The sequence below is a fragment of the Miscanthus floridulus genome, chromosome 1, assembly GCF_019320115.1.
Source record: "Miscanthus floridulus cultivar M001 chromosome 1, ASM1932011v1, whole genome shotgun sequence".
NCBI classification, from domain to species: Eukaryota; Viridiplantae; Streptophyta; class Magnoliopsida; order Poales; family Poaceae; genus Miscanthus; species Miscanthus floridulus.
Genome location: NC_089580.1, coordinates 194,717,141 through 194,781,855, shown reverse-complemented (window position 1 = coordinate 194,781,855; position 64,715 = coordinate 194,717,141). Strand labels below are relative to the sequence as shown.

At 46.0% G+C, this 64,715-nt stretch overlaps 5 protein-coding genes and 1 pseudogene across 7 annotated transcripts; 3 read left to right on the top strand and 3 right to left on the bottom strand.

The window, feature by feature from the left end:
• Positions 1–10,629: 10,629 nt before the first annotated feature.
• On the bottom strand, positions 10,630–13,842 carry LOC136552933 (E3 ubiquitin-protein ligase RZFP34-like). Of its 3 annotated transcripts, XM_066544517.1 has the most exons (13): positions 13,572–13,831; positions 13,028–13,141; positions 12,829–12,916; positions 12,655–12,714; positions 12,306–12,338; positions 12,138–12,215; positions 11,968–12,011; positions 11,852–11,892; positions 11,639–11,721; positions 11,441–11,532; positions 11,273–11,342; positions 11,154–11,195; positions 10,630–11,050 (listed from the first exon to the last, which is right to left on the bottom strand). In XM_066544517.1, the coding sequence occupies exons 1-13, from the start codon at positions 13,802–13,804 to the stop codon at positions 10,916–10,918; spliced, it is 1,113 nt and encodes a 370-aa protein (XP_066400614.1). In that variant the 5' UTR covers positions 13,805–13,831; the 3' UTR covers positions 10,630–10,915. The 3 variants fall into 3 exon arrangements, with proteins under 3 accessions (XP_066400614.1, XP_066400618.1, XP_066400606.1); XM_066544521.1 differs by lacking the exon at positions 12,306–12,338 and having other exon boundaries at positions 11,134–11,195; positions 11,968–12,066; positions 12,138–12,268; positions 13,572–13,842; XM_066544509.1 differs by lacking the exon at positions 12,306–12,338 and having other exon boundaries at positions 11,968–12,066; positions 12,138–12,268; positions 13,572–13,835.
• Positions 13,843–20,770: 6,928 nt separating this feature from the next.
• On the bottom strand, positions 20,771–21,818 carry LOC136507860 (protein PYRICULARIA ORYZAE RESISTANCE 21-like). The gene is made up of 3 exons (XM_066502460.1): positions 21,787–21,818; positions 21,469–21,550; positions 20,771–21,376 (listed from the first exon to the last, which is right to left on the bottom strand). Exons 1-3 carry the CDS (start codon positions 21,796–21,798, stop codon positions 20,997–20,999), a joined length of 474 nt encoding a protein of 157 aa, XP_066358557.1. The 5' UTR covers positions 21,799–21,818; the 3' UTR covers positions 20,771–20,996.
• Positions 21,819–24,867: 3,049 nt separating this feature from the next.
• LOC136507849 (uncharacterized) lies at positions 24,868–27,423 on the top strand. The gene is made up of 5 exons (XM_066502451.1): positions 24,868–25,169; positions 26,549–26,640; positions 26,710–26,788; positions 26,872–26,969; positions 27,061–27,423. The coding sequence occupies exons 1-5, from the start codon at positions 25,001–25,003 to the stop codon at positions 27,247–27,249; spliced, it is 627 nt and encodes a 208-aa protein (XP_066358548.1). The 5' UTR covers positions 24,868–25,000; the 3' UTR covers positions 27,250–27,423.
• A 6,195-nt stretch (positions 27,424–33,618) lies between these two features.
• LOC136552913 (uncharacterized) lies at positions 33,619–52,641 on the top strand (annotated as a pseudogene).
• On the bottom strand, positions 45,313–49,224 carry LOC136510875 (uncharacterized). Its single transcript, XM_066505185.1, has 2 exons — positions 48,438–49,224; positions 45,313–48,369 (listed from the first exon to the last, which is right to left on the bottom strand). Exons 1-2 carry the CDS (start codon positions 49,222–49,224, stop codon positions 45,437–45,439), a joined length of 3,720 nt encoding a protein of 1,239 aa, XP_066361282.1. The 3' UTR covers positions 45,313–45,436.
• Positions 52,642–60,203: 7,562 nt separating the features above from the next.
• Positions 60,204–62,669, top strand: LOC136552923 (uncharacterized). Its single transcript, XM_066544500.1, has 2 exons — positions 60,204–61,958; positions 62,060–62,669. Exons 1-2 carry the CDS (start codon positions 60,204–60,206, stop codon positions 62,528–62,530), a joined length of 2,226 nt encoding a protein of 741 aa, XP_066400597.1. The 3' UTR covers positions 62,531–62,669.
• The last annotated feature ends 2,046 nt before the right edge of the window (positions 62,670–64,715 follow it).

Sequence of the window (64,715 nt, the reverse complement as noted above, 5' to 3'; positions counted from 1 at the left end):
CCGATGGCTTAGGAAAACCTGGTCGTGTCCGAGTAAAACTCGAACTGCTTGAGTTGTTTCCGAGTCCGAGTAGGATCAGAAAACGAAAATTTGTCGATTTTCTCGACGAGATCCTCCAACACTTCTTGACGAATTATCAGAGTAGCCTGATCTGTTGTGATCTCCACAAGGCGACTTTGGAGCTTGCCGGAGTCGTTCGCCGTGCAGACCTTAGAACCGGAGACGAAAGTCAATCCCGCTGGGAATGTCATGTTGAAGTCGAGGTCCATCGAGCTTCCGATCACGATTTCACCGAAAGCTCTGCCTGGCCCGTCAGTTGTTGGTGTCTGATGACCGGCAACACATTATGGGGTTACGCGGAACGATGTTAAGTGGGCTTCGATGTATGCTGAACTCGATGGTAAACGCAAGACAATGATTTATACTAGTTCAAGCCGCTTACGTCCGGTTAGGCGTGTTGCCTTGTGTTAGATTGTTGTGTATGAGATGTGTTACAAGGGGGTGCTCCTGCCTCTCTAGTCCTAGTCGGCCACAACAGAAGAGTTCTAATTTAATTATAGAGTTAGACTTTCCTAGAATCCGACTAGGTCGGTCATTGTAGCCTTGGAGAACACGCCACCTTGTTCTGTGCCCTCTAGGCAGACCTTGGACCAACCCATCTCCTTGTCGGGTAGTCGAGCCTATGGGGAACCCTTAGGATCTTGGTTTGTCACTCTGTACCCTCGCCAAAATACTGCAGCCCCGGTGCTGGCACCGCCAATCTTTACCATAGCGAGCGCAGTGGCAAAACCCTTACTCATCGTCGTTTCATCATGCCTTCAACTAGTACGGTGTGCCGGCGCTACCTCACCCTCACACACAGCCTTGCATCGTTGCATTGGTTTCCGGCTGTAAGAGCCCTGTTGGGAGGGGGCCCTAGGGGTGCGGCGGCTAGGATTAGGGGCGGTGGCTATGGTGGAAGAGAGGCGGCGGCTAGGGTTTGGGGAGAGAGAAGGAGATGGTGCAGGGAGAGAGGAGAGGGAGACGCTGGAGAGAGAGAGAGAGAGAGAGGAGAGGGATAGGAAAGCCCTTAGGTTGTTCTTTCTTGATTCTAGATGATTACAATGCCTCTGTATTTAGTCTCGAGTAGACTTGCATCTTAAGTAATCTAACGAGAAAGGTCCTTATAGATTTGGACTCCTCTAGATCCTATCTAATCTAAACCGACTCCTCACAACGGCGGCGAGTGCGATACAGTACCGCATGAACAATACTACTTCTACTGTGGGGACGGTGATTGTGGTGTAGCTGCATGATGGCAAGACGCTGGTGTGATGGCTGATGGTGCTGATAGTGCAAGGACGGTTGGTGGTGCACGTCGGTGAGGGACGGTGGTGAAGGAGATTGTGCGCTCGTCCTGCTGCAATTGCATCACCATGGCAGTGAAATCCCACGTGATGCGCCAGATGTCGGCCAAACATGGCATCCTGAGGGTGACGTCGGCGTTGGCGGAAAACACGAAGCAGTGGTGGCAGGAGTTGAAGTAGCCGAAGATGTAGTAGTTGAAGGTTTCGGTGCCTCCCAAATTGCCTGTAGCTTGTCAGCCGGCCACGAGCAAGGGGTAAGGGACACTAGCATCAATGTCATAGTCGTTGGTGGGGTGCTTGACAATTGGTGTAGCTATTGATCTGTTGTCGCTCGTCTGGCGGATCATTTCGAGTTGGGGGGCCAATGTACTTGTTGGTGAAGTGGGCGGAGTGTTTTCTGTCCGTTGCTGCTTGGTTATCTGTCCTATGCATGTATCAAATTTGTGCTATGTTGATTAGATGAAAAATTGCATACCCAATTTTCTTATTGTTGGGGGTATGTTGTCCTCTAAAGAAGAACTCGTAGCCACTAAGCCATGGTAGTGGATCTGCGATGGGTCTGTTGTTGCCAATTGTAGCTATTGTTATGGAGGTATAGGCGCCTTGTGGGGCCTCTCTAGTATTGGTGCTGAGGGGATTCCATCCGAAGGCCCCTTAGATGCATCTATGGGAGCAAAATTGGGGTTGATTTTGATGTCGAGGTTGTTGATTGTTGGTGTTGTTTGTGGAGCTCCTCCTTCGGACCCCATTGGTATTGTCAGTGTCGGTGCTAAGGAATTCTCTTCCAAAAGCAGTTTTGGATCGCCTATCGATTTAGGCGTGTCGGGGAGATCGGTGAGGCTGCCGAACTTCTTCATCCACTGATCGGTGATCGTGTGGATGTTGGGGATCTCCTTGGGACATGGATCCTCACTGTTGTGGTGAGAGTCATTGTCTAGAAACTTGGTGGCGCGGTCGCTACATGGAAGGCTAGCGGCGGCACTGCTCGTTGCATGTTCGCTACGTGGTGCAACAGGCAGCGAGGGTGTGGCGGCGCAAGGCAGCAGGGGGCTGCTGCTGCTGTTGGTGGCTGTGGGAGCCCCGATGTTGGTGATTGGAGCATACCCATTGTTGAAGAACTCGTCATCAAACTTCTTTTGCCAATTATCGAAGATCTTGTGGACGTCGTATTCGGCGTCCATCTTAGGGCATGCATGCTCGATGTTGTCTAGGTGGGCGTTGAGATTGTCAAAGTTCGCGTTGATCTCGGCAAAGTGGTTGTTCATGAAGGTGGAGAAGGTCGCGATCATGGTGGTTGTGGCCATCGGATTGATCTGGTCTCCAGATACCAGGTGTAAGAGCCCTGTTGGGAGGGGGGCCTAGGGGTGTGATGGCTAGGGTTAGGGGCAGCGGCTATGGTGGAGGAGAGGTGGCGGCTAGGATTTAGGGAGAGAGGGGAAGGAGATGGCGCAGGGAGAGAGGAAAGGGAGATGCTAGAGAGAGAGAGGGGAGAGAGGGATAGGGAAGCCCTTAGGCTGTTCTTTCTTGATTCCAGATGATTGCAATGCCTCTGTATTTATAGTCTTGAGTAGACTTGCATCTTAAGTAATATAACGAGGAAGGTCCTTAAAGATTTGGACTCCTCTAGATCCTATGTAATTTAAATCGACTCCTCACGACGACGGCGGGCGCGATACATTACCGCGTAAACATTACTTGTGGAGCTACAGTACCACTGGTACTGTTCATGCTGGGTCCGCTTTGGGCCCAGCAGGGTACCTTGGGCCTATCCCTCGGGCCTATCATTAGACATATGACACTGGCACTCCACCTTCCATTGCCACACGTATGGGGACCCCACTTTACAGTTTTGAATACTACCATGATCGGTGCAGATCCCTCACCTCTACGGCCAAAACCATAACCTCTACAGACCACCACCTTCTATTGCCGTGTATGAGGACCCTACTTTGTAGTTTCGACCACCACCCCGATCATTGCAAAAACCTCACCTCTACTACCAAAACATCATCGCTATTACCAAAACCTCATCACTATGGCCAAAACCAGTATGATGTGCCAGTGCTACCTTTGTTTCGCATTTTAGTGCCACATCTAGTGACCCCAATTTGTAGTTCCCACCATCAACTCATGTCACATGATGCCTCCCAATACTGCATTTGAGAACCCCAGTTTGGGGCACAGTACGTAACCGCCCCCAACCACAACCAATACCATGCACCAATGCTACCTCACTGTTAGTTTGGACAACCACCAACTCAATCTCACATGTTGGCTCCCAATGTCGCGTTTGTGAGGTCTACCCCACCTGCCCAACATTCTCCACACCACTATCATTGCAGTTGTTGCCACGTGGTAAGCGACATTTGGAAGACAAGGAGCGATTCAGGTCTAAAAGGATCAAGAGGGTTACAAGACTAGTGACATACATCCTTGTATTGGATTTTGACATACATCATTGTATTGGATTTACGTATCCAACAATTGAGCACTATCAGTTCAAAGTGGGTTGTTCTTTCGACAACAATAATTGGAGCTTCTATTTTGGATGTTTATGTTGAGTTCTTTTAGGCGATAAACATTAGTTTTGGAAGTGACTTCAATCCGAGTGATATGCTAGTGTGAGAAGAAGTTCCATTTTACATCACAGTTAAGAAGACAAAAATGAAAGATACAAAGTTGAACACATGCAAAGACTTGAAGAAGCTAGTGAGTTGTTTTGTGATGATAGAATATGGCGAAGATGGTAACAGACCTATCTACAAAGAGTGTTTACTTTTAACAGTGAACATGGCTATCTTGTTGTATTTTGCGTCATCTTATTATCCATGTCCCTAAGGAGACGGTGGTATGTGATAGTTCAAAGCTCTTAGCATTTAATTCTAGTATTACCTAAATTATTGTTGGTGTTCAACACCGAACATGAGAGAGAAAGGAAAAGTGAACATGGCTATCTTGTTGTATTTTGCGTCATCTTATTGTCCATGGCCCTAATGAGACAGTGGTATGTGACAGTTCAAAGCTCTTAGCATTTAATTCTAGTATTACCTAAATTATTGTTGGTGTTCAACACCGAACATGAGAGAGAAAGGAAAAGTGAACATGGCTATCTTGTTGTATTTTGCGTCATCCTATTGTCCATGGCCCTAATGAGACAGTGGTATGTGACACTTCAAAGCTCTTAGCTAATTCTGGTATTGCGTAAATAATTATTGGTGTTTAACACTGAACATGAGAGAGAAAGGGAGAGTGAGAATAAGAGCCAAATGAGTGAAGGGGTCAATAGGTCCCTCTCCAACTTGCCCTTTGCCCCTTTATAGGGGAGGTGGGAGGAGAGATTTTCTTTCTTTTCTCTGATGGGGCTTGTATTTACAAAAGAGCCTCTGTACCCTAAATATTATGAACCAAACCCCAGACTTTGCAATTGGGACCTAAATGCTATAGTAGGTTCCCTAACATATGATACACCCCAATAGTTGCCCCTCGGCTATTCGGTTCTGATCAGGAGTACAAGACCAAACAACTAAATGTGACCCAATTACAACTCAGACTCAACTATGAGACCCTTCGCAACCCGTACGTGTGCACCTCACTAAAAACTCCATCCCAAAAACCTAGTTGGAAAAAAGGGTATTGAGAAAGAGCACTCACACGACACTCACCTATCCATAGATCATCTAGATCTGCTTTGATCTTCCACAAAACTTGAGGTTCGAACCTCTGAGACCTCGCCTTTGGTAGCTTTCTCCTTAGCTCCTTGAGTCTTTGATAGGTTCTCTTCATAACTGAGCCTTCACCGAAGCAATTGATGAAGTCAAAGTAGGCGTAGTAGTTGTAGACGATCACGTCACATCTTCAAGCTTTCGCTCATGGGTGCCAAGCAAATCCTACATTTTCGTGTGGATTGATTGTCCAATGTGCTCCTCTCCAGCCCTCTTGGTCGGTGCTTGTGAGAAATTCTTTTGCGTACTTGAAGTAGGTTGTAGATGACGTAGGCCTAGATATTGATGTAGATGACCCCGTGCTCCAAATTGATGGCTGAGGCTATGTCAAAGATACCGATGTTGATGGCGATTACCCACTCCAAACTGGAAGAGAAGGCAAAGTTGAAGATGTTGATGTTGAAGGTGACCCCCTGCTCCAAACTGACAACGAAAGCGAAGTTGAAAATGATGATATTGACGGGGATCCCCTCTTCCAAATTGATAGCGATAGCAATGTCGAAGATGTCGATGTTGATGGCAATCCCCCTCTTCAAACTGACAGAGAAGGCAACATCGAAGATGTCGATGTTGATGGCAATCCCCTCTTCCAAATTGATGGCGAAGGCAACGTCGAAGAAGCCAAAGTTGATGAAGAAGCTGCTCGCTATACTGTTGGCGCTAGCAGTGTCAATGATGCCAAAGTTGATAGTGAAGTCGCTCGCTGAAATGTAGGTGATGTTGAGTTCGCTAAAGTTGGCGGTGAAATTAAGCAATTAAAACAAAGTTTGCAAAATATAGATTCACATTTTGATTCGGTTGTACGTATTTTTTTATAACACAAAGTCACTTTGCTCTTTCGTTTCACTGTGCTTCGGTTGTGCGTCTTTTTGGCAACACGAAGTTACCGAACTCTTTCATCCAACTGTATACATAGAGATCGAAATGGATGTAGGTGGTGCTCTTCAACTACTGACTAGTTTTGATCTCATCAATTATGTTTTGATCTCTTTGACTCGAGCTGAGTGGTAGACGGGCCCGCCCTAGTGCTGTCGTGGTCGCCATGCTCACCCTGCTCTACCATGCTCGTCGTGGTGTTCTCGTGCTCGCCCTGTCGTGCTCGGCTTCCTCGCACTACTGCTCGTTGTGCTAGCCTTGCTGCTCTACTCGCCCTGCTACTGTCGTGTGTCGTGCTTGCCGTGGATGTCCACCACTTGTTCGACGAAATCCCTCAAAGGGGGTAAACTTACCAATTCAAAGAAAATGTGACTATCAAAACAAACCAGCCAATAAAACACACTCTGGGGCTAGCAGGCTTAGACAGTATAGACAACCAAACAACCAGGGATTGGCTTGATGGGACCAGGCTAAGGCTGTCTAGGATTAGAAGCTAGCCAGACTAGAAACAGTCTAGGAAACCAAACACACCCATAATATCCCTAATATAATATCATGGTTTGGATGTCTGAGTAGATCTAATCATGGCTTACCCAACCCAACCCGGTTAGCTAGTTCGTCGGTTCATGATTTTCAATCAATGACCAGCCAAAATAGGAAAAATCTAAATAAATCTAAGAAAGCCCGACCTGGCCTTTAAGGCTCTCAGACCAAATATTTTGACCCCACATTTCCTTCAGTTTGACCGAATCTGACCTATCTTTTGATGAAGTCTACTCCCTCCATCTAAAAAAGAGTGTTGCTATGGAGTTCGTGTCGGTACTTTCTTAAGTTTGACTCGATTTGAATAGCATATTAGCAACATTTGTATATCCAGATAAGTTTATTATGAAAATATATATTCATCGATCCGTCTAATGATACTAATTATGCAACATAAATATTAATATTTTCTTATATATTTGGTTAAAGTTGAAAAAATTAATTTATTGGGAAGCGTGAATGACATTATTTATGGAACGAAGCGAGTACATCAAGCCTGTTTGTGTCTTGGCTGGTGTGCAGGTGTGTAGCTCACCTTGCACATTTTTAAAACTTGTATTTTTAGATTACGGGACAAAACATTCCAGCCTTCACATGCACAAGTGAATGCTTAGAGCTTAACAGTACAAGAAGGGAACTTAGGCCAGCTTTTCGCTAGCCAGATAGTCCAGACTCACAATAACCTGAGACCTTACATCAGAAGCCAATAAAATAAATCAAATAGTCCACTGATCCCAAACCATCAAAAAGTCCACTAATCCCAGACCAAATCTAAACTCCCAACTTCAAGCAGAGCGAACAAAGGACTCTACAATCCTATCCTTTTCTGATTCTTCCACACACAGGTTCCAAACAGTTGTAGCGCCACTCCTTCTAAACGCCTATAGCCTTGTTTCATATTTCTTCCCTCTTCCTCTTTAGACAACATGGACCATTGCCTGATCCAAAAAGTTCACCTAAAAATTACCTGCAAGTATGAAATAGCAACTAAATTTTGGAACACCACATCATTTCTATTCAACCATAAGACCCAACATATGGCTGTTATCCCCACTATTATTTGATTTCTTAGCCCTGGAGCAAATCTCCTTATCAAAGATCCAAACATGTGAGAAATGTTTTTTGGTGATTGAATGTTAAAGGTGATGAACAACGCATTCCAAACAAATCTAGCCACTCAACAATCGAAGAAAAGGTGTTGAATATTTTCTTCTAAGCCACATAAACTGCACTTAGAATCTCCTTTCCATCTTCTCTTAATTAAATTGTCTTTTGTTAAAATTACCCCTCTCTTTAAGTACCAAAGGAAAATTTTAATTTTTAGAGGCAATTTTGCTTTCTAGAACACTTCTTTCCCTGAAATCTTCTCCCTTTTCATTATTTCTCTATACAATGACTATGTTGAGAAAACTCAAATTTTTCTTATTTGCCAAATGAATATATCCTTGTCGTTGTTTAGATTTACTGGTAGTACTAAAGAGACTAGCTTGAGCCACTCTTTTAGTCTCTCCCCCACTATTCCTCGCCTAAACGAAATATTCAGCGGAGTCAAGCTTAGTACACTGGCTATCGATACCCCTCTTCTCCTTATTATCCTATACAGGTCTGGGAACTCCTGCATTAGCGGTTGTTGATCAATCCACACATCCTCCCAAAATCTTGTTTGGTGACCACCGTTTACCTTTAACTTTCCATGCTGGAGAAGCAAATCTTTCACCTCCATCAATCCTGACCAGAAATGTGAATCTCCAGGGAATTTTTCTATTTGAGACAAGCATTTGTCCTTGACATACTTCTTTTTAGGTACATCTTGCCATAAACCGTCTTCATTAAAGAGCTTGAACAACCATTTACTAAGTAAACACTTATTCTGAATTTCCAAGTCTAAGATCCCCAGTCCCCCCATGCATCTTGGCTTACAAAGGATACTCCATTTTGCCAGCTTCTACTTCCTTTTGTGTTCATCACATTACCAGAAAAACTTGGATTGATAATAATCCAATCTTTTTCTCACCCCTTTAGGAATGGCAAAAAAGGACATCATGAACATTGGTAGACTTGACAGGACCAAGTTGATCAACACTAGTCTGCCCCCGAGGAAAGAAGGTTCGTTTTCTAACTACTAAGTTTTTTTTCTGGAAGCGCTCTTCTATTGAACTCCAGTGTTTGTTTGAAAGCTTCCGGTAGTGCATTGGGATTCCTAAGTATCCGAAGGGGAAGCTTCCCTCTACACATCTGAAAAGCTCCCTATACTCCATACCTCGGATTTTAGCCGCACCGAGACAAAACAATTCACTTTTATGAAAATTAATTTTCAAGCCTGACAATTTTTCAAAAGCTATTAGCACAAGTTTTAGATTTCTAGCCTCCTCTAAGTCATCTTCCATGAACAGTATCGTGTCGTCTACGTAGTGCAGAATGGATAGACCGTCATCAACTAGATTAGGTACCAAGCCTCTAAATTGCCCACAATTCTTTGCTCTCGAAATAAGGATGGCCAACATATCCGCTACCAAATTAAAAATGATAGGCGAGAGGGGATCCTCTGTCTAAGTCCTTTTCTAATCTGAAAGTTATGGCATATTTCCTCATTCACTTTAACTCCCCACACTTCCTCGACTTACAACCTCTTCAATCCATTTATACCACACTGGTGAGAAGCCCTTCATCCTGAGAGTCTGCTGCACAAAGGCCCAATTGACTTTGTCATAAGCCTTTTTGAAATCCAATTTTAGTATTACCCCATTCTTCTTCTTCCTGTGCAGCTCATGAATTGTTTCGTGCGGTATCACTACTCCTAGAATGTTTCTTCCTGACATAAAAGTTGTTTGCGACTGTCTCACTACTTTGTCAGCCACTGCAGTTAGCCTATTAGCTAAGACGTTAGTAAAGATCCTAAAGCTCACATTGAGCATACAAATAGGCCTATATTGTTGTATTTGTTTGACTGCTTTTTTTGTTTCGAGATTAGAGTGATTGTACCGAAATTAAGGTTGAAAAGAGGTAAAATACTATTATGGAACTCCTGAAACATGGCCATTAAGTCATCTTTAATGAGAGACCAAAACACTTGGTAGAACTCTGTCGGGAAGCCATCAGGGTCTGGTGCCTTATTATGTTTCATTTGGAAGATTGCTTCTCTTACTTCTCTCTCCGTAAACCGTAAACGTGTTTATTAGCAGCTTATTTTCTTCCTCATTAATCTGAGGTATATTATTTATTTGTGATTCATCAAGAGAGAAGTTATTTCTCTGTAATGATCCAAACAAATCCTTATAATATTTTGTTATGAAAACTTTAAGTTTTTCGGCCCCTTGATCACTTCCCCTTCTTGTTCTAGCTGAAAAATCCTTGTTTTTCTTCTTTTTTCCATTGGCCACCATGTGGATATATTTAGTATTATTATCCCCTTCTAGCATGTCCTTGGTTTTTGCCCTTTGGAACCATTTGATTTCTTCTTCCCGAAGCAATTGTGTGATTTTTTTTCCTTCATACTTTGCTTCAGGTCTAGCCCTTGCTGGCTCAAAATCTAGGATTTTGCTTTTAAATCCAGTTCTCCAGCTAGCCAAAACAGCTCCTCCTTTTCTCCTTTAAAATTTCCATTCACGTTCTTTGCACAGCCTCTCAAAAACTGCCTTAATCTTCTGATCTTATTCTGGGATTTCTTTATTGGGGTAGATCCATAATCTACACTTTTCCAAATCCTCGTAACCGTCTCGAAAAAATCTTTTTGGAGGAACCAGAGTTCAAATTTGAACTCAGGCTGGCTGCCCATGTGTACCTTCTCGCTGGTGCTAAGAAGCAAGGGAGTGTGATCAGAGATTTCCCTATTTAGTGCATCAATGGTGACTAGGGGGAATTTTTGCTCCCACTCCGTCTCCGTGCGGACCAGCACCCTATCTAAGTTTTCAAAAGTTGGTACACTTTTGGAGTTGACCCAAGTGAATTTTCTTCCCGACATTTCTATCTCCCTTAAATTCAAACCATCTAATAGGTGCACACAATATCTATCTTTTAAATTGATTTAATCTCTTTTCAATTCCTCGTATGAGATTTTTTTTTTTGTACTAGCATTTATTATAGACATTGGAATTTATTTGATTCAAGGTTAGATCAAACCCAAATAAATCGAATAAAAATAGTTAGCCCATTATTCCGTTGCAACATATGAGCTTGTTGCTAGGATAAGTATATATAGCAACAGAGGAAATATACCGCGTGTCCGATGCGCCAAATGCTTCTTTGCAATGGTGGAGCATATAATACATCTATATCTGCTAACAATATAAATGGACTCAATGGCCATGGTACTCTTTCCTCCCTGCAAGCTACGGGACTAGAGCTTATTGATCGATCACACACGAGTTTATGTGCAGTGCAGTATCGCTTTATTTGCTTCCGTCTTCCCTCCTGAGTCCTGACTCGCTCTCAAACTCTGGAGCATGCAGCTGGATCGCCCCTCGTCTGCCGGGTGTTGTAAGAGCTGCATCCAGGGCACTTGTGCGCCAAGATGTGGAAGTGCACGTTCGACGTCATGCCACAGTCGTTGCAAAGGATCCATATCTGAATGTGAACCCAGGAACAAAACATTAGCACAAGGCTCCAATTTGACAGACGAACCCAAGGGAGAGGGACAGAGAGCCTACTCTAAAGAACGTGCCCTTACCATCTTCTTCTGATAAATCGCCGGCATCGGGGACGCTGCAACCTGAAGGAATGGACAGTTACTTGGATTGGTACCTGAAGATGCAAGATAAGATGCGTTGTTGGGAGAGGAAGCTGTACCTCTTGATCGAGCTTTTGCCATATGTCGGACATGTTGCAGGCAGACCTCAGGCAAACCGGGCATGAGAACCTGAGGAAAATGGCAGGTTGGCTAGCATCGGATTAGCTGGGATGGACACGGTCAGGAACCGCATCAGGTGAAAGTCCCTGTGTCAAGTGGAGGCTTACTGCTGATGCGTTCTCATCTCGTACAGGCATTCCAGGTGAATCGTGTGTCCGCAATGGAGCACACTGATAGCTTTCGTCGAGTCGAATAGATACTGTGTGGCAGAAGTTGGTTAGGGGATGAGTAATCTATCTATTCTATCTACTGAATTCTAAGAGATGTAGAGCTCATGCTCTCTTTGAAAAGCTTATAATACTCACCTCAATGCATACGGGGCAGTTGTGATGCATAGCTCTGTCCACGCAATGGTGAGAATCCTTCAACAGAGAGGTATAGCAGCAACCTGTAATAGAATAGAACAGACCCACAGGTAGTACAAACTTTCGTAGGGACATTAAATTAGGAATTAATAAAAAAAAACTTAGTTCTTGCTCGAAGAAGTGAACGAAATAATTAGCTCAAAACAAGCATACCGCATTTATCACAGTGATAGAAATTCTCTGCACCACCGGTTCTGTAAAAATAATAATAACTTAGGATTCATAGGGGAAAAAAAACAGAAGGATAATGAAGATTTAATACTACTTGCCTACATATGCCGCATCCATCACAGTGAAATTGGTTCTTTGATACCTGAAATGTCAGGGAACACGACACAAAACCGGAGAAAACAGAAGATGGAATACTTCTGAAATTATGTCCAAATTAGCGCGTAAAATCGTCAACTACTTCGCTTAATTACTTCAAAAGCGAGCTTACATCATCATCGAAGAAGTTGCATTTCGCGCAGAAGTATTTACCGAGACATGCTCCACAATTTGAACAATCTTGTTGTACCTGTCAACAAATGAGTTGATTTTCATGTGACGTGCAGGTAACGCCAACAGCACCTGAAAAACACTATCCCTGCTTCATCAGGAAACTTACATCCTGTTCTTTATTGCAGAGCGAGCAGATAACCTGTGATGTTCAGAAAAACAAATGCAGAAAGGTAGAAGTAGTATCACTATTTGCCAGTTGCCACTGCCAGAGGAGGCTCATAATGATTCAGACGATTTGAAAATTAAGTAGAAAAGAAAGGGACAGCGACTGATATCCGTATCTGCAGAACTGAAGAAGTGAAGAGCAAGCTAATCTGTATCTCGTGCAAAGTGTCCTGTGCTGAGGTACTTATGCCATATTATTTATTTTGCTGTGTGAATGTGGAAATAGGTTCTTTTGCAGTTTCATGCATGTAGACTGTACAGCAGGCAAAAGAACGCCTCCTGTCACTGACCAGCTTGATGTCGTGACGGGGAACCACGTGGCGGTCTTGGATGCTGACCTCAAGTGAATCCTGCAAAGAGGAAATCAGGCTAATACCACTGGGCCAAAAAATTGTATCCTGTACGTACGAACCAACTCGAAATTAAACATGCAAAATTCCGAGGATACAGTGCGATGTCCTGACCTTGGCTTCGTTGTGGCAGTGCCTGCAGTCAAATACCTCGCCGCAGCACGGCGCCCGTATCTTGCATTTCCTCCTGTAGTGCGCGCACCTGGCGTCCCGGGAGTGTTTGGTTCCGACAGGAAAATGATCGCAAAGAGAGGTCGGTTGCAGAGAGGGGAGAAGCTAAACCATGCTGGCCATGAGAAATTTGTGGTGTTACCCGTATCGCTCTGGCCCGGCATCAGCGTCCATTGCTCGCACGTCGCACCTTTCCCCTTTGTTATCTTGTTCTTTTCTGATCTCAGACTCAGATATCGTAGGCCGATGCATGCACCTGAATGAGAAAGAAAGTAAAGACGCAGTGGGTGAAAAGGGTTCGTGAAAGAAATTTCAGTGGCTGCTTCTCTTCCCAGTCCCAGAGGCGGGCCAGAGCTTAGGTTCACCATCTCTGCGTCAGCTTCACGACTGCGCCGGGCCGGGCGTCGCCGCCCACCAAGCACGAGACGGATGAGACACCGACGGAACAACGGAAGTACGGAAGGAAGACGAGAAGAGAAAGAGGGAGGGAGAGAGGTGGCAGGGGGGATAGGCGCCGGCCGGGGGCTTGAAGGAGCAGAGCAGCAGAGCGGCCGTCCACCGCTCCAGAAGCCGGCGGGGGAGAGGAACACAACGGCAACAACAAGAAGTCAAAGCCGTGTCCGTGCTACGACGAGCTCTTGCCGACGAGTCCACGAAGCAGCGTCCCAACAGTATTCGACCCGTACCGTGCGTACCTGGGTGAGCGCACCGGCGAAGGCGCGAGGCAGGGGCGGCGCCGCGCCCGATCCGGCGGTTGCTCGCTCGCTTCCGGTGCCGCGCCGTGGCCCGTGAGCAGGGACGTGCTGCCCAATGCCACTCCGCAATCCGCACGGCACGGGCTACCGCGGGCTATATAGGCAGGCGGGAGTGCAGTGCAAGTGTACGTGGGTTCAACAAGGGCACAAGGTAGGCATCGCATCGGCGCCTCAAAGAAAGAAGCAGCGGGGCGTTGCGGTTGCGTCGTATTCGGTGGCGCTTGACCTTTATGTGACGCACTAAATAAAGTTGCCTGGGAACTGGCAAAGGCCGTCGTTCATTTCCTGGGCGGCGGCGGCCTCGGCCTCGCGCACGCCGAGCGCCCGATCCTGTGGCCTGTGGGGGACGGACGGTTGGGGCGTCAGCATCAGCCATCAGGCGTGCACGGGCGCGGGTGCCCGGTGCGGCCTGCGAGTACGCGTCGCCGGCTCGCGGGAGTGATCGATCGCTTGCTTGGTGCCTCGTGTCGTGCGAGTCCACTGATCAGTGGACACACACGGCACTTGATCCGCGTCTTGGGCTCTTGGCAACAGGGCGCCCCGGACGTGCATGCATGCGCATCGTTCTTCTACCGGTAGGATGAGGAGGAAAAAATCGCGTACGGGACTCCTGTACGTGGCACCTTACAGCTGTCCACTCAGTTGACGACGTGTGGCAGGCTCGGCAAAATTGGCTCGGCAGAATCGGAACTGAAGATCCACGTGTCGCGGGTTCGGCAGCCGCACGGTGCCGCGTACGGTAGTCACGTACCCATTTTTTCCCCAGCGAAAATGTACCGTGTACGTACACCTGAGCAGCTGACGGAAGGGTCCCATGGATGACATGTGGATCCCACAACCGACTGCGTATAATAGTGTTAGAGACATCATCCATCCTATTGCCAGATCCCTCCTGCTACTGAAGAAACCTTCCTCTGCCGTCCATCGATGGATCAGAACTTTGGCCGGTAAGGTATATACGCTTTCTTCTTGAGCGCTCTTTAAAATTTGCCAGAATTAAACCTGCAAGTTTGCTCGAAACGACAGGGCAGGGCATTATCTTCTTAGACTCCATTACGTGTGGTGCAGGTGGTTTCTTGTCAAGAGAGGCCATTCTTGCTTTCCCGGACCGGAAGCGACAGGCCTACGGAAGTGCATGCGCGTACGTTTCTTTGGTAAACTTTTTTTTTATCAACCAAACCTGAAAACCTGACATGCTATCTGATCAACTATCGATCGAGAGGCTATGCGTGCGACGTACTTGTCACTCCAGTTTCGGGTCGTCACGGATTGCGGCTGTGGTTAGTTCGTGAAATTTGGGAATTGGACTGCTGTAGCACTTTCGTTTTTATTTGGTAATTAGTGTTCAATCATGGACTAATTAGGCTCAAAACGTTCATCTCGCGATTTTCAACCAAACTGTGCAATTAGTTTTTTTCGTCTATATTTAATACTCCATGCACGTATGTAATGGCTACTGTAGCACTTTTTTGAGAAACTTTTATGAAACTAAACAAGCACTGCAAAGGAATGCGTTGCCCGCCTCGCATTTATTTCCCTCTCGTCCTCGTGTTAATTAATATAAATATAATTGAGACGATAGATGCTAGTACTAGCTCGTGTTTGATCGTGTATCCGACGCGCATTGTTTGACTCGAAAAGAAAAGAAAAAGTTGAGTCATGCGTCCATGACATGAGGGCATGAGGCGTTCAAATTCCAGTTGGTGCGGGTTCACGTTCACCCGGTAAACAATTAACGCGAGTTGCAGGGTGGTTTTCCTGGGTAAACATCACCTTGACAGCGTGGGTGGTTTAATGCTATAAATTCGGACACAGCACAATGGTTCGTCTAAGGTCATTCTTAGTGGAGGTGTCACGAGAGATTTATGAGTTGTACTAAATAACCTACAACTTAGCAGATATGTTGATATATCACAATATCGATGAAAAGATCAAAGTTTCATAGGAGTAAAATAAGTTCCATGAAGATGAAACAAGTCCATACTGTTTCCATACATGAGAGCTCTGAAAACTAGGATAAGAAGTACCGCTCACCTCTGCAAGATGACATAACCACAAGGCGAACGTCATTGTTTGGAGGCTGCTCCACACCATGTGATGTGAGTATAGGCAGGTAGGGACTCCAGTATGTTGAAGTAATGTGACGTGAAACAATTATGGAAACGTGCATGCTGATTTATGAGTGGATATTACTTTTTGTGTTTATTTGTGAATTAGCGATAAGCCTAAGTGTTTGTGCTAACCCCTCTCTAGTGAAACAAATTTAACTATTTTTTAACTCAAGTTGGTCATTTTGGAGAACTAGCTAATACAATTTGCGGAACTAGATAGGAAAGTGGCCTCCAAACCATGAGGATAAGAAAACTACTCTCGAACGAGTTGTGAAGCTTGGATCGTCACAACAGGTTTGTGACACAAACAAGGGATATTTTATACCTTCAGTCCCAATTCAATAACCAGAGTGATACCTCGTATCACAACCGTATTCTTACACCGAAATAGAAACCAAATCTTAAGGGGTTAACGAATCAGTTATGATGATCGATTCTCGGAGCTCATGAATAGCAAGGGAGCGACACCCTCAAACAAAATCGTGCATATAGTCCCTTTTAATGCGGTTGGCGGCCATGAGTAGCCCATGTTAGCTAGTACAGAGAAAGAGCTGATTGCACTCTGAGGAAACACGAGCCGAGCATGGGCCATCCTGAAGTGAACACGAGCCCTGCTCAATATCCGGTGTGGCAAAGTTCATTACTATTATAGTGTACGAACCAAAGATTTATTAGATTACCAAGTTGTTACACTTAATTGAGCAGTTTATAAGTTGTTGGACTAATATATGCAACCACACCCACCAATTTGTTGTGTGGTGGATGCAATTTTCCCGTACCTTAAATTTACTATTCACTAGGGTCATATAGCTGCAATCGTAAAACACTTCCCGCAATCGTAAAACCACTGAGTGTAGATCTTCATAACTCATTCACCACCCACTACGGTAACATTTATGTACCGCGATAGAAACTCTAGACCCTTCTTTTCTACAACGTGCAAATACATCGGAACCTGATTACTTCTCATCCTTTCCATATACATATATGCTATTCTACACTTTGTTATTCTACACCATGAAGCAACCAACAGACCCGCTTCTTCTAGCGATGGGCTGGCCACCATCCCGCTACTAAACCCATGCCTTCCATCTAATATGTGTTTTTCGATCAACCATGGAACTTCCTCTGTCCCAAATAATTACACATCTCATATTTTTAAAAGTCACAGACATTTTTAAATTTGACCAAATTAATAAAAAAACTGGTATTTATTATGATTAGATTAGTTGTAGAATATCCTCGCAAAAAAAGATTAGTTGTAGAATAGTATAGAAGATACAAATATTGATGATATATTTTATCACTTCTTCTATATTTTAGGTACCTGAATTTTAAGATAATTTTATGCAACACTCTTGTACTACCAAATAGCACAAATAAACTGTCACTTTTATGATTTCTTATTTGTCTTTGTCATAACATATCAAATTTTTGTATTTTTCTGATTATAGAAATAATTGTAAATTGTTAAATTGTTTTTGTGCCAACACATATTAGATTTTGTCAGCTTTGAGCTTTGTCTAACGGGTTTTTATTATCGAAACCAAAAATTACATATTATATCTACAGAAATTGTAACGAACTAAAACCGCAATTTCAGTACAAAATATATGCAATAATCGTCGTCTTAAAAAAAAAACTAAAATTTAGGCGTCTGAAATCTAGCGAATCCCCACTGCCAACAAACTGCCCGAGCCGAGCTGCCCTTCCACCACCCGCCGACTCGCCGGAGACAGCTTTGAATCCCGATCAAATCGCAGCTTCTGTCACGAACCTCACATCTGTAGTGCCGCCGCCCCATTATTATCGACCAGCTTTTCTATTTAATTTGTGGCGTTCCATGTCCAACTTCATCTGCATTTCTGTTGGAACCACACCACCATCCCTCTGCTTCATCTCGCTCGCAGGACCTTTCATAGGTACTACAGAAACGAAGGAAGCTCGCATGACCTGCCATGGGTAGCGATGAAAAGAAAATGATCTGGTGGTAGCTTGGATTTTTTTTGTGGCAAGCTGAGCGGTAGCACCAAAAGTGTTTTTGACAGGAATGGGTACTCGTCGGGATGCCTCAGTCAGTGGTAGATGCATTTACCACATGCTTGTGTTCAGAGGAGATCATGGGTCATCGGGGCAGCAAGTGAACAGGCGGAGGGATGCTTGCGCCAAGAACCACATGAAGCAGAACAGGCCCCAGAGGTGTGGTTGTGGGTAGGCAGCGCGAGAGAGAAGTGAGCCCTGATAACGTGTAATGCGGATTTCTTATTTAGATATAGAAGATATACGAAGAATAGTTAATAAAAATACAATAAAAGTAAGAGTTTTGTTAATTTTAAAAATAAAAAATCTACAGCATAAGATCAAACTTTAGGTCCATGACATCATAAAATGCTGTATTTCTAAGATTTTAGCCTATGCGGGAGTATGGATTGATGGACTAGTTGACTCTAAGGATGTGTTTGGCACGACTTCTAGCGACTCTGGCTCCTCCTGCACCTCGCAATGTAGCAGCACAGTTCACAAGAGCCGGGAACGATCGTAAATTTTCAGCCGGAAACAGTGTTTTTCTCTCACACCAAACCAGCCAGCAGTAAATAATCCACGATACGATACGACCTCCCGAACAGACTGCTTTTCTCTCTCCTAACAAAATAAATGTGGAACCAGGAAAAGCCATGATTTATGACCCCTCTTACTCCAACTAGGGCTCCTATGGTTATAGCGTGGAGCCAGAATCAAAAGAAATCTGGTCAAACGGGGCCTAAAACAAATTCACATCATCTCACAACAATTAAGAGAAGGAAAAAATAATGAAAAAAAATGTGCATCACAAATGCCCAGCCACGGTTTTGTTGTCGCATGTCACCCTAACGGTCAACGTGTAGCGTGCTGTATAGCTCAACTCTGTTAGGGCGGCTCCAATAATAACTTATGAGCTATCTATAAGCATATTATTTTATGTTTTAATAAAAGAAGGAGAAAGACCATCTCTCGATTAAGAACCCGTCTTGTACATATATTTGAAGATTACGTGGGTATCATGTGGGGCTATTTATGTTGAGTTATGTGCTAAAAGCTAACACTATTTGAAAAGTTAATTATCTTATAGTTAATAACTCCTCGTATCATTGAGAGTGTGTCCTTAGCAAAGAGGTCCAATGTTGTTGGCGTGAACGGCCCATTACCGTTGGTTGCTCTGGTGCTCCAATCAGCACCAAACCTTCGTTTTTAGCACCACCACGTACATGCATGTGGGAAGGAGAACCAAACGTACTCATAAAATGCCCAAAGCGTCTGCTGTCCGCAACACAATGGCTAATAGCTCCTGTCCTGAAATGGGAAAAGGCTCGAATACGTGAGTACCGGCGGTGTATACCGGTGTTTATACCCGGTAAAAACAGCGTAGCAGTGGGTTTCTTTCGGTCCTGTTTTCAAACAATTTTCTCCTGTTTTCTCCCGTTTTCATTCTATATATATAGTTCTTTTTTTTGTTGGTTTGCTTCCCTATCCTTGTCGGTGTCTTTGCTAGACTGCTAGTGGAGGTCACCACCTTGGCTCCCTGTCATCCGAGCCTTTTACTGCCTGCATCTGCCTTGTCATGTGTGCCTCCAACGCTTTTTCCATATGTATCTATCGTCGCTCTGGCTCGACTTCACAAGTTCACATTTGGTGGCTCGACTTCACGTGGACACATGGCTATGCAAGGCTATGCACGGCAAGCGCTAGTCGCCATGTCCTCCGTGGCCCTGCCTCGCGTCGAGCAGTTGCTTTGCCGTATTTGTAAACGCGCCGGGGAGTGAGGGAGGTCGGGTTTGGGGAAATACGCGTCAGGTAAGTGTATCCACTTCAATCCATATACGTTGGAGTGAAATGGAATATAATTTAGTTTAATTTTACTATAATCCACTTCAACACATATAGATTATGATAAATACATACGCATCTTAGTCACCCTCGTCACGGTACCCCCTTGCCATCTATGTAGAATCGTCATCTTTATCTCACGATATTCTCCGAGACCAACCTCAGCTCAACGCGGATCTGCGGATCTCACGGCCTTCTCCGAGGCCAACCTCGACGACGTCACCCGCGTTTTCCAATCTCGAGTATACCAACAGGCTCAAATTTTCCTATATTCTGATCAGTGGCTAAATCAAAACAGGCTAGCTGCAGTTGTCGATCTAAGAGAAGCAAATGGTGGGAGGGAACAGACTGAACCCCTTATCAGAATAGCAGCGCATAGGTATAGAAACTCCACCACAATTGCTCTTGCAGAAATAATATTCGTTTCAGTTAGAGAAGTCTGTTGATAAATATGAACGACGTGACACACAAGCTTCAGTTCTGTTTGGCGTACATTGACAAAAGAATATAAATGGTACGAACCGAATTCTTCAACAACTGCAAAAATTACTAAACAAGCAATCGGCACAACAGTTCACTCGCGTGTAGTACGTGTAGAGCTAGCCCATGCATGGGTAGCTTTTTCTATCAAAAGCCAAGCTAGTCTGATGACCTCTCAGCTGCATTCATTGTCTAGGTATAGTTGAAGGTTTGTTCGTATACCGTGTGTGTGAGGTGTGTCTGTATCCGAACAGATTCTATAGTTGTACATAAGATAAGAGGCAAAAAAAAAAAAAAAAAAAAGGTAACGACGATGCAGAATAATAGGGCCATTTATACAGGGTAACGAGGACTAGCTCATCCGTTCACTCGCATGTAGAGCTGGCTCATCTTGTACACTGTCATATATCATTATTCTGGGATCTCTCACTCTTCAAAATAGCAGGACCAGTTATCATTCTGGGAATTCTCATTCTTCGAAATACCAGGACAGTGATGATCTTATACACTATGGAAAGCAGGACTCTTCGGTTGTGTATATAGATTCTATGAAAAGTCAAACTCGGCCATTGATACACCGTAAGTCCTTAACGAGCGAGGATGCAGAACAGTGTCTGGAATATAAGTATGCATATAATATGCTAGATGAACTAATACGAGATTCAATTCTTAAACTAAACGAGGATGCGTTATCCCTTTCATGTTAAGAATCCATGTTGCTCGGTGCTTTCCACTATAGACTACAGATTACAGGACCACAGTAACAGCGTTCTTTCCACAAAAGACTAATAAATTAACCACAGTAACAGCTCGAGACACACTAGGTAGCAAGACCTTTCACGCTGGACTGCGGGAAACGACGTCTCCTCAAGACAAACTAGCTACTACTAGCAAGCAAACATTACATGATGATGCACGCTGGAGACGACGCCTCCTCGCAGGCAACTTCCATCTTTGGGTACTGCCCCAACGGCAGCCCGTAGCACGGCGGGTGGCTCATGAAGTAGGCGCCGCAATAGCAGCAGCCGTAGCCCCCACACCCGCAGATGCCGCAGCAGCACGACGGACCGAACGGATTTGGTAGCACGGCCAGTCGCTGCGCCGGACGCGGTGGTGGCTGTGGTGGGAGCCTCAGTTCTGCTGCCACGAGCTGGATGTCCTTGATCACACAGCCCGCCTTGCGCCGGAGCTTGCAGGGGAGCACCAGCGGGTCGAAGGCGCCAGAGACCGTCACCGTCCTGGACACCTCGTCGTAGGAAATCGCCCGGATGTCCTCGGTTTCTGCCACCACGCAAGACACGTTCCGATCACAAGGACTGGACGACAATGTAAGGCGCATGCTACTGAATCGGGAGGCAACAAGTGATTATTACCTTGCAGCTTGCAGACAGTTTTCCGGATCTTCGTGAAGCAGCGGCAGCAGCCATGGTTGAGTGTCACAACCAACGTGGACACCTGCATGATACTATAGTAAATTACTCTGCGTGCGTGTGTCGATGCAAGTGGTGCTAGCTAGAAACCAAGTAAACCAAAATCATGGAAACACTGATGAATGATCATCAAATCAAGTAGATAAAAACATGCAGGAGAGGAGACATTTAGCAACAAGAAACGCACAGAGATCAGAGATCATGCAGGAGACATTCAGCAACAAGAAAAGCAGAGAGATCGGAGATAGAACAAGGCAGCACCTTCTCAGCCATGTGCGCTCTTCCTGGAGAACGCTGATGATGTACTGCGAGGGGAGGAGTACAGCTGCAATACCGTGTACTGTAGTATTTATAGTACCTCCACTGCTCCACTAGAGCTCATGGGCCGTGGTCCGGAAGGATAGCACTGTTCATGGACTGGGATTTATGTACTTGGACCGAATCATGTTGTCACAGTACTTGGGCCGAATCATGTTAGGGCTTGGCTAAGTAAACTTCAGATATAGGAAGGTAAAAAGTCCAAATTACTCCCATGTACGTGGACATTGCCTAGATAAATACCTAAATTAATCCATATATATACTTGGGGCTTGATTGGTTTATGACTAAAATTTACCATGCCAAAGATTTGGCAAGCAAAAGTTACGTAAAAATTTTTGCCATAGATTTGGCAAGTTCAATGTAAAAGGTCGCAAGTTTTGCTAGCAAACCAAATGACAACAAAAAAAAAAAAAACATGCCTTGCCAAATTTTTATTGACTTGCATATTTTGAAAGCCAACAAAGCAGGTCTTTAATTGAATATTTTAGTTTAATCTGATCTACCTCTTAATAGTATTTCCCCCTCCCCATACAAGTTGAGTTTATAAAGTTCAAAACGCACAGGATGATAGTAGATATTGTAACTACTTCGTCCGTCCTGATAAAAAATTCAACTCACATATACGCTAATGATAGGACACGTCTGTCCGTCCGGAAGTCGTGCACCTGCACTCCGCCTCCCTTCAGTGCGTGCCCGCATTGCGCCTCACTGCTTCAGTCGGTTTCCTCAAAAAGAAAAGATAGCACCGCTCGCCTTCTCCGGTGTGGGGCCGCTTGTCATAGGCAGCACACCCGCCCGCCGCGCCTTCTTCAGCGTGATGGTGCTGCACTCGCGCCCCCATCCACCTCGCCTATCGCGGAAGGGAAGGCATGCGCCTGCGCCTGGGGAGGCCTGTGTCTACGTCTGGGTGTACGCTGGGCCGTTGACGTCCTCCTGACTCTCACATTTTGTAAGCGTATGTTTAAGTGTTTCAGAGATATGTTGCAAGTGTTCCATATGAATGTTGTAAAAGTAGATCGAAATATTGCATATGTTGCAATGTCTATACACGTGTGTTGCGAGCGGCTGTTCTAAATATTTCATCTGCTTCTTCATACGCGTGTTGCAAGTGTGTTTATTTGGATATTGCATATGCTTTACACATATGTTGCAAGTATTTTATCTGGATTTTGCATATGTTTTGCAATGACTTTTCAAGTGTTTTTAGGTGTTTTTGTATGTGTTTTCAGACGCATTTTCAAGTGTTTTTATCTGTCCTAAGACGTATGTTGCAAATGTTTCATCTGAACGTTTCAAAAGTAGATCGGGTGTTAACATGTTGCAATGGCGCCAGTGGCTGGCGGATAGCGACCTACCACAGGGCTTCGACTCCTACCTCGTGGAAATTTTTTAATTTTAACACTTTTTAAAAACTAATTTTTATTTTTTATTTTCAAATCTAACACTTTTAGCCGCCCCTATTACCATGGCGCGGCGAAACGCCTGTGCCGCGCCATGCATGGTGGCGTGGCTGTAGGATGACGTGGCGAAAATTGGGGACGCTGACCGATAATATGGCAGGACCTGTCGTGCTACAGATCAGATCGTGGTAGAGCCAGACCAAGATCGGTGACGCGAGAAAGGTACGCCCGTCCGCTTCTGCTCTGCCTGCCGCGCCCGGGCCGAAGATGATTGACACGCCAACGCCAGACGCCGCAACGGGCAACGACACGGCAAGGTCGGATCGTCGGGGCACGCTGCTGCACGGTAACGCGGCCCTAGGACAGACTGTTGGTGCACTGTAGCCACGTTGTCGGTGGACGCCATACCCTAGCCTCTGTTTGGATGTCTACATTTTTTAAGAATAGAAACCTGCAATAACCAAGCATTAGAGAAAGGACTCATCTAAAGACAACAAACCTACCTCCTGTTGAAATAAGCTTTGTGAAGAACATGATAGCTTGATTGCCACCATGGTCTTATGTACTATGCCTTTGTATACGCGCCATATTCGGTGTCTCCAACCTTGCACACATCACTGAAATTCTCTGTCGCTTGTTCCAAGTCCTCAAGGGAGAACTTGAGAATAATATGCCTGTTCTGATCACGTAACTCATCGACCTGTCGCAGTGAATTATCTCGTTCCTGTTTCAACTCATCACATTCTGCGTTACATAAATGGAAGTTATTTGTTGCTGCTGCAAGTTTCTCTTCTAAATGCATATGAACCAAGATATGTTCTTGTGATATTGATCTACCTTTTTTTGCGTCCTTTTCACGACGAACCTGATTTTTTAACATAGCAGCAACCTCCTCTTCTAGAGCCTGTATCCTTATTTGTGGATCTACATGTAATTATGGGAGTCATATTTATTCAAGACCGTGGTGGCCCCGCAGCGCGATGCCCGCGGAGGTGGTGGCCTTGGTTGGGCCGACGGCAGCGCGATGCCCATGTGGTGGCCCCGCAGTAAGTCGAGGTCAACACCGTCCATTCGCTACACACGGGGAACAGAGCAGCCACGAGTGTTCGAATGTCTGGGTTAGCAAAACTCACATATAAGAGATTTTAGGGGACAAGAGACACTTTGCATTAACAGTCACACAAATTTGGTAGGTACTTCATCGATACTTGCTATTTATTAGCCAATATCCATTAATTACGTTAATGATATCGTTTGATCCTAAAATGAAGCAAGAACACAAACTTTTTTGTATTCTCTCTTAACTTTTCCGGAATCTCTATAATACACCAAATTACAGGACACATAGAGTATGCTAGAAAAACACGTTATGGATATTTCATCGTTGGTTTTCATTGGCTAGCACATCTAATGAGAAAATATTTTTCTAACAAAAAAGAGATCTCTTTGTTAATAGTAGATTGGACTTTTTGTTAATAATTTACATATGCGTGGGTGAATAATATCATTGGACACGATATCGGCCATCAATTTTCCATCCAAGGATTCGGTCAAAAAAAAAATCCATCCAAGGACACACGACCATAGTGGACACGATATTCACCCATTTCAGCCGGCAGCTAGGGTTTTTTTTCGCCCCGCCTGACCGCCAGAAGCCCTTGACCCAAAGTCCCAAAGCCGCCGCCAAAAGGGCTCCCCTTCTGCTCACCATCTCGAACGCTCGCCGAACCAATCCCAAGCAGTCCTCGCAGCAGATGGCAGTTCCCGGCGGCCGCAACGGCCTCAGGGACGAGGACGGCGACATGGCCGAACACGCCGAGGCCTTCGGCGGCGCCTCCGACGATGAGGATGTGCCTCCCCACCTTCGCGCCCTCGCCAGCGCCGCCCAGACCGGTGACATCGCCGCCCTCGTGGCCGCCCTCGGTACTGGCTTGATCCGTCCCATCCTTTTGCGATCCTCGTTTATTGGAGCACTTCTAGGGCTCTGTGAGATCACATGATTAGATAAGGTTACGCATATTGCAAAATTTGGTTGATTTTTTATGGTCGAATAGATGGTGCCTTCAGATTCGAACTACGTCCGTGATTGTATTGAATTTCACTTGTCAGTTGCTACTTTCTGTGGTATTGCTGCAAATATGGTGCTATTTCTATTCGAACATCTAGCTTAGTGGCTTAGTGCAGTATGAACTTATATCCCTGTAGAGACATGAATGCGGCTTGCGTGTGGAAATTAATCCATGTGGTCATGTGGATCAGCTTGTGTGTTGCCCTGTGAGCAGAATAAGCGCACATTGGTGTGCAGTCCAAAATAAATTTCTTTGGTTTTTCCTAATCTCTGAGCAATAACACTCCCTAGTCCCGCAACCAGCAGGGCAGCTACTAGCTTAGCATGGTCATGAGGGAGCAGCCACAGGCCAGCGATGTGTGGGCACGGCTCAGGTTGGCTGATGTGTGGCTCCGCCAGTGATCTGCTTATGGCAACTGTTTTCTGTTCTCTTGTCCACTCAGTGTTCCATCAGTTTTCATCTCAGAGCAAAATGCTGTCGCAGTTCAACGGCACTTTAGTGCCGCTATGGATATAGAAACACTAGATGGTTACATGCTTAGTGCAATGCAGGAGAAGATAATCATGCCTCCTCTTTATTTTTTTATCATTACTAACATCCTATGCTGGGGAAAAGTAGAGTAATAGACCTTTTTTTTATATTCAAAGGGACCCTGTGGCTGGTTTAGTTTCTTTGTCAACCAATAAAAAGTTTGAAGGGATATCTTGTTTGTGTATCAGTTAGCTTGTTTGTTAAGTATACTTGCTTGGTACACATGCTGTGTGCATCTCCATGAACTTTTTTTTTTGTCTCCATAGGATAGTCCTATTGTTCAGTATTTTTCAGTTTTCTTCAATCTTTGTAAGCATTCTTTGGGAATATCTACGAATGCATGATTAGTTATGGTTTGGTAATTCAATATATTTGCCCATGTACCCATCTTAACATAATTTTATACTGATGTAATATTTAATGATCAAATCTATCAATTTGAGTTACCATACTTTACATATATGCTAACCAGCAGAATGTGTCAGTACATGTTAATTTAAATCTTGTTCCTATATATACTTGATGACTTCCTACACTAAACTTCCCTTCAATGTATCAAAGCTAGCTGCCCTTGAACTTTATTTTCCCTTTTTTTGTGCCTCTTTACTTTCAAGTGCATGCTTGGCAACAGGAAAGAAAGTTGTGCACATTTGGTTATCTGGTGAACTCTTCACTTATGCTCTGCTGTTTTTATTTATGCAGATAATCATGATGGCAGTATTGATGTTCCAGTTGAAGATGGTGATACTTTGCTCCACCTGGCATGCTTATATGGTCATCTTCCTTGTGTGCAGGTTGAAGTTGTTTTATTGTTATTTCCCCTTATTCTCTTTATTTGTAACTAACTGTGCCCACCTCGTCAGCTATTGTTGGAACGTGGAGCTAGCTTGGAATGCAAAGATGAAGAAGGCGCTATTCCTCTTCACGATGCTTGTGCTGGAGGTGTGTATTTTTGGACATACAATAGCTTTATGCCTTTAGTGATTGTTCTTTTTTATTTTCTTGCCTAACATTTTTTGGTACAGGCTTCACTGAGATGGTCCAATATATTCTCAACTTTGCTGCCAACAAGGATGGTTGCGTAGTGAGAATGCTAAACACTGTTGATTCTGAAGGCGATACAGTAAGCTCACAAATCTTTCCATCATTTTCAAACTGATATTTTCAGCTATATACTGCAAGAAAGATTAAAATTCTGTATCTGACTTGTGCAGCCACTCCATCATGCTGCTAGAGGAGAACATTTGGATGTTGTCAAGCTTCTTATCGAGGCTGGGGCATCTCCCAAGAAGGAGAACACTTATGGGCAGACACCCGCTGATATGGCTGACCAAGACACAGAAGTTCGAACCCTGTTGGCTGCCAAGCAAATTGAGTCAAGCACACACATGAGTGATAATTAAGCGGCAGTCGAATCCTTAGTTGCAACTGGTAATGTGGAGAAGTAGCCGTAATATCTTATCTGCCATCCAAACTCCATTTGAACTGAAGTAATATTGTAATCAGAATAGATCCGCTACATGATCGATGCTCCTTTTCCTTATCTCTGCATTATATGAAAGATAAAGTTGAACACCCATCGGTCTTGTTTGTTCTTCTGAAAAATCTGCTGCTTACTTGATCACCGAAGCTGATTTGATTTGTAGTTTGCTGATATGTCACCAAGGGGTGCAGTAGGTTAGATTGCACTGATTTGAAGTAGTGTAATGTTTACTGCACTGATACCTCCTTAGATTATATTGATTTGAACCCTGTTTACTGCATGGACTGGTGTAGCTGGTAGGTAGTTGCTTTTGCCATCATGTACATATTTGTATTGTAGGTCATAGGAATTTTGCTCTTATATTTACTGAAATTAGTCTACAGTGTCGACAAGCAGTGGTATGAGTTGAAGAATCGTTTGAATATATTTTTCTCCTCTACCTAAACTTCCATAGTTTTCCTCGTCAGTTCATCTAGGGCTGAAAGGACCGAGGATGATGCCCCCTAGGGGGGGTTTGAATAGGCGTTTCTAAAAATTCAACCCTTCAAAGTTAGTTAACAGAGTAAATAAGGTATCTAGGAGCTAAAACTCTGCACGTCCGGTATACACGGGTTCTGCCCAATCAGTTCCCAACTTGATCCTTTCGATTTCTTCTTTCACACCAAATCAGTTCCCAACTTGATTCTTTCGATTTCTTCTTTCACACCAAGTTGCTGGCACTTAGTAGTAACCTGTTCACAAGCTCAAGCAACACAAGTGGATCACAAATACTCAATGAAAAGAGAGATCAGAGAGATCGAGACACACGATGTGTTTTACCGAGTTCGGCCTCTGTCGAGACCTACTCTCCGTTGGGGGGCTACGAGCGTCCCAGCAAAGGTCAGCTCTAGAGGACCACGAAGGCCACTCTAGCCAGAGTCTTTTCCAACTTCTTTTTCCTCCTTCCACTAGTTGATTCATTTCCTTACGGCGGTGGAATCGAACCGTTACAAACTTTTCGAGACACACCACAAGATCTTGGGTGCTCTTTGACGATGCTTAGCCGTCTAGGACCGAAGAGTCCAAGAGTAACAAATGCAAATCACGAGATCGACAATATGAACAAGTGCTCAAGGGTGACTTGCTCTCAAATTTGAATCTCACTCAACCCACAAGATGGATTTTGCAAGATTGAATCAATCACTCACTAAGAGAGGGTTGGAGAGTGTTCTCAAGGCTCAAAAACGTGTCTGGAAGTCAGCAGAATCAGTAGCCTCCAAAGGTGGAGGTTAAAGGGTATTTATAGCCCTTTTGAAAAACTAGTCGTTATGTGACCGTTATGGAATACCGGACATGTCCGATACCAATGGTCACTAAGTCAGTGGGGCAGTGAGGCGTCGGAACTTCCGACGATTGTCGAAACTCTCGACCCCCAGAACTCTTGACTCATGTTGGAACTCCCGACGAACCAACTCGAGAAAACTAGGGAGGATGCTATAGCCAGGCCAATACCGGACACGTCCGGTATCATACCGGACATGTCCGATATTTGGACCTATAGCACAGCGAGTTAGCACTTGGCTCTCTCTCACTCAATGATCATAAAGTGAGGGTGCCATATACTTCAATGATCATCAAGTGAGGGTGTCAAACATATCGATCTTGATTTTCTCCTTGAGCATAGCCATCTTGAGCATGTGACTTGGTTGCATTCAATAAATGTGAGTTGACTCCAGATGTATCAAGTCACTTTCCACTAATACATTCAAGATTTGATTCTCCACTTCAATGTGTCCGTCATGATTTGATTGGTATCAACTAAATGCAAGTACTTCCTTCTTCACCCTAGCTAGGTTCCTCAGTCGTTAAGCCATCGCTTGCCCTTCACCCTTGCTTAGTACCTCGAAGCCTTTCCTTGATATTTGCATCATCTCAAGTCATCAAGTCACACCTAGTGTTGAATCATTCATTTAGATCATTTGTATAAATGTCTTTCAATGTAGCAAACTTTAGAATGTGAGACCATTCCATATACAATCCCTTTTGTCTCATTAAAGTTCTTCAACGTGCTTGCTTTCACATAAGCTATAGAAATCCCACAATTGAGTAAGCCTTGCATGAATCATATTTGCATTGTTATCTTGTGTTTGAACTAGATTGTTTCCAACAATACATCATTTTTGGCTTTCATTAAGTACCTGTGAGATAATCTATTTCCTGTCCACACTTAGTAAACGGGTTAGGCCTTTAATCATGTTGTCATTCAATCATCCAAAACCCAATAAAGGGCTAGATGCACTTTCAAGGGCCCCTTTCAAATACAGCATTGAGAAAGCATAGAAATATAATAGAGATACAGAGATCATCCATTGAACACTATAATTGGAGATATTTCTAGAGGTGTGCAAACTAGATCAAGATTAGCTTTATTTTATGAGCATTTCTTATTTGTGTCATCCATTGAACCAAAGAAGATAGATGAAGCATTGAAGGATGTTGATTGGGTGAATGCTATGCATAAAGAATTGAACAACTTCATAAAAAATTAAATATGGGAATTAGTCGAGAGACCAAAGGGTCACAATATGATTGTAACCAAATGGGTCTATAGAAATAAGCAAGATCAAGATAGGATGGTAGTAAGGAACAAAAAAAAGATTGGTAGCACAAGGATACACTCAAGTGGAAGGTTTTGACTTTGAAGAAACATACGCCCCGGTTGCTAGATTAGAAGCAATTAGAATCTTGCTAGCCTATGCTTGTGCCCACAACATTAAACTCTCAAATGGATGTCAAGAGTGCATTTCTCAATGGCTACATCAATGAAGAAGTATATGTTGAGCAACCTCCTGGTTTTGAAGATGACAAGTAGCCCGACCATGTGTACAAGTTGAAGAAGACATTGTATGGATTGAAACAAGCACCTAGAGTATGATATGAGAGGTTGAGGGACTTTCTACTATCTAAAGGGTTCATGATGGGCAAGGTTGACAGCACTCTTTTCACCAAAAAGATTGGAAAGGACTTATTTGTGTTGCAAATCTATGTTGATGACATCATATTTGGATCAACCAATCAAGACTTTTGTGAAGAGTTTGGGAAGATGATGGCTAATAAATTTGAGATGTCCATGATTGGAGAGTTGAGTTACTTCCTTGGACTTCAAATCAAGCAATTGAAGAATGTTACATTTGTGAGTCAAGACAAGTACATCAAAGACATGCTCAAGAAGTTTGGCATGAATGAAGCTAAAGCCATTAGTACACCAATAGGAACAAATGACAATTTGGATAGTGATGCAAGTGGCAACATGGTGGATCAAAAGTTGTATCGCTCTATGATTGGAAGCCTACTCTATATGAACACATCAAGGCCGGATGTCATGTTTAGTGTGTGTATGTGTGGAAGATTTCAAGCCTCACTAAGAGAAAGTCATTTAAAGGCTACAAAAAAAATATTGAGGTACTTAAAGCATACACAAAATGTTGGACTTGCTTTGAGAAAAGTGGTAGTGTGCATATGGCTTTGTGAATATAACTAAACAAGTGCAAGTTGCACTGCAGGAGACTTAGATAAAGGGTTATGTTGACAATCAATGAGATCCTATAAGACCAACCCCAAGCTCCAGCGTGTGGTGGTCTCGTTGTGCCACATCATATGGCAAATGCCGTGGAGGAGAGAGGTGAAAAAGTCATTAGCTTGCAGGACGACAACAGTTCTCGCAAAGGTACCGACAGCCTCAGAAGAGAGAAAGCACGTTGTCCTGTGAGAGGGAGAGAAAGATATGGTTGCAAGGCCCCGTTCGCTGGTCTGAAACTTGGCTGAAATTGGCTGAAAACACTGTTCCGGCTGAATTGTTGTGAGAGAAAAACACTATTTTTGCTGAAAAAAAGAAGCCGAACAAGCCGAATATGGGGTAAGCTGAACAGGACCTTTGTCTAAGTTTGAATACAAAGTGTGATACAGCACATGGTTGCTTGCACAGTAAGGTTGGAAGTTTGGGTATATGTCAACTCTCAAACACATTTTGTTTATGTTCAGAAAGAGACCACTAAATTATATCCTTGCGTATGTCTTGCTCTAAGCTTTTTAGTTACCACCTCTCGCATTTGCTACATGCGAAATAGGCATCAGCTGACGTCAAGCCAAGGTGAGAAGCCAATAGTGGACGGCGCTGGGCTTTTTGGTCGGCACAAGGACGGCAGAAAGTGAGATGTAACTATTTCGAAAAAGAAAATGGCGAGACGTAGCTCGCTTATATAAAGAATAATCAGTGGCCGTTAAAAAAGTCTGAAGTGGACGGTGGCACGGTGCCGGCCGAAGTCCCCAGTACGCTACCAACTTCTTTTGTCTGGTTTTTGGTGGCAAATCTAGCTATAATAAGATGCTCCTCCGGAGTAGGCAAGACCGTAAGATTCCCCATGGTTTGCTGTTGCTGTCGCTTGCTTCCCGCCGGGCGCGGGGTGCGCTAGCTAGTGCTACTTTTACCTGTGATCACCATTGGCCATTGGTCGCGATCGGACGGTAATTCCTCTGATCTGTTGTCGGCCAAGGCTCTCTGCTACTGCTTGCTCTGCATCCCACTCCGGGCGGCTAGTCTTGTCGGTCATGGTGGTCGTCGGCACCAAGCGATCCAGGTTCCCACGGGTTGCACCTGCAGGACGCGCGCAGCTGCAACTGTAACCCTGTAGCCTGGCTCGAACCTTCCAGTTCTGATTTCTCCGCCCGTGACCGTGAAGTCCACGCCACGCCAACCGGGACCGGCCGCCCGCGCGCGGCAGCGTCAGGGGGACAGGGAGGTCGGGAGAACGAAGAGCCGGCGTCCTTTCGGTTTGGCGCGGAACTGCGGAGGCTGCTTCACGTGATCCAGCCAATCACCCGTGTTGCACAAAACACCCCAAGTAATCCTTCGTCGGCAATCAGTCTTCGTCCTACCACGTACAGTAGTCTATCTTGAGCTAAACAACGGACTTAAAAAGTGGCAATCGCTTTCTAGCGTTGTTATTGTTGCTCCCCATGAGCCGGCATTGGTTTACTTCTAGAGCTCTACTCACCTAAGGGCCTGTTTGGGACGCAGAAATTTCACAGGAATCGTGTAGAGCAGGAAAAACACAGGAACAGGAAAATTTTCCCTCGTTCCAAACAAGCCCTAAGGCCTTTGTTTGGGTGTACTTAGGTTTACCTTAATCCATATGTATTAGAATAGATTATGGTCAAAATTCAATTAATTTTTATCTAAATCCACGCCAACAAAGGGTTGATTTAGATACGAGTCCATCAAAAAACAGTAAAGACATGTACAATGGCTCGCATACAAAGGTTCATTTTAGAGCTATCGTCTGTTATATGTGGTCACATACTCACATGTCATTCAACAAATAGATTTCGATTGCTCCTAGATAATTTATTTACACAATGGCTCGTCTATTACTCTCTTCAACTCAGAATAATAATTGCCCTGTTTGTTTGGCTGATAAGCTACGACTGAAAGTACTGTTGGCTGATTTGTTGTGAGAGAAAAATATTGTTCGTTGGCTGAAAAAGTACGGCTTATAGGCCAAGTGAACAGGGCGAATATATATTTCATTCAAACATGAAAAAGTTAACTTATACAAACTTTGATCGATATTATTCAAATTCAAATTATATACAAGTTTATAGCATAAAACTTGTATTAATGGATTTGTATTAATAGGAAAAATTAGCGTAAGAATTTCTTTTATTTGTTTTTTATGATAAAATATGCAATGGAGTATCTTGTTTATGACAGACATAGACAATAGTTGTCTGAACCATTGTACATAAATGCCCTTTTTTCGAGAGGGTCTATCGTAATTTTCTCAGAATAGAGTCGCTCTGTTTTTCAACAGTACTTTTCAGCGAAGAAACAATGTCTTTCTTTCACAACAAAACAACATCAGCAGCAGGAGCCAAATTTCAGCGAGCTGAACAGGCTTCTCGGTCTTGTACATCACATACAAACAATCAATCACAAAAATAAAAAATTTAAATGCCAGGATTAAAATGCATGTGCGCACTTTTGCAAGAAATAAGATTCTAAACGAGCCCAACAAAAGGGAGTATTTTGTTTCCAAGCAAATTCATCCGCACACACCAGAAAGCACAATTGTGGATCCAAACCAACCTGTCAGTCGCTATTCATAAAAAAAATAGAACTGACAGGTGGTCCCGGGGCCTGCACCTTCCTACCACGTGCACCCTTTGCCGAGTTCCCTCTTGACCGTACTCCTTTTTTTTTAAAAAAAAAACGATCGCTAAAATTTCCGCTCACTTTTAGCCATTTATTATTCTCAACGATCTCGGCCGCCTCCTCTTCGCCTTCCGTTCCGTCGGTGTTTCTATTCATCCTTGACGATTGACGCTAAATTGCAGCGAACCTCGGAATTACGGTTCGCCGTTGCGGGCATGGAGGAACTCACCTCCGGCGACGCCGCCGCGGCGTCGCTGGCGCCGGAGCCGCGGGGACAGGCGGACGAGGAGGTGAGGTCACCGCGAGAGGCGGAGGCGTTCGAGGACGCGGTGGAAGAGGCGTCCACCACCTCCGCGTCGCCGGTGGCGTGCTGCGATGGCGAGGCCGCCGCGGAGGCTTCGTCGCCGTCAGCGTGGAGATCGCAGGGCGACGGGCCGTCGGCCGCGGATGAAGCGGAAACGTACGAGTCGCCGTCGTCTTCGTCGTCGGGGTGTGCGGCGATGGAGGGGGAGGAGTCGCCGTCGGTTTCTGAATCCCGGGAGGAGCCGGGGAGGGTGGATACTGGAAGCGCCGCGTCGCCGTCGGGGCAGCGCGCGGGAGGCGCGGAGGAGCACGAGAATTCGATGGCCACGCCGGGGGCAGGATCGCCGTCCAGGGAGGAGACGGAGTCGTGTATGCACTCGGCGCCATCGTCCCCGTCGCGCTCAGCCTCGTCGACGTCGTCTCCGCCGCTGTCGCAGATCAAGCAGCAGTCGCGGCATGTGCGAACCGGCAGCTTCCAGCGGTTCCGTGAGCAGATGCAGCGCGCTTGGAAGTGGGGGCCAATTGGAGGCGGAGGAGGTGGCGAGAGGAGCCCCAGGGAGCTGTTGCTACGGACGACTGTGAACATTGAGGCTATGGCGAATCAGAAACGGCAGTGGTATCAAGTCCGCTCCAAGTCGCAGGTATGGAACGCACCTGTTTTCTCAACGGTTCTTATGGTAATTGTGCATCTGTATGCAACTTTTCATTAGCGGGACCCGACTCAAAATTTGTGAATGGATATCTGAAAAGTGAGGGATAAATCAGTTGCAAATAGCTTGAGAGTTTTAGCTTCACCTTGAAATTGGCAAGTTCACACAATCACATCAAAAAGAAATATAGTCAGATTTTCTATTTGGTGCCGTTTCATACTGATTCATTATGCAGGCAGAGTTTGCATAAATGGTACTACTGTTTTAGCTTCTGATGCTCATCATTTAGCTTCTCTTGCAATATTTGATATGTATCTAATATCAAGTTGCCCTTGCCAATTCCATCTTCTGCAGGATAATTTGCAATATAGGGAACCAACATCGCTCTTTGAACATTTTTTCGTGGTTGGTCTCCACTCTTATGCAAATGTCGGAGTAATTGAGGATGCTTTTGCAAAAAAGAAAGCTTGGGAATCTAATGTAGCACGATCAGAGATAGTAGATCTTAGAAAAATCCAGTATCATGGACCTATACCATCTATGGAACCCCAGGTAAGAACTTGAAAACAAATTTAGTTATACTAATTCAGGTTATTTAGTTGTTCTAGTTTACATTGTTGATTCCCTTTCTGCCGTATGGCAAAGCTTATAGAGAGCCTGTACTGTCAGCAGTTTGAGCACAAAAGGCTCACTTTGGTGCTTTTATTGACTCTTCATGCTTAAGCCTTCTTTTAGAAGTAAATTGTGAAATAAGCGCTGAGGACAAATTTCGTAGCAACATCGGAATTTCTCCATAAATTTAGTTACAGTTCGCTGTAAATTTGACATTTAGTATATTCATCTGATCTCATGTTAAAGTCCTCCTGTGTTTAGTTTCCATCTGGTGAACCCTAGCTAGACATTCAAATGCCGATAGTCCTAGTTTCATGGGCTTGGGTTGAATCAATTTTGTCTATTATGATGGTATGTTAGGAAAGTGTATACTTATTTTGGACTCTAGGGACTTGGCCGCCTAGGCTGATTTGCATGCTTTGATAAATGATTTTTAAAGTACATTTGTCTTGTACAGTTGCATAGACTTACAATTTGGAACATACTGTCCGAGAGGCTGATAAGTAGAGGATCCAAATGTTGGTGGCACATTGTACATTATTATTTTTTACTTAGTGATCTTTGTGATGGTAGTGACAGTGACCATTTTTACTTAATCATGTATTATCCTTTCTTACAATTTTTTACCTGATGGAAACTGATCAAAGAGCAACTTGCAGATTCTTTTCAAGTATCCACCTGGAAAGAGAGCAGAAGTTAGGGAGGCTGATTTACCCTCATTCTGTTTTCCTGAAGGTGTAAAGGTTAGTTACATAAACTTCTTGGGTATATGAATAGGGATACACCTCTTTCTTATGTGCCACAATATGTGTTCACTGAGCCATATAAAGAGATTGGCTTCTTTCTCTCCTTACCTCGTGATAATATTGATGGGAGTTGGTTTTCTTTGGCATAGATAACTCCTTTTATTTTTGTTATTCTTATCTGAACTTGTTTACTAATTACTATTATTAGAGCCTGATCTAAATTCATCTTGAGCAGCGCAGGCTAACAATTTAACTGAGAATGACATATCCTTTCGTGCTTTTGCATGAATGCTTTCATTCGTGTATTAAGTAGCCTTAGAAATGGACAATCACACCAACCTGTTCCATTGGCTACTCCATATTTTTTTATTCCAAATTTAGTCTTTTCTTTCTTTTTTGTTCTGTTATGATACGACCCACAGCAAAAAAAAATTGATATTTTTAAAAACTTAAAATTTCAGGCTCGCCTAATAGAGAGGACTCCATCCATGAGTGACCTGAATGAAGTGATATTTGGGCAGGTGAGAAATCATAGCAGGATTCAGAAAACAATCATGGACTCCTGGTATTGGTGGTTGTCTGTTTTACTGGCTCGTGGCTACCAGTGGTATTTAATAAACCAGTTTTTTAGATAAAGCAATGCTACGCATACAAAGTATCCTACAAAAACTCTACCTACATGCTGAAGCGGACAACTACTGCATTGTGAAAGCTTCAATTGGTAAATTTCAAATCACCATGCATGGTTGTGGTTATCCATGTCAGCACATAAGTATTATCCGTTCAGATAACAAGTTTAGGCTTGTGGTGAACTAGTGACTAATGACATATTTAGTGACTCCAACTAACTATTGCCTTTTCTTTCTCCTGTAAACAAAAATATACTAACAGTATTCGTTTGGAAAAAAAAAACGTAAAGGAAAATAATACTTGCTGGTCAAAGAATAATCTAACAGCTGGAGCTTCCTTCGGAGTCTAATGCTCATGTGGAGAACTAGCATATCAATATTTTATCGCTGAATGACTATACTTCTGCTGCCTATTTCACATGGAATTCCAGCTTGAGCATTTAAATTTCCAGAAATACTGGCAGTGGCAGCTACCAATGTCCATTCTTTTGAAGTATTCGACCTGCTAACTTGTATAACTATTTTTTACATAGGAACATCTGTCTCGAGATGATTTGTCTTTTATCTTCTCCCTCAAGGTTTGTCTATGTCTTCCATTTTTTTCTTGAATACGCGATATCATTGCATTAAGAAGAATCTTCCATTTTATAATTCCTGGATGTTAGTATCTAGATTATTTTGATATTGCATTTTCCTACCTACAGGTTTGTGAGTCTTATTACATCTCTTGTTTGATGTTTTTAATATTGTTGTTTATGAACCAGGTATCAGACAATGCGCCACTATATGGTGTTTGTTTGCATGTTCAGGAAATAGTTCAAAAGGCACCTGGTATACTAGGTGCAGTTTCACCCTTAAACCCTAATTCCTATAAGCCAAGTCGTTTCTTGGTTTCTGCACCACGTTGTTACTGTCTACTTACAAAGGTACCTTTTTTTGAGCTACACTATGAGATGCTAAACAGGTTCGTTTTCAGATCTAACATATATTTATATATTTTGATCCAAGATTTCATCAATTCAGTTCTAAGGATATGGTGGTGTGTCTATTCTATGAACAGCATTATTGCACAGGAGAGGCTTGACAGGATAACGCAGTTTGCTAATGAAATTGCTCTGGCTGAGCCAGTTCCTCGTCCTGTGAAAGAACAAGATGGAGTAGACGGTGATTTTGATTCCTCAAATGGAATTCCATACATTGACTGGACAGAGTATGCTGTACCTGTCAACAGTATATCAGGTCTCATTTCTTCATCAGGTGTTCCATCAGAAAGGGACATGTCTTCATTTTTGTTCAGGAGCTGGGAGCCTAATTCTTCCCAGAGTATATCTGCTAGTGAGATTTCAGATTCTAGTTATGTAAGAGAAGTTGAGAAGGAGGCAAGGCATAGTTTCCAGCATTATGAAGACTGTATATCAGGGAACTTGGAACCACGTTGTGATAGCTTTGGGAGAGCAAGTTACATATATGACAATGGGAATACTTCCCCAGATCTTCTGTCCATGCATTCTCCTGCCTCAAGAAGATTAAAGCGCGCACAAAGCGTGGAGTCTTTATCTTTAGAAAGGTGAATCTTTGAATAATGATTTCCTGGTATTGTGAAGTCGTTGAATCTTTTCTTTCTCCGAAATTGTTACTGATCATGTTGGAATACTTATCATTGTGAACTGTGACACATCTTGTATGACAGTTCAGTCAAAGGTGCCGCATCATATGAAGAATATGAAGTAAATGTGAAGCATGAAGTGATTGTTGATGATGAAAAAGTTATAGGATGGGCTAAGGTTTGCCTGACATATTCATGCTTCACAAATACCATCAGATGGCTCTGATTCTTACTGATCATAGACATGATGGTTTTTTAGGCACACAATAATGAACCTCTACAGATTGTTTGTGGTTACCATGCTCTTCCTCTGCCACCTCGTGGTGGTGAACTTGTATTCCGCCCCCTTGAACATCTCCAACCTGTGAAATACTCCCGGCCTGGATTATCCTTGTTGGGTTTTGGAGAGGCGATTTTGAACAATGCTTTGATTAAGGCAGAAACAAATAAGGTAGATGCTTGACCTGTCATGACTCTAGCCTGTAGTATCATTCTTCCACTTCCCTAATCTTGAAACTTGAATGTAGATCAATTCACATTTGGCGGCTGCAGAAGAAGCTCTTGCATTGTCGATATGGACTATGGCTACAGTTTGTCGTTCTCTCTCTCTGGAAAGTGTATGTTGTGATACTCCCGGTTTTTCAGTTTATAGAAACAGTATGGGGGCCCTACTGCTATGTATTATAAAAAATATTAGGTCACAAAAACTAAAAGAAATCCTGTAAAAGGGTTCATAAACCCTGCAAAATGGAAGCAGCCAACTAATTCAGTGCTGAATTGAGAAACAACTACAAACTTAGCCTTATACTCAAACAATAGTCGGATCAAGAAATTTGATAGTTAATAAATAGAACTACTTCTTTGGTGGTACATGGATTCAGAGTTAAGTAGTAGTTCATTTGCAAAGAATGTTTTAAAATATGCTCTTGAACTCAGAACTATTTATATGGGCAGAAAATTTGCTCTTCAATTACTAGGATCATCTTAGTCAAGATTCAAGACCTTTTCTCAAGATATAATATTGACAAGAAACATTTTCTGCTATCTTTATTTTTTGGCTGTTTGTGAAATTCCACAAATAAGACCTTTATGCTCTAGCATTACTTATTTTTCTCAATCTACTGGAAGAAGTGAAGTGAGAGATCTCATTAGTTCTTGACCCAACCAAACATTTTTTTGAACAGTAAATACAGCAGGGGAGGCCCCCACTGTAATAAAATTTTATTAGAACCAAAGAAAGAACTGTACAAACAAAAGAAAAAGGTGAGCAAACAAAAAAGACTGTACAAGCCTGAGCAGGGTGAGAAACAAAACTTAGCCAAAGAGGCTTAACAGGGAAATGAAAGCTGGTCTTTTTGAATCACAAACAACAACAACAACAACAACAACAACAAAGCCTTTAAGTCCCAAACAAGTTGGGGTAGGCTAGAGTTGAAACCCAGCAGAAGCAATCAAGGTTCAGGCACGTGAATAGCTGTCTTCCAAGCACTCCTATCTAAGGCTAAGTCTTTGGGTGTATTCCATCCTTTCAGGTCTCCTTTTATTGCCTCTACCCACGTCAACTTCGGTCTTCCTCTACCTCTCTTCACGTTACTATCCTGGCTTAGGATTCCACTACGCACCGGTGCCTCTGGAGGTCTCTGTTGGACATGTCCAAACCATCTCAACTGGTGTTGGACAAGCTTTTCTTCAATTGGTGCTACCCCTAATCTATCACGTATATCATCGTTCCGAACTCGATCCCTTCTTGTATGACCGCAAATCCAACGCAACATACGCATTACCGCGACACTTATCTGTTGAACATATTGTCTTTTCGTAGGCCAACATTCTGCACCATACGACATAGCAAGTCTAATCGTCGTCCTATAAAACTTGCCTTTTAGCTTCTGTGGTACCCTTTTGTCACATAGGACACTAGATGCTTGCCGCCACTTCATCCACCCTGTTTTGATTCTATGGCTAACATCTTCATCAATATTCTCGTCTCTCTGTAGCATTGATCCTAAATATCGAAAGGTATCCTTCCTAGGCACTACTTGACTATATTACACGGATACTTCACTGAAGCCACGTATCGCGTATCCGATACGTATCGGATACGGATACGTGTCCGATACGCCTAGGATACGTATCCTCCGAGTATCCGATTTTGTATTATTTTCGCTGAAATCGGATACTCCACCGGACACGTATCGTGCGTCCCGATACGGCCCAGCCCAGTAGAAGCCCACGGAGACAACCTCACCGCACGCCCGGAGTCGCACGCCCGCAGTCGCAGTCGCAGTCCCGCACGGAGACAACCTCACGGCTGCGCCCGCGCGTCGCGCCGCAATCCCGCTCGCCGGCCGCCAGCCACCGGCGACGAGCCTCCGTCTCCGCCTCCGCCTCCAGGCGCCACCAGCCTCACCGCTTCCTCCGGCGAAAATCGTTCCTCTCCGGCGCTACCTCCGTTCCGGGTGAGTCTAGGCGCATCGCCTCCTCCCCTCCCCTTGCTTCTGCAGGCCTGGGTCTGCGCGATTCGTGGATCCGGTCGCCCGGGTCTGCGCCGTCCACAGCAGTACAGCACTGCTTCTCCCCTCCCCTTGCTTCTGCAGGCCTGCAGCGCACCCCCAGTCTCCATCAGTCCGTCCTCACCTCTTCTTCCTCTCTCTCTCTGCAGGTCTGCGAGGTAGTGCCGGCGACGAGGCCTCTCCAAGTCTCCAATCCCTCCGGCGAGCTCCCCTTGCAAAGTGTTGAGGTAAGCCTGCCCCCGTTCCTGACCTCTCCTGTAGACTCCAGACACTGAAGTTGTTGGTCTGTCAAGCCGGTGTGCGTCACATTGTACCGGGTGGTTTCTGTCCGTGGATGCCTTGAACAGCAAAACTTGGTTCATTTATCTTGGTATTTTTTAATGCTGGTGATGTGTTTGCTTCCTGTTTTTCATTTCTTGTCCAGCTGATCCAATTTATATAGGATGCACACGCAGACAGATACATTTAATCAAAATTTGATCTGCTGGACATGTTTGGTTACTGCCTCTGAACCATGTCTGTGTTGTCTCTAGTATTGATGAAGTGCAGTTCGTATTGATGAAGTGCAGTTCTTGTTGCTTTGCTTTGCTTGTATGCAGTATTAGTCTGTACTATGTTACTACTCCTGTTAGTGAAATTGCTAGTGTATGGCTGTATGCAGTTCGTATTGATGAGGTTAGTCTTAAGTTATTAATTGCAATGTTTTATTGTTATCACTTATCAATTTTGGAACATGCTGGCTGCTGCTGCATGAACTTGCTGGCTGCTGCATCAATTTCAGAGTTCAGAGTTCAGACAATAGGAACTTGCTGGGCTGCGGCTGCATGAACTGCAAGGTGATGTACTGAACTACTACTGATTAGTGATTACTGAATACTCAAGTAGTCAAGTTTTAGTAATAAATTGATTGATAGTTGGTTACTTGGTTTTTCTGTGCAAATTCTAGACTTGGAGTCTTGGAGAACTCGAGAATGGACAATTGAAGAATGGACATGCTTCCGGAGTTCCGGTCTTTGCTTTGGCTGGTAATTGCTATTGCAAGGTAATTTACTACTTTCACTCTTTCGCAATTTTAATATGCGCTATTATCTATATTTATTAAAAAACAGTAAAACGTATCCGCGTATCGGGTTTCTTAGAAAATTGCCGTATCCGCGTATCCGTATCCTTCCGATACCGATACGCGTATCCGTATCCGTGCAACTTAGCTACTTGACCTTCCAAACTAATACCTTCCTCCCGAGTAGTAGTCCCGAAGTCACATCTCATATACTCAGTTTTAGTTCTACTGAGTCTAAAACCTTTAGACTCCAAAGTCTCCCGCCATAACTCCAGTTTCTGATTCACTCCTGTCCGGCTTTCATCAACTAGCACTACATCGTCCGTGAAAAGCATACACCAAGGGATGTCCCCTTGTATGTCCCTTGTGACATCATCCATCACTAAGGCAAACAAATAAGGGCTCAAAGCTGATCCTTGATGTAGTCCTATCCTAATCGGTAAGTCATCCGTATCTCTATCACTTGTTCGAACTCTAGTCACAACATTGTTGTACATGTCCTTAATGAGTCTGACGTACTTCGTTGGGACTTTATGTTTGTCCAAAGCCCACCACATAACATTCCTTGGTACAAAACACTACTTTTTTGCTATGTAAAATATAGGTAATTAAGACCACACTAAATATAGGTCACATCCATGCAATTCTGTTTGTTCAGTTCGATCATTGCTAACCCATTTTAAGATCATACATTTGGTATCATGGGGCATAATATAAATGGTAATTGCTATCTTGGCTGTTCATTTTTGCATAAAGTTATTATTTTCTCCTGTAGGTGCTAGGATTATTTGCTGGAGTTCTGCTGGAGAAACAAATTGTGGTAATATGCCCAAATCTGGTATGGTTTTTATTTGAGCATTGCAACAGTGTGATTTAGTTTCATGCCATCCTTGTTCCCACTAATTCGAGTGCTTCTCTCAAATGCGTAAGTGCAGGGTGTCCTGTCAGCAATTGTTTTGTCAGTTATACCGATGATAAGGCCGTTCCAGTGGCAAAGTCTGTTGCTTCCGGTAAGTCCTGTAAGATTTAAGTTTCTATCTTAAAACAGATCAACTTGGGAGGATATAGGTGACTTTATATATAAAGAACAAACAAGCACCCAAATTCGACCCAAGCTCATTTCCTCGGTTTCTATCCTGTATCCATTTTTTTAATACGATATTTGTAATTTCATTTGTTTCGGTATTGGATCATAAGAACTTGACCTTTGATCTTCTTGGTCTTGCATTTACCATGTTATACACTGCTCACATTTATAAAATCATATGATTTGCCATAGGCATAAGATTGTCTGTCGTGTGACTGAATAATTGTATAAACCAATGAGTATGATGTTGCCCTTCATCTAATCTTTAGAGTTGTCTATTTATTTATTTTTATCTTTAGATCTCTATAAAGTTGTGGCTCTTGCGAAAGGGCCTCTAGTTGAGTTGGTTAGATGGCTTGAGTAGCACTCCTGTCTTGGGTTCGACTCCCCATGGGAGCGAATTTCAGGCTAGGGTTAAAAAAATCATCTGCAGTGGCAGAGCCTGAACCAATATAGGGGGGGGGGGGGGAGGGGGCAATTTGCCAATTAAAGCCATATGTACATAGGTCATGGAGAAATTAGTTTAGTGCTTATAATTAGGTCATAGTTCACAAGATACATAGGACATACGTTCTGTACAATTTGGAGCTTAGGACAAATTAAACAGCAAAGATTTAAAATTATCTCAAAAAAGCATCAGAAAAGATCTCAACAGGCAACAAATTATTTGATAGGGCTAGGATCCCTACCGGAGCGGCTACGCAAGTTGTACGGATGCGAGATGGCTGGACGTGGGCGAGGACGGCGCGAGGACGCCGTGGCTGCAACTGCCGAGAGAGAGGAAGAGGAGGCGGCTAGGGTTTCACCCGACTAGGGTTTCACTCGGCTAGGGTTTCTCCCGGCTCCCTGAGGAAGCCGGAAACAATAGTATGTTTCTGCTTAATCTCCCAAATAGAGTCTAACAAATATTTATATGTCTCTCTAATAGCGATAATTATAAAATAACCCTCTAGCAATACTATAATTGCGACAATTATATGGGCCATAGCCCTTTGATGGCCGGCTTCCCTTCTAGCCCTTAGCTGGGCTGCGACGGCTGTAGGGGATGCCGGTCATAACATCTCTCCCCGCCTGTAAAAACAGCTCGTCCTCGAGCTGGAAATCGGGGTGCTCGGCGCGGAACTCCTCTAGTGACTCCCACGTTGCATCATCTGCTGACAGACCGCGCCACTTGATCAAAATCTTCCAAACACCCCGGCGCTGCTGAGCGCGCAGGGCGCGTTCCGGACCTGGCAGGACCCGGCCGTCCAAAGCCGGTGGCAGGACGCCGGCGGCAGTGGGGGGATCGCCGCGGTGCTGCTTCAGGAGGCCCACATGGAAAACATCGTGGATGCGGGCGTCATCGGGCAGCTGGAGGCGGTAGGCGACGCGACCGATGCGCTCAAGCACGCGAAACGGTTCCCGCCCAGTGCGGCCCCAACTTGCGCTTGGAGTGAGGGTCGAGGGACTGCTGCGTGGTGCGGTGAAGGAGACGCAGCCAGACCCACGAGCCCACCTCGAACTCCACATCCCTGTGGTTGGCGTCGTAGTAGCGTTTGGAGAGCTGCTGGGCTTGAAGGAGCCGCTGACGGACCTCAGCGAGCATCTCATCGCGGCTGCGGAGTATGGCGTCGGCGGCCTCGGTACGAGCCGTTCCCGGCTGGTACGGCAATATGGGCGGCGGTGGTCGATCGTAGACGACCTCGAAAGGCGTGGCGCGGAGGGCGGTATGGAAAGAAGTATTGTAGCAATACTCCGCCCACGACAGCCAGTCCACCCATGCCCGAGGCCGGTCACCTGTAACACAGCGCAAATACATGGCAATCACCTTGTTGACCACCTCCGACTGGCCGTCCGTCTGAGGGTGGAAGGCGGTGCTCATGCGAAGCTTGACGCCCGCCATCTGGAAAAGGTCCCGCCACACGTGGCCGGTGAACACGGGGTCCCGGTCACTGACGATGGAGAGCGGAAACCCGTGGAGCAGTACAATGCCGTCGAAGAAAGCACGGGCGACCGACGCTGTCGTGTAGGGATGCCCGAGCGCGATGAAGTGCGCGTACTTCGAGAAACGGTCGACGACGGTGAGGATAACCGACTTGCCGGCGACTTTGGGCAGCCCCTCGATGAAGTCGATCGAGATGTCCGCCCAAACTTGGGAGGGCACGTCGAGGGGCTGCAGGAGTCCCGCTAGCTGCAACGCCTCCGTCTTGTTGCGCTGGCACGTGGTGCAGGAACGCACCAAGTCTCGCACCAGTGCCCTGTCCCACGGAATGTAGAACTCGGCACGGAGGCGGTGCAGCGTCTTCTGGGTCCCCTCATGGCCGGCGGCATGAGCCAGCAGGAGGACCTGGTGGCGGAGGTCCCCGTGATCCGGCACGAAGATGCGAGACCCGTGGAGGAGGAGGCCGCTGTCCAGGCGCCACGGCTCCGCGAGCTCCCCGGCCTGGAGCTGCTGCAGCAGCCGCTGGCCATCTGGCGCCGCGGCTGTAGCGCGCCTGATGGCGTCGAGGTCAAACGAAGGCCTGGACACAGCCACCGCTGCCCCGAGTGCGTCCGGCGAAGGTACAGGCGCCACCGCCTCACTGTCGCGGCGTGACAGAGCGTCCGCCACGGTGTTGAGGCGGCCCGGGCGGTACTCCACGGTGAAGTCGAAGCCGAAAAGTTTGCTGATCCATTGGTGCTGTGGGACGGTAGACAAACGCTGATTAAGCAAAAATTTGAGACTGTAGTGGTCAGTGCGAACCAGGAAGGGGCGCCCCCACAAATACGGGCACCAGTGGCGCACAGCTTGCACCAAGCCGATGAGCTCGCGTTCGTAGGCGGCGAGCTTGAGGTGGCGAGCTGCAAATGGCCTGCTGAAGTAGGCGAGGGGTCCCGCGCCCTGGTGGAGGACGGCGCCGAACCCCGCGCCCGATGCATCGCAGCCGACCACGAAAGTAGCGTCGAAATCCGGCATCTGAAGCACGGGCCCCGTCGTCAAGGCGCGCTTGAGCGCCTCGAAAGCCGTCGTCGTCCCACACGAACGCGTCTCGCCGCAAGAGACGCGTGAGCGGGGCCGCGATGATGCCGAAGTCGCGGATGAACTTCCTGTAGTATCCCGCCAAGCCCAAGAAGCCGCGAAGGCCCCGGGCCGAGCGAGCTAGAGGCCATGCCGCCACCGCGTCGACCTTGTCGGCGTCCATGGCGACACCGCCCTCGGCGATGACATGGCCCAGATAGGTCACGGATGGCGCCCCAAACGAGGACTTGGAGCGCTTCAAGTGGAGATGGTGCGCCCGCAGGGCGCTGAGGACGATGTTGATGTGCTGCAGATGCTCGGACCACGACGAGCTGTAGATGAGGATATCATCGAAGAAAACGAGCACAAACCTCCGGAGGTAGTCGCGAAGCACATCGTTCATCAGGGCCTGGAAGGTGGCCGGGGCATTAGAAAGCCCGAAAGGCATCACCAGAAACTCGAAGTGGCCGTGGTGAGTGCGGAACGCCGTCTTGGCGATGTCGTCGGGATGCATCCGCACCTGATGATACCCCGAGCGTAGGTCCAGCTTTGTGAAAAAGCGAGCTCCATGGAGCTCATCGAGGAGCTCATCGACCACCGGAATCGGGAACTTGTCCTTGGACGTCTTGGCGTTGAGGGCGCGGTAGTCAATGCAGAAGCGCCACGACTGGTCCGCCTTGCGCACCCGCAAGACGGGCGCCGAGAAGGGCGAAGTGGTCGGCCTGATGATCCCTTGGGTGAGCATGGCCGCGCACTGCCGCTCCAGCTCGTCCTTCTGGAGCTGGGGATAGCGGTAAGGGCGCACCGCCACCGGCGCGGTGCCCGGTAGCAAGTGGATGCGGTGGTCGTATGCTCGCGCCGGCGGAAGGCCCGTGGGTTCAGTGAAGACGACGGCGTGCTGCTGGAGGAGGACGTCCAGCAGCGGCTGCCGTGGGTCGGAGGCAGCCGCGGCCAGCAGCTGTGCCGAGGGGGCTGGAGAGGGTGCAACCGCCCCGGCCACTCCCTGCCAGGTGACGCGGCGGCCGTCGCGCCAAAACGACAGGGTGAGGGCCTCGCAGTCCCATAGTATGGGGCCCAAGGTGCGGATGAAATCGAAGCCGATGATGAAGTCAAATCCGCCCAAGTTGAGGCCGACACACGTGATGGCGAAGTCCTCGTCGTAGATGCGAATGGGCACGTTGCGCGCGATGCCCTCACAAGGCATGCGGTCGCAATTGGCCACCGTGATCCGCAGGCGCTCCCCGCCCGCAGGAACGAGCCCCAGGCAGCGCATGGTCTCCCCCGACACGAAGTTATGGGTGGAGCCCGTGTCGAGGAGGGCCAGGAAGCGTTCGCCCTTGATGACGACGGGCAGCAGCATGGAGTTGGCGGCCCGAATACCTGCAACAGCCTGGAGGGAGACCACAAGGGCGTTAGCGGCAGCCATCTCCGGGCCGGCTAACTCGCTGGAAGGGATGTCCTCGGTTGCCTCCACGGGAGTCTCCACGATGTAGTCGTCGACCTCCAGGTAGAAGAGGCGCTTGCACACGTGCCCGCGTACGTAAGGCTCGTCACAGTTGAAGCACAGCCCCTGGCGACGGCGCTCCTGCTGTTCGGCCGGAGAGAGCCGACGAAAAGTGGGCGCCGCCGGGGTCGGTGTAGGAGCGGCGGCCGCAGGTGGAGGACCCGCGCTCGGCGTCCGCTGCTGCGGAGTCCAGGTTGACCGCAGGGGCGGCCGGGCGCCACGAGGCTGCGGGGCAGGTGGAGATACGCAATCCTCGAACGTCCGTGCCAAGTACATGGCGGTTTGGAGGTCGGGCGGTGCGCGGAGCTGAACCTGTTTGTGGAGCTGGTCCGGCAGCCCGCCAACGTACAACTCCACCTTTTGGCGAGCGGAGAGGTTGCGGGCGTGGCACAGGATGGCATTGTAGCGCTCCGAGTAATCCTGCACGGAAGAACCAAAAGGAAGGCGGGCAAGCTCCGCCAACCGTGTGCCCATAACAGGAGGCCCGAAGCGGAGCGAGCATAACTCGCGGAAGCGCTCCCAAGGGGGCATACCCTCGTCCTGCTCCAGGGCGTAGTACCATGTCTGGGCAGCACCCCGAAGATGGTAGGACGCGAGCCATGTGCGCGCGGATGCTAGCGTCTGCTGACCGCGGAAGAACTGCTCGCACTGGTTCAACCAATTCAGGGGGTCTGCCGAGCCGTCGTACGTAGGAAACTCCAATTTGTAGAATTTGGGCCCCGCCTGGGCGCTCGCGAGGGCAGCACCAAGGCCCGGGTCAAGGCCCCCCTGCTGCTGGCCGCCCGAGGAAGAGTTTGACCATTGCCAACGGTAATGGAAGAGTGAGGAGGATGGCGAGAAAGGAGTATACCATCCGAGGAGCTCATGTGGGAGGAGGCGCCGGACTCCAGGATCCAGGGATGCTGGCCCTGGAGATGCATCTGATTGAGTGCAGCAACAAGACCATCCTGGTTCCACATGGGAGCCTGTTGGGAGACGTGGAGTGGCGCAAATGTCGTCGGGGGCTGCGTGGGCGCAAAGGCCGTGTGAGCCTGAGAAGGAGGGGCGCCAACCACGCCTGGACGCCAGCCTCCCTGCTGAGCTGAAGGAGGGCCCTGTGGCGCCCATGGATTGTAGCAAATCCAGGGGCCCATGGGTCGGTGTTGGCCATTGTGGCCAGCCAGCTGGGACGTGTTTGCAACGCCGCCGCGCTGCTGCGCAGGGCCGCTGTTCCAGCCACGCCGGCCCTTGCCCTTGCTGTTGCCACCGCCGCCGCCCTTGTTGCCGCCGTAGCCGTGCACGTGGGGGTTGTGTGCACCTCTAGAGGTGGTTGTGGCAGCGAGAGCACGGCACCCGCCCGGGCTAGTGCAGCCAGACCCGGCTGTGGCGAGGAGGGCGGTGCTAGCGACCGTCTTTTCATCGTTGGCGAGACGGAGCTCCTTTAGTGCCAGCATGTCATGGGCTCTGGCGAATGTGGGAAGTACAGCGGAGTTGGCGATGTCGTCGGCGGTGTTGGAGAAGCGAGGATTGAGGCCACGCAGAAGGGCGAGGATGAGCTGCGAGTCCGCGACAGGATGGCCGACGTCGCGAAGAGCGGCGGCCTTGATCTTCAGTCGCTGACAGTACGCCGAGATGTTGCTGTCTGCTTGCACCATGGAGTGAAATTCGTTGAGGAGGAAGATGGCGCGCGGCTCCCGGTTGGCGCGGAAGATCCCCTCAATGGCCACCCACAGGTCACGGGCGGTTGGATCGGCGCCATCCATGGCGAGGTCGAGGACGGAGTCGTCGACGGAGTCGAAGATCCCGCCCCGGACGCAGCACTCCGCGGCATCCCACTGAGGATCATCAGGTCGAGGGGGAGCAGAGCCGTCCATGTGCGAGCGAAGGCCGAACTTGCCGCACAACGACTTGAAGAAGAACGCCCACTTGGAGTAGTTGGATTGAAGGTCCAGCGTAATTAGGATGTGGGACTTGACATTGACTGTGGCGTAGTGGTGAGCCACGATTGGTGCAGCAGCGCCAGCGCTCATGGCAGGCATGGTGGGAGTGCCTGTCGCGGGCAAGGTGCCGGCACTGGTGGCCGAGGAGGAGGAGGCCGATGTGGCCATGGAAGAGGAGAGACAGCCGGTGAGGGTGGACGAGCGCGAGGGAGTCGCGCGCGTGGGGGCTGTAGCGCGAACAAAAGGGGTCGCGTGGGGAGGGGGGAGGTCGGGAAATTAGGATCTGATAGGCTGATACCATGTAGAGACACACCTCACACCCAATATGGGGCGGCGACCTTCATATATAGAGCCAATATGGCTGGGTATACAAGGAATACAATCAAGTATACATAGCATGTGCTAATTATAGCTAATCACTCATAGACCTGTCTAATAATTTGGAAGCAAGTTTAAAAAAAAGAATTTGGAAGCAAAAAATGGAAGAATCAACAAGAACGGACATAAGCAACAGGCCAACGACTGGAGTACTGCTGGTGGGTGCTGGTGCTGCAACCCGGACTCTCGGAGTTGGAGAGACGACGCAGAGGACAGGGAAGACCAGTGGCTTGCGGACGGGGAGTTGTGGAAACCAGCGCTGGGGCTAGAGATTATGGGCTATTGGGCTGTGAATAGCATATGGGCTTCAAACAATTTACAGAGGCAGGGGGGGCAATGGCCCACTATGGCCCCCACGTGGCTCTGCCGTTGCTTGTCTGTCCCACGCCAAAGCACATGTCTAAGGCCCAGCCCTGGTCGTTGTCGTTCTCATATGGGCTATGGTGCCGTTGTGTATGGGTGGGGCAAGAGTTCGGGGGTTTTCTCAACCTGCGTGAGAAGGTCTTTTCTTAATGCAATGCCTGAGGGCTGTCTTACTCCCCGCAAGTCGAGTTTTTTTTTTTAATTTGTGGCTCAATCTTTTTTAGAAATTAGAATAGACAGCTGCCATGAACAAGGGGCTTTCTACAGTTGCTCAGTAGCCAGTAGGTGTTTTCTTTATTTGCTCTGAAAGGACGGGCCTGGAATAGTGTTAAAAGTCTCTCCACTTGTGTGCTAGTGTCCTGGAGGTCCTGGGTTCAAATCAGCCTCCATGCAAAAATAAGCAAGAGTAAGACATTCTGACAATTCCCTTCAGCTGAGCCCACCTTGTGTGGGAGCTTTCAGCACTGGATACATCCATTATGATAACATATATCATAACGCAATTTCTCACAAAAAGTTTTGTCAAAGAAACATGTTTTGCTTTAGGTTTACTGTATGCAAAAGCTCACATGGCAATCAAATTAGCTCATTTGGATGTCTATTGCTCTGCAGGTTCTTCCGATGAAATTGATTGATTTTCTTGATGCCCCTGTACCTTTCATTGTAAGCTTGTTTGGCTCTTGAAGCTCATTTATTTGGTTGCTATTATTGAGTTAATTTACAGTGACCATAGTTGCTAAATGTTAGCAATTTGAATTTATTATTAACTCTCGGTAATAGCTGAAGTGTAAACAGTAATCCAATTTCTTTTATAGGCTGGTGTACAACATAAACCCCCTGATATCAAGATGAAAGGATCTAGTCTTGTCAGGGTCAATGTCCAGAAAGATCAGGCAAGTATACATTACATGCTATTTCCTCATAGTGAAAAAAAACATATTGGGAAGGAAAAGGAATATGTAAACCTTTTTTTTTTGTAAAACCATAATCCTTATCTTTTTGCTCTAAGTTTTTTTATTGTCTCTCCACCCCCCCCCCCCCCCCCCCCCCCCACACACACACACACCCCCAAAAAAAAAGAGTGAATGTGATCAGGAGTTGTAGAGACGCATTTTACCCACTAATGCTCTTTTACGTCAGCCAATCTTGAATCTATTGCACCTTGCTAGATGATATCTTCCTTGTGATATTTATTGGGACATCATTTATGAGGAAATACAATCATGCACTATGGTGCAAGCTAAATGTTAGCCTTGTATAAAAAATACGCAGGTCAAGGCATGTTCATTGCCTCAACTTCCACGTTACAAGGAGCTCGTTTCTAATCTCGGTCCACTTCATGCCAGACTATCTTGTGAGAATTCTTTGGCTAAGAGACATCCCATCTATAAATGCAATGAAGTTCAGGTACTAATTTTTTACCACTGTAGATTCATCATTTTACTTTCTAGTTTCTACCATTCATTTTTTTTCTCTAGAAGAAAATTATCTCTGCACTTGATCATTTAAACTTATATTGAATGATAAACATTGCATATGGATATTATTGCAGGCTGACGTAGCTTGGAAGTTCTTAAATGTAATGAGAACCTACTTGGAATCACTTTGCTCTGACTTGCGCTTTCATACCATTACAAATGTACAGTCAAACAATGACAGGGTTAGCAATACGAACATTGTTCTCTACCCTTAATAATTATGTTGTTTGTTAGTTCTCTTAAACAGCATAAAATCCATCGAGTAATGTTGGCCCTGAATGATCAGGTTTCTTTGCTTCTGAAAGACAGTTTCATTGATTCGTTCCCCTCAAATGATCGACCATTTATAAAGGTACTTATTGTTTTACACAGCAGTCTGTGTTTATTTTCAGTAAGAAAACCACATATAGTTGATGGAACTAGCAGACTTCAGGCCTTTGTGTCTGGGCAAGGCACAAAGTATGAACAAATAAGCAGATCCTCAGTAATAGGGTTTTTCTTGATGGAACTCCTATGATGCTGTCACACCATGCATGCTTCCAATGGAATCAGCTTTCTTTCTTCCTTTTTTTGTTGCTGCTGTGCTTTTTCCATTTTGCCTGCATTCTCATTATTCTTAACATGGTGCAGCTCTTTGTGGAGACGCAGATGTTCTCCGTTCTATCAGATTCTCGACTGTACAGTTTCGAAAATGAACGGACATAAAGGCATTGTTCCAGCTGGAGATCAAACACAGTGATACTCCTTGCTTTGGTTTTGGTGTCTGCTTCCTGGTGCTACCTTTACATGTCATTTCCAATGCACAGGCAATTGGGAAGATAAAAATGAGTCACATCGCGTGGAGTGCGAAGGATGTGTTGATTTTGCCAAAGTCACAGCACTAATTAGAACTGTTCTGAAAAGTATCCAGGCTCGTCTGCAATGTAAGAAGAATACTGACTGCCCGGTTATAGGAAATAGATGCAACTCGGTCTTCTAAGTGGGATGAGGTACATATGGCGCAGAAGGAAAAGAAATGATGAATATAGTTGGGTTTCTGCTTCAGATCTTGTTTTGCTATGTAACACTAATGTGTAGTGACTTGGTAGTTGCATATAGTGAAAAGAAGAACCATGTATATAGGGTGAGGTTATTCATTGTAGTTACTTGTCCCCGATTTGATCATGTAAATCATGGTCTGGTGCACAAGAAACGGGCATCAGTTTTGATAGGGGACGTTTTGCAATTTAGTGTCAGTTACTAAGGCCATTGAATGTATGAACTTAGACGTATGTTCGACTAGATCTCATGTTTCGACTGGACCTGCCCATCATCACTATTCACAGCAACTAGTGTTTTGGAGCCCTATTTGTGTAAATGGATTCTTGGTCGAATAGATGATCTAAATTCCCAAGTAATGACATCATCAATAATATAACCAAACACGTCGCTAGCTCCACTCGTAACAGTCGGAATAAAAAACATGTTATGAATTGTAACATTCTAACAGAACCATAGCCAGCTGCGAGGCCGTTGTATCGCATGATGTCGCGGCTCTGCCGAAACAATGTTTGTTGTTTCGGTTCAACACACTAACGTTCTCAGAAAAGGACTGAAAGGAGAGGCGATGGCTAGCTCAGCAAGCAAGGGCAGAAGAAGCAATGCCATCTAGTACTTGCAGCGGCTGTGCAACGGTCTCTAACCTCTCACCCAACCTTTGGATCATCATTAGGCCGCTACAGCCTGGTGATCATTGGACATGACGACCGAAGTGCATGATATCACGTGGTTGTTAGAAATTTAGGCATTTTCATTATTAGTTTAATCCAGAAATATAACATCAGCAGGTTTGTGACAGTATATATGTGCATGTGTATATTTCTTATGAACGCTACAGCATACATAGATGACATACTGATTGATACAGTAAGAATACAAAATACAGTAATCATAGAGATTAGACTGTACCCAGCGGAGGGCCCCATGCCGAGGGCATCGGAGGCTCCATTCGCACTAGACATAGTGCGTTGCTCGAAGTCGCGGACCACAGTCGATGCAGGAAGACGTTCGCAGTGCAGTCCCATGAACGGATCACCAGGAAGAAGACGTCTTGACGTTCCAGGGAGAGGACGGATCCAAGAGCGATCTACAAGAAGAAGATGGACGAGCAGTCACGGATCGCTCCCCAAAAACCTAATCGCTCCTTCGTGCGCGCAGAGGTACGGGACGGGGAAGTCAGAAGGCTGCTGACCTATGATTCTCTCAGGAGTGGTTACGGGGGATTGAGTCTGGACTGAAGGAAGACAGGATATATAGCTGCTGACGGAAAAGAGAAGACGAAGGCAGCGAAAAATCCCAGGAGACGGGAAACGGAAGCGGAAGGGACGATAACTGACGCAGTCAGTTTGCCTCCACCATCAAGGAGCGAAACCCACGTGATAATGTGGATTTAAGTGGCAAAAGGCTGGCCACGCCCGCCCGCTTGCTCGCCGCCCGCCTGCCTCGGCCCACGCCCACGGCCCAGCCCGGCCGGCGGCGGCGACACGCGTGTGGCACGCCTTTATCTTTTTCTCAGCTTCTCAATTTAGATGAATAATTTCCAACCATATAAGCTGATTCAGCGTTCAGTCAAAATCCCGTATGGTATTAAACCATACAACACCTAATGTTACGCACCATAGAGTTTTATTTAATTATTAAATATTATATGAGCCAAGCCCATATTATATCCAACAATCCCCACCAAACTCTAGGGTTTGTAACAAAGTAGTCTTAGAACCACATTTCTTTTATATACCAGTGTTTCGATGGAGACTGTTAAGTTGAACATCCATCTAGAACAATAGTTTTACTCAGTCACAACTAAACAATGGACTAAGCCTTAAATTGACAGTTTTGTGTGAGGTGAATGTCACTAAAGTCCTTAGCTGATACTGGGCAGCAAAAGACATCCCCTCTATTTAAAGCATATAAGTCATACTTCAGTGCCTTTCATGAGTATTTAGAAATCACCCAAATCTTATAAACTATGACCAGCAGTCTGACTCATATAGGTGTGTTCCTCAAAAGATGTTCTGTAGGACAACATATTTGCTTTGACAAGCCACTCGGAACACATTAAGGCAAAAGCCAGTCTGTCTTACAGAAAGTAAAGATACGCATCAGAAATAAGTCTTACTAAGGATCTTTCCTTATAATTTACTACTAGCTTGTTTCACCATCCTACTTTACGGGATCTCCGATCACATAGAACAAGTTACCACTATAATAAATTTCAAATAGGTCTCAAACCCATCTCTCTCGATGCATTTTCTATCACATTGGGTGACAGACCCTTAGTGAACTGATCTGCCAGATTGTTAGACGTGTAAACATTGTCCAACACTATTACTCGGAGTTTCTCAATTTTCTGATAGATTTTAGTCGTCTCTTAAATGCCTTGTGGACTTTATGTTATCCTTAGAACTATTAACCTTCGTAATCACAGTCTGGTTATCACAGTTTATAGAAATAGTCAGTATAGATTTTTCAACAACCGGTAAATCCATAAGGAGATCACAAAGCCACTCAGCCTCAGATCCAGCAGTGTCTAATGCTGTGAGTTCTGCTTTCATTGTAGACTTCATTAAGATAGTCTGCTTGCAAGACTTCCAGGAAACAGCGCCACCTCCAAGCGAAAACACATATCCACTTGTGGCATAAAGCTCATCAGCATCAGAAATCCAGTTGACATCACAATAGCCTTCTAGCACTTTTGGATGTCCGGTATAACAAATACCATAGCTCATGATCCATTTTAGGTAGCGCATTACTCTCTCAAGAGCACGCCAGTGATCATCTTCCGGGTTTGACATAAACTGGCTCAGCTTGCATACTGCAATTGAGATGTCAGGCCTTGTTGCACTAGCAAGATACATGAGCGAACCAATGATCTAGGAATATCTCAACTGATCCCTTGCTATTCTTCGATTTTTTTCTCAATAGCACACTAGGGTCATAAGGTGTAGGAGCAGGTGCATGGTCACTAAACCCAAAGCGACTCAGCACCTTTTCCACATAATGGGTTTGTAACAGAGTTACCCCACCATCACCTTCTCTTAGAAGCTTGATATTAAAAATAACATCAGCCTCTCCCAAATCTTTTATCTCAAAACTTTTAGATAGAAATTCCTTCACCTCCTCGATCACTTTGAGGCTAGATCCAAAGATCAGTATGTCATCAACATATAAGCACAAAATGACTCCTTCACCCCCACTGTACCGATAGTACACATATTTGTCAGCTTCATTCACAACAAAGCCAGCAGATGTTAAAGTTCTGTCGAACTTCTCATGCCATTGCTTAGGAGCTTGTTTTAGGCCGTATAATGACTTTAATAATTTACACACTTTGTCTTCTTGACCATTTGCCACAAACCCATCCGGCTGATCCATATAGATCTCCTCCTCCAACTCTCTGTTTAGGAAAGCTGTCTTAACATCCAATTGATGAACGATAAGACCATAAGAGGCTGCCAGGGAAAGCAAAACTCGAATTGTGGTCAATCGGGCAACCGGTGAATAAGTATCAAAGAAATCCTCACCTTTCTTTTGAGTATAACACTTGGCCACAAGCCTTGCCTTGTACTTCTCAATAGTACCATCAGGCCTAAGCTTTTTCTTGAACACCCATTTGCACCCTATAGGCTTGCACCCATAGGGACGATCAATAATTTCACAAGTTCCATTGGACATAACAGAATCCATCTCACTCCGTACTGCTTACTTCTATAAGTCAGCATCAGGAGAGGAATACGCCTCTTCAAAGGTCGTTGGTGTGTCATCCACAGGGTACACAATATAGTCATCACCAAAAGACTTTGCAGTTCTCTGTCTCTTGCTTTTTTGGTAACTATAATGTCATCCTCCTCAGAATTTTACACATAGGGTTTCTCAATTTGTTTTATCGAAATAAAATTTTCATGCTCATGGAGAATTATAAATTCATGACTAGTTGTGCTAGGTGCATTTTTCATGAGAAACTCATTCTCAAAAAATATAGCGTCTCTAGATTCCATGATTGTATCAACAGTCATCTCAGGGAACCTAGAGTTTATAAGTAAAAATCTATAACCCACGCTGTGAATAGCATAACCAAGAAAAACACCATTAACAGTCTTTGGTCCAGGCTTTCGCTTTTTGTTTATTGGCACATTCACCTTTGCCAAACAACCCCAAGTTCGTAGGTAAGAGGGATTTAATAACTTCTTCTTCCATTCCTCGAATGGTGTGATTTCTTTGTTCTTTGTGGGCACTCTATTCAGGACATGACACGCTATCAATATAGCCTCACCCCACCATTCCTTAGATAGTCTCGCAGTCTCCAACATGACATTAACCAAATCAGTTATAGTGTGGTTCTTTCTCTCTGCAATCTCATTGGACTGTGATGAGTATGGTGGCGTCCTCTCATGAATAATTCCATGCACCGCGCAAAGCTCAAAAAATTCATTTGAGAAATATTCTCCCCCGTGATCGGACCACAAACGCTTGATTTTCTTCTCAAGTTGATTTTCTACCTCAGCTTTATAGACCTTAAAATAATGCAACGCTTCATCTTTTGTTTTTAATAAATACACGTAGCAAAATCTAGTGCAATCATCTATAAATATCATGAAGTATCGTCTACCACCTTTAGTCAATTCGCTATTTATTTCGCATAAATCAGAATGAACGAGTTCTAATGGTGCCAAGTTCCTCGCCTCAGCAGCCTTGTGAGGCTTGCGTGGTTGCTTTGATTGCACACACACCTGGCACTTAGAATCTTTGACTAAGTTAAATTTTGGGATTAAATTTAGATTTGCAAGCCGCGTGAGACAGCCAAAATTAATGTGACAAAGTCGTGAATGCCATATATTCCGACTCATTCGAAATAATAACATTGTTCACTACTTTATTACACACATCATCAAGCAAAGATAAGCGGAACAAGCCTCCGCAATCATAACTTTTTCCGACAAATGTTCCATGTCTCGACACAACACATTTATTGAACTTAAGTACAATTTTAAAGCCATCGCGACACATCTGAGAAGCGCTAACAAGATTCTTCTTGATGGAGGGACATGTTGCATGTTCTTTAATAGCACCGTCTTTCCCGAAGTAAACTTCAGAACGACCATACCAGCACCAAGAACACGCGCATGCGAACCGTTTCCCATAAGCAAGGCTCCACTCCTGCCGGCCTAATAGGAAATAAACAAAGAAACATCAGCACATACATGAATATTAGCACCACTATCCATCCACCACTCGGGTGAAAGACAAACTGAAAGAACAAATGGTAAAGAATTATCATACCCAGATGTTCCTCCTCCAGTCTCGCTAATGATCACATTTGCTGATTTCTTTTCTTGCTTGTATTTACGGTCTGGGCACACACTTGGCCAATGCTCATCACTCCCGCAAACAAAGCATCTTTCATCTTTCTTGTTGTTTTTCTTCTTAAACTGTGCGGTCTGCTTAGGCTTTGCATCGTTGTTCTCTTGCATGTTTTTCTTCTTTTTATTACGAGATGCAAATGAGTTTTTCTTCTACACCATATTGATAGCGGAAGACTCAACTCCTTTTTCATGGTTGTCTTTTGCTCTCGCCCTCCCCTCAACATCAAGAGATCCAATAAGCTCAGCCACGCTAAACTCTTATCTCTTGTGTTTTAGAGAAGTAGCAAAATCCCTCCAAGAAGGTGGCAACTTAGCGATTATACCGCCGGCCACAAATTTGTTGGGCAACAAACATGGGAAATGTTCTAGTTCCTTTGACAGCGCCTGTATCTCATGAGCCTGTTCGACCACAGAACGGTTTTCAACCATTCTGTAGTCATATAGCTGCTCCATAAGGTACAACTCACTACCAGCATCAGAAACCCTAAACTTTGTCTCAAAAGCATCCCATAATTCTTTGCCTGATGTGCAAGATATGTAGTTTTTCTCATACTTAGGATTGAGTGCACTAATCATGGCGCCTCGAAATAGGTTATCGGCAGCCAAGAACTTTCGCTCCTCCTCAGGAGTAAACTGTTCAGGCTTCCCCTGTGCGGCGTGATAGCAATTCATCGCAGTCAACCACAATACCATCTTTGCACGCCATATCATAAAATTCTTGCCATCAAAATTATTCGGCTTCAAAGCGGCAGCAAATCTACTGACAGAAAAATTGCCTATTATTAGGTTTTTGGATTGTTAGAAATTTAGGCATTTTCATTATCAATTTAATCCAGAAATATAACATCCGCAGGTTTGTGACAGCATATATGTGCATGTGTATATTTTTTATGAACGCTACAGCATGCATAGATGGCATACTGATTGATACAGTAAGAATATAAAATACAGTAATCACAGAGATTAGATTGTACCCAGCGGAGGGTACCATGCCGAGGGCATCGGAGGCTCCATTCGCACTAGACATAGTGCGTTGCTCGAAGTCACGGATCACAGTCGATACAGGAAGACGTTCGCAGTGCAGTCCCACGAACGGATCACCAGGAAGAAGACGCCTTGACATTCCAAGGAGAGGACGGATCCAAGAGCGATCTCCAGGAAGAAGATGGACGAGCAGTCGTGGATCGCTCCCCAAAAACCTAATCGCCGCTTACCCCGTGCAGGATTCTCTGGCGGACGAGGGTTCCGGAAGCACCTGCTCTCCCGCTCCTCCATGCGCGCAGAGGTACGAGACGGGGAAGTCAGAAGGCTACTGATCTGTGGTTCTCTCAGGAGTGGTTATGGGGGATTGAGTCTGGACTGAAGGAAGGCAGCGGAGAATCCCAGGAGACGGGAAACGAAAGCGGAAGGGACGGTAACTGACGCAGTTAGTTCGCCTCCACCATCAAGGAGCGAAACTCCCGTGATAATGTGGATTTAAGTGGGGCAAAAGACTGGCCACGCCCGCCTGGCACGGCCTCACGCCCATGGCCCGGCCGGCGGCGGCGCGCGCGCGTGTGGCACGCCTTTATCCTTTTCTCAGCTTCTCAATTTAGATGAATAATTTCCAACCATATAAGCTGAGTCAGCGTTCAGTCAAAATTCCGTATGGTATTAAACCATACAACACTTAATGTTATGCACCATAAGAGTTTTATTTAATTATTAAATATTATATGGGCCAAGCCCATATTATATCCCACAGTTCTCACCCCCAACTCAAGCTTCACATGTTCTGGTTTCAAAATCCAAATCCTCCTGGCAGTGGCAGGCGACTATAGCATAGTACTAATTTCAAACTATCCCAAGTCACAAAAAACAAAAATCAAACTATCCCAGTTTTTTTGACCAAATTTATATAAACAACTACAAATATTTGTTATGCCAAATAAGTATCAATTCATCATGGAATATACTTTTTATAATATATAACTATTTAGAGCCACATGTGTTGATATTCTTTTATTAAGTGCATTTTTGTTTGGAACGGGAATAGCAGAGAACACGTAGAAGACAGCAACCAGGCATCCGACGCCCAGGGCATGCGTTCGGCGCTGTTGCCCCAGTCGGCAATCGAGTTTTGTAACAAGAAGAAAGGAGAGAGCATCTCCTTCCCGAAATAAACCTCCTCTAAATGCACGCAAGAAATCGACCACATGTCAACGTGAGACATGCGTCAATGCCTGCCACGAATCTGCTCCAAGCTCCAATGCAAGTACGTACCGTACGTAAGCTATGAAGTACTGTATGAACACTTCCCGCTTCCAAATATCTGCATTTATGCTGCACTGCACAGCTAGCTGCACTTGCCTATAAATAATCGGCAGATGCCAGATGCCAGTGTGCTAAACCAAGCTTAGTGGACTCATCGTGTCAGCGCGTCACACTGCTCGTGTCCAGAGCAAAGCAGTCGGCAATAATGGATCGCCGCGTGAGCCTTGCCACCCGGAGCGTGCGCGTGCTGATCCCCGACCAGCTACCGACGCTGTTCGAGCCGCAGAAGTCGGTGATGACCCCGCACGTCAGCGCGAGCGTCGTCGGCGACGAAGACGACGCGGCGCCGCCGGAGCGCCGGCTCACCATGCTGGCTCTCCAGCTCGCGGTGCTCGAGAAGGCGGCCAGCCGGCTCGGCACGATGGGCTTCATCTGGGCCACGGTCGTGCTGCTCGGCGGCTTCGCCATCACGCTGGGCCAGACCGACTTCTGGTGCATCACCACCCTGCTGCTCGTGGAGGGCGCCCGGATCCTGGGCCGCAGCCACGAGCTGGAGTGGCAGCACGAGACCACGGGCCGCGCGCCCGTGTCGTGGGCCGTCGGCCGCGTCTTCCACTGGCTGCAGCTGCTGTCCGCGTCCTCCTGCGCCGCGCTCTCGCTCGTCCGCCTCGTCCACCAGCGCTACGGCGGCAGCGAGGAGGCCCGTGTCAACCGCCACTCCGCGCTCGACATATTCTACGGCCTCGCGCTCGCCGAGGCGCTGCTGTTCCTCGTCGAGAAGGCGCTGTGGCAGTGGAGGGTCGGCCACCACCGCCTGCTCGAGCGCGTCGCCAGCGACTGCCACCTCGCCACCGCCTGCGGCGCCGTCGCCGTTCGCCGCTTCTTCTACGACTCCTACTCCCGGTGCCTCAACGGCAGCATCTTCGACGGCCTGCACATGGACCTCGTGTCCTACGCCGACGACCTGCTCACGGCGGGCTCGCACGACGAGCAGCGCCTTGGCGCCAGCATCCTCGCGGCGCTCGTCAAGTCCGACCGCTTCGCCGACGCCACGCTCCGCAAGATCGGTACGTCCGGGCCCGCCATCGAGCGCCTTATCGAGATGCTCAGCTGGAAGAACGCCTCGGAGAAGGACGTGCGCCGCTCTGCGGCGGTCGTCGTGTTCATGCTCACCGGAAGGAAGGTCAACGCGCTCCGCGTCACCGGCATTCCCGGCGCCATGGAGTCCGTGGCTTCCTTGCTCTACGCCGACCTCGACGAGCTCAACCTCCTGGGGCTGTCCATCCTCAACAAGCTGGCGCGCGACCACGACAACTGCGACAAGATCGGGAAGACTAGGGGCCTTCTCGACAGGATCATCTCCTGCTCGGGCATAGTAGCGAACGGTCCGGCGGCGGGGCCGCCGACAGACACGCGCCTTAAGGCGGTGAAGCAATCGCTCCGCGTTGTGAAGAGGCTGGCGAGCACGACGGGGACCACCGGAAAGCTGCTTCGGAGGGAGCTCTCTGACATTGTGTTCACCGTGAGCAACGTCAGGGAGGTGCTGCAGCAGCAGCAGCACGACGAGAAGGACGTGTCCGAGCTGCACCGCCTGGCGATCGAGATACTGACGAACCTCGCCATGGACGAGGAGGCGAGGGAGATGATCGGCGGCACGGGGGGTGTGCTCAGCACGCTGGTGGCGATGTTCTTGCCGGAAAAGCAGGAGGCAGCGCCCGACCGGCACAAGGACGCGGTCCGGGTGGAGGCCGGCGAGGCTCTGGCGATGCTGGCGCTCGACAGCCGAAGGAACTGCGGCGCGATCATCATGGCGTTCGGCGGAGGTGTGGAGCGGCTGGTCGAGGCGCTGAGTGATCCCGTCGTCGTCATCAGCGCCGCAAGGATCCTGCGCAACCTGTGCACCTACGCTGGGGACGAGTGGCAGCTTACACCGAGAGGACTCACCGCCGGCGCCACCAAGGTAGTTTCTGGCAGTACACTCTGTCCACAGTGCATCGGCTATGGTGTGATTGGTCATCAACCATTTCCTAATCTTTTTTCTTTCTTCGTCCTGAAACACAGGTGCTGCGCAGTATCATGGTGGAGAAGACGAAGCTCCTCAACATCTCCCTCGGCCTCGCGGCGCAGATGCTCCGGTTCATGCAGCCTGGGGAGCTCCGGGCGAGCCTCGCCACGGCGGGAGTCACGGACGCTGCGCTGGCGCGGACGCTGGTGCTGGTCCTGCGGGAGTACAGCCGCCCGTCCCTGGAGGTGCCGCGCATCCGGCTGTACACGCTGGAGCTCGCCATCGCGTTGATGCGGTCGGACGCGCGCTTCGTGGCGCTCTTCGTGGAGCTCGGGATGGAGGCCGAGCAGAGGCGCGTCGCGGAGACCACCTCCGGCCTCGAGTGCTTCAACGTGTTCTCGGGCAGCGTCGGGCTCAGCCGCCGCGCCGTCAGCGTCGGCTCGCTCGTCGACTCCGCCACGGAACTCATGAGGCAGCAGGCCTGCGGCACATTACAGTCACAGTCTCACAGATACGCTGAAAAGTGATTTACACGGCTCAAAAGTTATTTATTTTTACTCTGTATTCGATTTGATTGTGCGGTATTTGCATGGCAGTACTTCTGTATGCTTATGCTTTCTTGTATCACTGTATTCATTATTGTGTGAATGTGCAATAAAGGGTTACCATGGCTACACTCCTTTTGTCCTAAAATAATTACACATTTTACTTCTAAAATAGTAAAAAAATTACATTTAACTATATATATACTAGTAGAATATAATATCAACAACAACAAGGGACAGGACACAAGGTTTAACCAGAAGTTCAGTGGAGCCACCAAGGCTGGTAGACATCTTTGCTGCTGAGGAAGTCACGAAAGCTAAGGGGGTGTTTGGATCCGGTGACTAAAATTTAGGAGATGTTACGTGAGGGTGTCGCATGGGGTGTTTGATACTAATAAAAAAAAAATTACAGAATCCGTCGATACTCCACGAGACGAATTTATTAAGCCTAATTAATCCGTCATTAGCATATGTTTACTGTAGCACTACATTATCAAATCATGAATTAATTAGGCTTAAAAGATCCGTCTCGTAAATTAGTTGCAAGTTGTGCAATTAGTTTCGTAATTAGTCTATATTTAATACTCCATGCATATATCCAAATATCCGATAGGACAGCGACTAAAGTTTTGGACGAGAAACTAAACGCCCCCTAAGTCTCTTTCAGTTATTCTCTTCTCAAGTGAATCACAAAGTCAAGCTTAAGAATCTTAGCTTCTTTGGGGGCAATACAAATTTCCCGGTGATCATCATAACATTTGGAAGCTCTAGAATAACGGTTAGCTAGCTAAGAAACTCTCCGGCTCTGACTCTCTGGTCCCCTTTCTTTATGGTATCCAGCTAGTGTTTTCTCTTTTTTTTTTTTACTCGCCCTCCTGTCGCTATCGGTTTCTAGCAGCTTGTCTGTTGTGCTCCAAATTATTGTCTTTCTAAAAATAACATGCACTTGATTAATTTTTTCCTTTTTACTGAACCGTAACATTTTTTTACGGTCAAATCGTAACATTTGCATTGACAACTACTTGCTCTCATGATCAATTTATTCATCAAACATCTATCTTTATTATAATTTGGAGCTGTAATTTTTGGCATGCACTATGCATTGAAACTCTCTTAGTTCACCATTTGCAGTGTGTAACTGACAGACATAGAAACGTTATTGTCAGATGAGATATTCCAGCCCAAGTTTATTTGGTCCCTTATCCTTTTTTTAGGAAACAGGAGGGGTCAAGGACCCTTGGGAGCCTTTCTCCCTTGCTGATGTACAAGTATAACTGAGCTGCGCGGTTGATTAAACTTTGGTCAATAGGATAGTGATATTCTAAGCTTGGAATGCTATGCATTTCTTTACGCGCAACATACGGAAGACTTGTCTTATCCACCGCAACTGTGAAACTGATAGCACTAGATGGAGAAGACAAAATAACATGTTCAGTTGGAACAGGTTCAGTTGATACAGCTTACAACGCTGTTGACCAAATAATCCAGGTTAGTCATTCTGGGATCTTGATCTTTCTTGCATTGGTATACAATCTCTAACAAGATGGAATATTGATCCATTATGTTTTTTGGTTAGAGTACCAAGTTTCCCTGTTCGTTTCGCTGAAATTTAGCTTACGTTGATGTTTATGCTGATTTGTTATGAGAGAAAAACACTATTTATTCGCTGAAAAACACTGCTGAAGTAGCGCGTGAGAAAGAAACGAATGTGTCAGTCGAGCCTAGGTTCTAAGGGCCAGTTCAATGATGTGGTGTCATGCAATGTGACATGAGAAAGATATTCTATCGACAACATGTTCCAACTTTGGCTTGAAAAATTGGGCATCTTCTGAAATAGTGTGTTTACTTTGGGTGGTGTGCATTTGAGTAGAAAATAACTGGTATGTGTAATGCCCCGTATTTTTACTATCAAGGTAAAAATACTGGCTGAAGGATTATTAAGCGACAAAGTGTTTGTTGGCTCCACCAGGAGCGGGGAGCATTGGATATCGTTGTGTCCAGCGTCCTGAGTGCCCTGAACAAGATGTGCAACTTTGCTGGTGCTGCGAAAGCCAACAGCAAGGCACCTGAGAGCGCAAGTGTTCAAAGCATAGAGCGAGCTTGGCGTTCGTTTTCGTTCTCAGTGGGCTATGTAAGAGCTTGAACAACTATTGAGAGCGACATTTCG

What these genes read in the sequence shown, in the direction of transcription:
- LOC136552923 (XM_066544500.1), top strand. Translation starts at nt 60,204, where the DNA reads ATGGATCGCCGCGTGAGCCTTGCCACCCGGAGCGTGCGCGTGCTGATC. An exon ending in TCACCGCCGGCGCCACCAAG is followed by an intron (nt 61,959 to 62,059) that starts GTAGTTTCTGGC and finishes CCTGAAACACAG; the next exon opens with GTGCTGCGCAGTATCATGGT.
- LOC136552933 (XM_066544509.1), bottom strand. Translation starts at nt 13,804, where the DNA reads ATGCGATGCCTACCTTGTGCCCTTGTTGAACCCACGTACACTTGCACT. An exon ending in ACTGCCACAACGAAGCCAAG is followed by an intron (nt 12,715 to 12,828) that starts GTCAGGACATCG and finishes TCCTCTTTGCAG; the next exon opens with GATTCACTTGAGGTCAGCAT. An exon ending in GGCAAAAGCTCGATCAAGAG is followed by an intron (nt 11,196 to 11,272) that starts GTACAGCTTCCT and finishes CCATTCCTTCAG; the next exon opens with GTTGCAGCGTCCCCGATGCC.
- LOC136507860 (XM_066502460.1), bottom strand. An exon ending in AACTGTCTGCAAGCTGCAAG is followed by an intron (nt 21,377 to 21,468) that starts GTAATAATCACT and finishes GCGTGGTGGCAG; the next exon opens with AAACCGAGGACATCCGGGCG.
- LOC136510875 (XM_066505185.1), bottom strand. Translation starts at nt 49,224, where the DNA reads ATGCCTGCCATGAGCGCTGGCGCTGCTGCACCAATCGTGGCTCACCAC. An exon ending in CGGCGGTGGCAACAGCAAGG is followed by an intron (nt 48,370 to 48,437) that starts GCAAGGGCCGGC and finishes AACACGTCCCAG; the next exon opens with CTGGCTGGCCACAATGGCCA.
- LOC136507849 (XM_066502451.1), top strand. Translation starts at nt 25,001, where the DNA reads ATGGCAGTTCCCGGCGGCCGCAACGGCCTCAGGGACGAGGACGGCGAC. An exon ending in CGCCCTCGTGGCCGCCCTCG is followed by an intron (nt 25,170 to 26,548) that starts GTACTGGCTTGA and finishes TTATTTATGCAG; the next exon opens with ATAATCATGATGGCAGTATT. An exon ending in TTGATTCTGAAGGCGATACA is followed by an intron (nt 26,970 to 27,060) that starts GTAAGCTCACAA and finishes TGACTTGTGCAG; the next exon opens with CCACTCCATCATGCTGCTAG.